Source organism: Moschus berezovskii, chromosome 20 (assembly GCF_049115385.1).
Source record: "Moschus berezovskii isolate FMDL1 chromosome 20, NW_MosBer_1.0, whole genome shotgun sequence".
Taxonomy (NCBI): domain Eukaryota; kingdom Metazoa; phylum Chordata; class Mammalia; order Artiodactyla; family Moschidae; genus Moschus; species Moschus berezovskii.
This window is the reverse complement of record NC_142479.1, coordinates 13,731,903-13,803,991: the sequence shown is the minus strand read 5'-3', so window position 1 is coordinate 13,803,991 and position 72,089 is coordinate 13,731,903.

Sequence of the window (72,089 nt, the reverse complement as noted above, 5' to 3'; positions counted from 1 at the left end):
TTGCACTCATCTCACACGCTAGTAAAGTCATGCTCAAAATTCTCCAAGCCAGGTTTCAACAATATGTGAACCGTGAACTCCCAGATGTTCAAGCAGGTTTTAGAAAAGGCAGAGGCACCAGAGATCAAATTGCCAACATCCGCTGGATCATGGAGAAAGCAAGAGAGTTTCAGAAAAACATCTATTTCTGCTTCATTGACTATGCCAAAACCTTTGACTGTGTGGATCACAATAAACTGTGGAAAATTCTGAAAGAGATGGGAATACCAGACCACCTGACCTGCCTCTTGAGAAACCTGTATGCAGGTCAGGAAGCAACAGTCAGAACTGGACATGGAACAGCCGACTGGTTCCAAATAGGAAAAGGAGTGCATCAAGGCTGTATATTGTCACCTTGCTTATTTAACTTATATCAGAGTACATTATTAGGAACGCTGGGCTGGAAGAAGCACAAGCTGGAATCAAGATTGCTGGGAGAAATATCAATAATCTCAGATATGCAGATGACACTACCCTTATGGCAGATAGTGAAGAGGAACTCAAAGGCCTCTTGATGAAAGTGAAAGAGGAGAGTGAAAAGTTTGGCTTGAAGCTCAGTATTCAGAAAACAAAGATCATGGCATCTGGTCCCATCACTTCATTGGGAAATAGATGGGGAGACAGTGGAAACTGTGTCCGACTTTATTTTTCTGAGCTCCAAAATCAGTGCAGATGCTGATTGCAGCCATGAAATTAAAAGACGCTTACTCCTTGGAAGGAAAGTTATGACCAACCCAGATAATATATTAAAAATCAGAGACATTACTTTGCCACTAAATGTCCGTCTAGTCAAGGCTATGGTTTTTCCCATGGTCATGTATGGATGTGAGATTTTGCCTGTGAAGAAAGCTGATCGCCGAAGAATTGATGCTTTTGAACTGTGGTGCTGGAGAAGACTCTTGAGAGTCCCTTGGACGGCAAGGAGATCCAACCAGTCCATTCTAAAGGAGATCAATCCTTGGTGTTCATTGGAAGGACTGATGCTAAAGCTGAAACTGCAATACTTTGGCCACCTCATGCGACGAGTTGACTCACAGGAAAAGACTCTGATGCTGGGAAAGGGTGGGGGCGGGAGGAGAAGGGGACGACGGAGAATGAGATGGCTGGATGGCATCACCGACTCTGTGGACATGAGTTTGAGTGTACTCCGGGAGTTGGTGATGGACAGGGAGGCCTGGCGTGCTGTGATTCATGGGGTCGTGGAGAGTCGGACATGACTGAGTGACTGAACTGAACTGAACTGAGTGGCTTAAACAATAGAAATTTATTTTCTTATAGTTTTGAAGTCTGAACATCCAAGATCAAATTGTCATCACATTTGGTATCTTCTGATGCTTCTCTTCTGGCAAATGGCCTCCTTCTCACTGTGTTACCAGAGAGCAGATTTTTGTCCCATTACAGAAAGAATTCAGAGACAAAACATGGTGGGGTAAGGGGAGGTACTTAATCACCTATAGTACTCTCTCAAAAGGAGAGTAGGAAGACTCAGGTTAACAGTTGTCCTGAGTTTCTTTGGCAAATTATCTATACCAGTCATGAAAATGAATGGGCGGGATATTCATTTAGAAGGGAGGGGTTTGGGGTTATATTCCATGATTTTCATTCCATGTCTCCCTCCACAAGGGGCGGAGGGATTTTTGCCCTTGTTTAATCTTGATCAACTGGGTAATAGTATGAGTGCATGATGGGGGCTTCTTACCTGCAAGGCTAATTTTACTCTAATGAAGGAATAATTAGCAAAAGGTTACATTCGGATGTCCAAGATTCCCACCTTTCCCACCTTTTTTTGCCTGTTTCCAGGATGCTTGTCATCACAAAATATGTGGTTCCCTGTCAGTCTGGAGTTTCTTGCTTTTCTTTGCCCAAGGATCCCCTTGTACACAAGATGTATAGTTTTCTGCCATTGCGCCAGGCCCTCCTTTCTTTGTTCATATCTAGCTATCTGGCTGCTCTAACATTTGTGTCCTCACATGGGATATTTTTCTGTGTGCCCCTTTTATTTCTCTTTGTATCCAAATTTCCTCTTCTGAAAGGATATCATTCAGATTGCCTTAGTGATGACTCTAGGGGCTTCATTTTAATAGCTCTATCTCCAAATACAGTCACATTATAAAATATCGGCATTTAGAGCTTGGATGTATGGATTTTGAGGAGAGACAGAATTCAGTTCATGACACTTGTAAAAATGAGAAAAGTAATGCACTCTCTCTCATAGAGAGAAATAAATGAATTGACATGTATAATGGCTTAAAGCATTGTTAAACAATAAGTATTTAATATATACTACCCATTATTGTTATGGCATTTCACTTTGGACAAGTAAACTAATCTTTATCAGTTCAGTTCAGTCGCTCAGTCGTGTCTGACTCTCCGCGACCCCGTGAATCACAGCATGCCAGGCCTCCCTGTCCATCACCAACTCCCAGAGTTCACTCAAACTCATGTCCACAGAGTCGGTGATGCCATCCAGCCACCTCATCCTCGGTCGTCCCCTTCTCCTCCCGCCCCCAACCTTTCCCAGCATCAGAGTCTTTTCCAGTGAGTCAACTCGTCGCCTGAGGTGGCCAAAGTATTGCAGTTTCAGCTTTAGCATCAGTCCTTCCAATGAACACCCAGGACTGATCTCCTCTAGAATGGACTGGTTGGATCTCCTTGTGGTACAAGGGACTCTCAAGAGTCTTCTCCAACACCACAGTTCAAAAGCATCAATCTTTATAAGCCTCATTAAAATAGAGATTAATAATAGTACCTTATAGAGTGTTTGTAAGGACTAAAGATCATGCATGTAAAATTCTTAGCTAAGTGCCTGGCTTATCTTCAGCTCTGAATAAAGGTTAATAGCTATTAGTATTATTGTTATTGCTATTGCTGCTATGTGTATCAAATATCTGTACTTGTTATTTCATATTATTTATGACAATTATTTTTTTGGATATGTATTATTCCATATATTTAGTATATGAGGAAACTGAGCTTCAAAACACAATGAATTTATCCAAGTTTGCATAGCCCATAGATGGCAAAATCAGGATTTAACCGTGCCTGACTAAAATCTAGGAAAGCCCTAGTAGTAAAGAATCAGTCTGCCAATGCAAGAGATATGGATATGGATCCCTGGGTTGGGAAGATTCCCTGGAATAGGAAATGGCAACCTGCTCCAGTATCCTTCCTTAGAAAATTCCATGGAAAGAGTAGCCTAGCAGGGTACCGTCCACGGCGTCGCAAAGAATCAGATGTGTCTGAGCACTCATGCACCATTAAAATCCAGCAGTTTTTATATCTACAAACGAGTTTTTGTTTACTAAATAAATGAATAGAAAAAATATGCATACCACTATCTCAGAAAATCAGATTAAATTGAACTCCTGGTACTTCTTTTTCCTAAATATGACTACCTGGTCATGTCCAGGTGAATATTTTTTGTGTATCTTCATTGTCACCCTCTCTATTTGCCTTTTCTAACTTTTATCGATAATTATCTTAGAACTTCACGATTATCTCTCTAATTCTCCTGGTAAACTGTAAGTTCCTGAAAGGGAGGGGCTATTACAATTCATTTTTCCAGAAAGCAGTGAACAAATGTTTGTTTAGTTAATGAATGAATGAACTACAAATAAGACCAAAACTATGCATTAAGTCCTCTTGATTATTCTTTTGAGTTGAGTCTGTTTAATCATTGAAGATTACTAAAGATCATTAAATAAAAATAATCATTAAAGATGGCTCATTAAAGATTACAGAGCATTCCAATCCTTGCTCAATATTTCTAATTATCTTAACTTAAGCTATGATTAAGTTAGAGTGTTGATATAAGACAAGGAAGGAATTCAGGATAGTTTTGCCACATTCAATAATTCTTCAACAAGGGACCTGCCCAAAGTACTGCACCACTGATATATTGTGCTTTTTATAGATCTATTTTAGCTTATGATCCAAGACACTTTGCCAGAAACTAGAATCTCATAATAGGTTTGACTTGCTTTCTCCTCTGAGTGTACTTTACAAAAGTCACTAGGAAGCAGAGTGTATTTTCAGGTATTCTAAGAAAAACAATATTAACCATGAGTTTTCAACTTAAAATGATTTGTTCCCATAGGAATCAGTAAAATGCATATTTGAAATTTTAATTAAGAGGTCTGTTCTTATTGATGGAAAAGAAAATGACAGCCCACTCCAGTATTCTTGCCTGGGAAATCCCATGGACAGAGGAGCCTGGTGGACTATGATCCATAGTGTTGCAAAAGATTCGGACAAAACTGAGAAACTAAACAACAAAATTTCTTATTGATGGAGCTTCCAATGGGAAGTATGGTGATTGGAAAGTTAACCTTAGTAAATTTGTTCTATGTAAATATATAATTTTAATGACTTTGGGGTAACAAAACAGGGTAAGGCAGAGATTTGGTGTCTGAAATACTGAAAAATCTGTAGCATTTTGATCAGGCTCAGCATCTGTGTGCCAGCTGCTTTGTAAGTAATGAGTGAGTTGGTGTAAATATATTGAAGAATGACATAGGAAGAACGATGGCTTTGGTGAGCTTGAATCAGTCATACAAATAACAGATTCTGGACTACAGAGATATAGAAGATAAATTTATCCTTGTGGTGATTTCAATAGGAACATCTCTTTAAGAAGATTTAAAGACATTGCTTAGAGGACGTTGTTAACTCAAAACCCTCAACTTTTCACATATTCAGGACTGAGTTATTATTGCAGCTGTTTCTCTATATAATGGCTGCTGCTGCTGTTTAATCACTAAGTTGTGCCTGACTCTAACCAACCCCATAGACTGCAGCCTGTCAGGCTCCTATGTCCATAGGATTTCCCAGGCAAGAATACGGGAGTGGGTGGCCATTTCCTTCTCCAAGAGATCTTCCTGACCCAGGGATCAAAACTGAGTCTCCTGCATTGGCAGATGGATTCCTTACCACTGACCCACCAGGGAAGCTCTATCTAATGGGTTATGTCCCAATTCCCTAAATAGCAAAAATAAATTATCATTGCAAAACATTTCCAAAACCAAGGGTGCTAACAGTTTCCTATGGAGTTTTAGAAGAACACTTTCTTCCTTGATTAATAACAGAATGAAGACAGAGCAACATTTTTAAAATTTATTTATTCATTTTAATTGGAGGATAATTACAATATTGTGATGGTTTTTGCCATACTTCAACATGAAACAGCCATAGATACACATATGCCCCCTCCATCCTGAAGCCCCCTCCCAACTCCCTCCCCTCCCTATCCCTCTAGCTTGTCCAAGAGTACTAGTTTTGGGTGCCCTGCTTCATTCATAGAACTTGCAGGGGTCATCTATTTTACAATGGTAATGTACATGTTTCAATGTTATTTTCTTAAATAATCCCGCTCTTGACTTCTCCCATTTAGTCCAAAAATTTGTTCTTTATGTCTGTGTCTCCTTTGTTGCCCTGCATGTAGAGTCATCAGAACTGTCTTTCTAAATTCCACATATTTGTGTTAATATACAGTATCCTGTCATAGAAGTGTCAATGAAAGCTTGATGTCTATAGCAAATACCTGGGCATCTTGCTAAATTGTAGATTGTGAGTCGTTTAGCATTGATCTGGTCCCTGAGATTCTGCATTGATAATAAGCTCTCAGATAATGCCAGTGAAGCTGATGGTGTCTGCTAAGTCACTTCAGTCATGTCCAACTCTTTGCAAATCTTTCGACCGTAGCCTGCTAGACTCCTCTATCCAAGGGTTTGTCCAGGCATGAATACTGGAATGGGTTTCCATGCCCTCCTCCAGAAGATCTTCCCAACCTGTGGATCAAACCTGTGTCTCCTGCAGCTCCTGCACTGCAGGTGGATTCTTTACCAGTGAGCCCCTTGGGGACCCCTACCAATGATTCCAAGTGATCACAAAATTATATTGATTTTGAATACGGTAGATCAAGATTATTTCAAACATTTTCCTATACTTCATTGCTATAAAGAAGTTGCAAAAGTTCTTAAACCAAGCCAACTCATATGGCACCCGTCTTTTTTTTTTTTTTTAAAGCTTCTGAAATTTTCTTGAGAATACTTTTTTCCCACTCTTGAGCCACCTGATTTTTGGTCCTTATGATCTGGTTTAACTTACCTTGTATTGACTCATAGGCTTCAAAGGCTGCAAGTCGTACTCATCTTGTGTCTTTATTCTTTTTTTATGAGTCATACTCCTGAGACTTCATATCAATACCTAGTTTACCTGTCCACTAATCTCTAATCACTGCTATCACTTTTTTTTATAGAGGAACACACTCAGGAACTCATTTCTTTATTTTTCTTGTTTGTAGAAAGGGTCTATTGCCCAGTTTCTTAGGGACAAACAAATTAATTAATTACAATAATAACAACAACAAAAACCCAGTTGTGTCAAAAAGTTCCAAACACCTTATATGAAACTAATGAACAATATGGGAAGCTGCCATAAGCAGGTTTAGAGTGGAAATTGGTTGTTATGCTTTAATATCAAGTATATTGTAAAGGAAAGATGAATAATATCTGTAATATATCTTTCTATTGGACAATAAGCAAGTTGGAAGAAGAAACACTATAATCTTTGACAAAATCGAAAGAGTTGACTAAATGGCAACCCATTCCAGTGTTCTTGCCTGAAGAATCCCAAGGACGGGGGAGCCTGGTGGGCTTCCGTCAATGGGGTCCCACAGAGTCGGACACGACTGAAGCGACTTAGCAGCAGCAGCAGCAGCTGCAAAGAGTTTGACAGAAAATGAAGGTGGTCAGTATGATTTTTCTTTCGAGAGACTGAAAAAGAAATAACTGTAACAAAGGCTTGAGTTTTAACTCAATGTTCTCATCTATAAAAGGAGGGATGTAAATCTGCATAAGTGCTATGTAATCCTTATGTAGTCTAAGTAAGATAATAGTCGTTGTTGCTGTTCAGTCACCCAGTTTGAAGGCATAAATTCTTTATTGCTCTGCCTTCTTTATGGCCCAATGCTCAGAACAATTTATCACCACTGGGAAGACCATTTGTTGTAGCTCAATCATGTACAACTCTTTGCGACCCCATGGACTGCAGCACACCAGAATTTCCTGTCCTTCACCATCTCCTGGAGTTTGCTTAAACTCATGTCCATTGAGTCATCAATGCCATTGAACCATCTCATCATCTGTCATCCTCTTCTCCCGCCTTCAATCTTTTCCAGCATCAGAGTTTTTTCTAATGAGTCAGCTCTTCATATCAGGTAGACAAAGTACTGGAGAATCAGCTTCAGCATCAGTGCTTCCTATGAAGGCCAGAGCCTTGACTATATGGATCTTTGTCAGCAAAGTGATGACTCTGGTTTTCACCACACTGTCTAGGTTTGTCACAGATTTCCTTCTGAGAAACAATTGTCAGATTTCATGGCAGATGTCACCATCCACAGTGAATTTAGTGCCCAAGAAGAAGAAATCTGTCATTGATTTCACCTTTTCCCCTTCTATTTGCCATGAAGTAATGGGGCCAGATGCCACAATCTTAGTGGTTTGTTTCTTGGTTTTTAGTATTTAGTTTTAAGCTGGCTTTTTAACTGTCTTGCTTCACTTTCAAGACGTCCTTTAGTTTCTCTTCATTTTCTGCCATTAGAGTGGTATCATCTGCATATCTGAGGTTTTTGATGCTTCTCTTGCCTATCTTGATTTTATTTTATTTTTTATTTTTTCACTAGCCTGGCATTTCTTATGATGTGCTTAGATTAGATTAAATAAGCAGGGTGACAGCAGGGAGCCCCATTGTACTCCTTTCAGTTCAGTTCAGTTCAGTCACTCAGTCGTGTCCGACTCTCCACGACCCCATGAATCACAGCATGCCAGGCCTCCCTGTCCATTATCAACTCCCGGAGTTCACTCAAACTCATGTCCACAGAGTTGGTGATGCCATCCAGCCATCTCATTCTCGGTCGTCCCCTTCTCCTCCCGCCCCCAACCTTTCCCAGCATCAGAGTCTTTTCCAGTGAGTCAACTCGTTGCATGAGGTGGCCAAAGTATTGCAGTTTCAGCTTTAGCATCAGTCCTTCCAATGAACACCCAGGATCGATCTCCCTTAAAATGGACTGGTTGGATCTCCTTGCAGTATAAGGGACTCTCAAGAGTCTTCTCCAGCACCACAGTTCAAAAGCATCAATTCTTCGGCGATCAGCTTTCTTCACAGTCCAACTCTCACATCCATTATCCATCCCAAATGAATCAATTGTTCCATGCAGGAATCTAACTGTTGCTTCTTAACCAGCATACAGGTTTCTCAGGAAACAGGTAAGATGGCCTACAATTCCCAACACTTCAAGAGGTTTTCACAGTCTGTTATAACCCAAGCACTTAAAGGCTTTAGTGTAGATGATGAAACCACATAGATGCTCTTTTTCTGGAATTCCCTTGCTTTCTCTATGATCCAGCAAATGTTGGCAATTCAATCTCTGGTTCCACTGTCTTTTCTAAACCTAGGTTAGACATCAAGAAGTTCTTGGTTCGTGTAATGATGAAGCCTAGCATGCAAGTTTTTAAGCATGATCTTACAAGCATGGGAAATAAGTACACTTATCTGATGGTTTGAACATTCTTTAGCATGTCCCTTCTTGGGAAGCGGGATGAGGGTTGACCTTTTCCACATCTGTGACCACTGCTGGGCCTTCCAGATTTGCTGACATCTTCAATGGAACACTTTAATAGCATCATCTTTTAGTTTTGAGTAGTTCTCCTGAAATTCCTTTCATCCACTAGCTTTATTGACAGCAGTACTTCTGCTGTTACTATAACTATTACAGTACTTTAAAATTTTAAAGCACTATGCACATGCCAGCAATCTTTATTATATCTATTATATATATCCATTTATATTCATTATATATATCATAATATTATAATATAATTATATAGTATAATATTTAATTATTATGAATAATATATGCATTATATAATATATAAATAATATTAATATATTGATATGATATAAATATATTATATATAATATATACCATTATAATATATTGCATAATGTATTATATATTATGTTATATATATATTTATATATATAACATAAAATACTCTCTATATACTAATAATATATTAATATATTTTATGTAATATATATAACATGGAAAGAAAGAGAAGTTGCTCAGTTGTGTCCAACTCTTTGTGAACCCCATGGACTGCAGTCTACCAGGCTCCTCAGTCCATGGAAATTTTCCATGGACTTTCCAAGCAAGAGTACTAGAGTGGTTGCCATTTCCTCCTCCAGGGCATCTTCCCCACCCAGGGGTCCAACCTGGGTCTCACACATTGCAGGCAGATTCTTTATAGTCTGAGCCACCAGAGAAGCCCACAGTATATAATATAATATATATTATATAATGTATATCTAACTATATCTAATTATAGCTATATAATTTTATATATTTATATAATTATATATTATATAAAATATGTAATAAATAATGTACATTATACATAATTATAAATATATATAGTTATATATGTTATATTATAGATATAATTTAAATAATGTAAATGCATATTACATAATTTATATAGTAATATGCATATATAATTTTAATATATAAATAATATTATTTTTAAATTTCTTTATATATTTATATATTATAATTATATATGCCTATTACTATATAAACTATGTAATATGCATTTATATATAAGGCAATGGCAACTCACTCCAGTACTCTTGCCTGGAAACTCCCATGGATGGAGAAGTCTGGTAGGCTGCAGTCCGTGGGGTTACAAAGAGTCAGACACGACTGAGTGACTTCACTTTCACTTTTCATTTTCATGCATTGGAGAAGGAAATGGCAACCCACTCTAGCATTCTTGCCTGGAGAATCCCAAGGATGGAGGAGCCTGGTAGGCTGCCATCTACAGGGTCGCACAGAGTCAGACATGACTGAAGCCATGCAGCAGCAGCAGCATATACCTAATATATATTATAATAATTATACTATACTATTTATAATTATATTATATTATTATATTGAATATATATTACATTTTTTGATATAATTATATATTACAATATATTATATACATATATAAATAATATAATATAAACATTTTTAAATATATATTATAATTATATATTGTAATAGAATATATTAATATAGTATGTATAATACATTATATATAATATAAAATATAAGCATATATCATATAATTTATATAAGAAGATATATATTGTATTATATGTTATATAATTTTTTATAATATATATAATTATATATTGTTATTAAATGTATATTTATTATATACTATAATATATGAATATAATGTAATATATTCTGTATCAATATAATTAATATAATGACAATATTTTCATTACACTATACTATAATATAATATATAATATATATTATCATATATATCATATATTCTATACTATAATATATTTTTATAATTATATATAATATAATTATATATATAATATAATACATTAATATATTTAATATTACATTAATATTATACAGTGTGATTTATATAATATTATAATACACTATAATTATATCCATTATATGTATTCTTTTGTCTTTATTATATCCATTATACATATTAATTCACTAACTCTATTACTAATGTTTCTCAACAGATGAAGGGCTGGAGATGAAAAATAGCAACATTGTTTTAGAAGTTCAGGGACAATCTCCCTTGTCTCTCCAAATCCCTTATTCAATGTTTGGCATTTGAAATTAAGTGATCAGAAATTATTTTTTATTTTATCTTTTCTCTTTGAAAGTTTCTTTTGCTTAAAGAAAAGTATCACGTTAAGATTATGAGTAGTCCAATTGTATTTCCTGTTCTCCTAAATAATGTCACTCTATGCCCCTTGTCATAGTATTCTCTTTGGTTAATGACCTCCATTTAATCTCAAAGAATGCCTCATTTACATGATGGATAGTAAGCCTAATTATTAGATATATTTACAGTTTAGTGTGGGAGGATTAGTTCTATCTTTTGTTTGAGTACGCAATTTCTGAATGGAGAGGTAAAAGCAGGGAAGGAGAGGATACCTTGATAGTTCTTACATGATGGGGTGGAATATGTGAGGTTTGTATAATCTGAAAAAGGTGAAGGGAATAGAGGAATAATGAATGGAAAGCTATTTTAGCAAAAGAAGTCTTGGTCAGTGAATACCAAGGTGGGCTTCCTCAATTATTGGTTAAGAGAACACTGTGTCATTAACTTTCTAGGGCAGAAGGTGGCTATTTACTTGAGATTGGTGAGGAGGGGTATTTATTTAGAAGGGTTGGAAAATCAATATGTCTCTGAGACTTGCTATCAGTTACTTAAACACGAAGATAATTACATCATTAATCTGCTTCTGCAATTTGGAGAAGAAACTAAACATAGAATAATTGACTTTAATGGAAAATAAAGTCAAAAGGATATGGCATTTACTCTTTCAGTGAATAGAACTGTAGAGTGAAAAAAAAAAAGCCCATTTTAACCAAAGGAGATGTAGTGAAATACTACACATACTATAATATACACATACCTACTTCTTTGTTTGTTTGTTTAGTTTAGGGAACAGCAAGGAAGGAGAAATAAGAGTCCACAGGCCATACAACTGTTTCTTTGAAGATGCTTCAGATCTTGTAGGAACAGAAGGCAGAAAAAATGTCAGAATCACTAATCTTTTACTTTAATAGCCAGGACAGGAGAAACTGAAAATCAGTTTTGTTGATATTAGCTTCTGGTATCAGATTTTCTGTTGAAACTTGACAGTCTGCCGAGTTTGTATTTTGATGGACTCTGGAATATGTTACAAGAATTTATCAACACTTTCTTCCCTCTGAGGGTGCTTTTTCTTACATTTTCAATTTAATGTTGACTGTTGAACTATTCTATTTTATAAAAGGACTGACAGTTTTAAAATTAGAATGAGATAATTCATGAAAGCCAGTCTCTGGTGATCATCTGGTTTAGAATTCAAAAGCATGGTAAAATTGTAAATCAGGCTATCTATGCTTATCTCAACAGTAAGTTTCTTTACCCAAATATGTTACTGGTTCCTTAAGCTCAAGTTCTAACTGAGACACTAGGCGTGTGATAAGGTCCTTCCAGAAAGTTATGACTCTTGAAGTTTGAGTTAGCAAAGGGTCATTCTTTTAAGGAGAGACTATCCATAAAACAATAGATTTTCCTTAGGAGAAGCATATATTTTTCCTTCCCTAGAAATGTGCTAACTGTTTCTTGAAAACTTGTCTAGGAGAGACAGATGAGTATATATATATGTATATATATGTGTATATATGTATATATATATATATATATTCACTTGATGTTTTTGAATAGAATGAATTTTTTAAAGGAAATTTCTATATTTGAAATAGCTTTAATTTATAGGAGAGTTGTGAAGAATAATATATTAGTTACCATCATCTAGCTTCCTCTAATTTTATATCGTACAAAATCATGGTATATTTATTGAAACTAAGAATTCTTAATGCTGGTATAATATTAATAGCCACCTCATGCAAAGAGTTGACTCACTGGAAAAGACTCTGATGCTAGGAGGGATTGGGGGTGGGAGGAGATGGGGACAACAGAGAATGAGTTGGCTGGATGGCATCACCAACTCTATGGACATGAGTTTGAGTGAACTCCGGGAGTTGGTGATGGACAGGGAAGCCTGGCGTGGTGTGATTCATGGGGTCGCAAAGAGTCGGACACTGAACTGAACTGAAACATAATTACTTTATTTGGATATTATCATTTTTGTTATTTTTATTTTTTGCTTATGCTCTTTTCCTCTTTAGGATATGATTAGGATATATTCTATGTTGTGGTCACTGCCATGCATGCTGAAGCTGTGGGACATAACTGAACTGATAAAAATCTCTTTAAAAGAAAGACTAGGCAAATTTGACTTATTTTGACCCAATCTGCAGCTAACAAGTATCTGAATCACATAGAGGTAGGGAAAACTACATTGGTGGTTCCCTGTGACTGTTGGGGAACAATAGCTCTAGATTGTCATTACATTTTAGAGTAAATTATAAAGAAATAAAAAGCATTTTCCTTATTTTACAGAAACTTGTAGGCAAGATGAAGAACTAAGTGCCACATCGCAGGTAGCAGGAAAGTGCACAAAAAGCACATTTTATGGGCAGTAAAAACGTTAGAAAGTGAAGAGGAACTAAAAAGCCTCTTGATGAAAGTGAAAAAGGAGAGTGAAAAGGTTGGTTTGAAGCTCAACATTCAGAAAACAAAGATCATGGCATCTGGTCCCATCACTTCATGGGAAATAGATGGAAAAACAGTGGAAACAGTGTCAGACTTTATTTTGGGGGGCTCCAAAATCACTGCAGATGCTGATTGCAGCCATGAAATGAAAAGACGCTTACTCCTTGGAAGGAAAGTTATGACAAACCTTGATAATATATTAAAAAGCAGAGACATTACTTTGCCAACAATGGTCCGTCTAGTCAAGGCTATGGTTTTTCCAGTGGTCATGTATGGATGTGAGAGTTGGACTGTGAAGAAAGCTGATCGCCGAAGAATTGATGCTTTTGAACTGTGGTGCTGGAGAAGACTCTTGAGAGTCCCTTGTACTGCAAGGAGATCCAACCAGTCCATTCTAAGGGAGATCGATCCTGGGTGTTCATTGGAAGGACTGATGCTAAAGCTGAAACTGCAATACTTTGGCCACCTCATGCGACAAGTTCACTCATTGGAAAAGATTGATGCTGGGGGCGGGAGGAGAAGGGGACGACCGAGAATGAGATGGCTGGATGGCATCACCAACTCTGTCGACATGAGTTTGAGTGAACTCTGGGAGTTGGTGATGGACAGGGAGGCCTGGCATGCTGTGATTCATGGGGTCGTGGAGAGTCGGACACGACTGAGCGACTGAACTGAACTGAACTGAAAAACGTTAGAAGAACACAGTGGGTTCAGAGCAATGAGAGAATGTCTGCTGGTTTGGAGACATGATGGAATCTAAAGCAGGTAAGAATGAAGGGGAATAAACCTAAATGGTTCATTACTTGGGAAACTAAGGAATGAAAGAGAAGAGGCCAATTGCTTGCAAGATAGAACTTGCAAACCCTTCATAGTAACCTTTTGAAACCTTCTGGGAAGAAACAGGCAGTTGCTGAATTTCTTCATTATTAAGTAGAGGCAGAGAGTCTAACCAAAATCATTTAGAATATATATAGCATTGTGTACTTATTAAAAATCAAGTTTATCTCTTTGTCACACTTCAAATATTTTTTCAATAGAAAATATCAGCCTTCAAACTGGGTATGTGCTCATAGACTCAAGGAAGTTCATATTTTCCCTTGTAGTAAGCATGTTTGTTGAAGGAGTTCTAAAGCTCAAAAGTAGGTGGAAGTCTATTAGGAGGAAAATGGAAAATAATTTAATTAGGGACACATTTAGATGGATTTACCTTTCTTTCAATGAGTCCAGCTGCTCTCCAAATTTCAGAGTAATAGTATAACATGTCCTTTCTAGCGGCTTTGGATCTTCATGAAAGATATTGGAATAATGACTCCATTTATCCAATCCAAGAAGAATAGAAAGGTTCTGTATGCCACATAATGTATATAATACACACACACACACACACACACACACACACACACACATAAATCACATTAAAAAGTTGCATATTTTGATTTGTTCACCTAGAAATAAAGAGGAATTTTTTTTTTTTTTTTGGTCATCCATGCTTATAAATTCTATGCTCATTACTGCTCATGGGGCTTCCCAAGTGTCACTAATGGTAAAGAACTCACCTGTCAATGCAGGAAATGTAAGAGACATGGGTTCGATCTCCGGGTTGGAAAGATTCCCTGGAGAAGAACATGGCAGTAATTCTTCCCTGGGGAACCCAATGGACAGAGGAGCCTGGCAGGCTACTAGTCCATGGAATTGCAAAGAGTTGGACACGACTGAAGCAACTGAGCATGTGTGCATAATCATAACCAAATCATTTCTTCTCTAAAACTAATGATTTGATTCTAACAACATGACAGACTGTGCTCAGATGGTTCATCCTATCAACTATACACATGCACGCAAACATTGATTGATGAAATATTTACAATGCACATCCAGGTCAGACCAAAGGAAGACAGTTCACCCAGATCCTTGAAATAAAGAATTTACATAAAAATGGTAGGTAAGGCTGAAAACATAAGGATCCATAAAGTGTTTAAACCATTAAGAGATTCTCAGCATCCAATTATGAATAAAAGTTGCAGAAGAAACTAGAAACTATTCTGGTATTTAAGCTGAGCCAAAAAATACTACCTGTGTTCATGATCTAAACAATCGTTTTTTTTTTCCCCATTATCCAGTAGTTCTGAGTGTTTTTCTTGTTTCTGAGCTTTGAGGTGAAGAAATAAATATTAAAACCACAGGCATAGATGTATGTAAGTAGGGAATCCAAAGTTATAATACCTAAAAAAAAAAAGAAATCTGGTAAGTCAATTAAAATTCCTTAGTTACCTCTCAGAAGCTAAAGAGAAACTATTTTATTTAAATATTTTAACAATTCAAAATATACAGAATAAAAGACTCAAGCTAAGCAGAACATGGATACAAAATAATTGCAGACCATATGAGAAAACACACTATTATAAGAAAGAGTTCACACGTAAAATAGATCAGGAATTGATAATATTTGAATAATCTGAAAGGGATTGTAACATAAATATGCTTAAAATGCTAAAAGAATAATATTTGATAAAATAAGTGTAGGCAGACTTTTAAGTAGAAACACACTGAAATTTTAGATGTAAAATATAATCAATGAAATTTTTAAAAAAATCACAAGTAGATTAAATAACAAATTAAAAGTTTCAAATGAGATAATTAGAACATAGCACATAGATATGAAAATATGAGATAGAGGTGAATAAAAGTTGGAAGATAGTAGATAGTGCAAAGTAATTAGCCTCTTTATTCATTCATCTGTTGATGAACATCTATCTTGCTTCCATGTCCTGGCTGTTTTATTTTTGTGACTTTCTTTTATTTATTTACTTTTGAATTAGAAAATAAGTAAATTAAAATATTGTGATTCTTTTTGCTATACATCAACATGAGTCAGCCATAGATATGCATGTGTCCCCTCCCTCTTGATGCCCAGCCCCACCTGCCACTGCACCCCATCCTTCTAGGTTGTCACAGAGCACCAGGTTTAGGTTTGCTGTGCTGAATATCAAACTCCTTCTGGCCATCTATTTCACTTATGGTAATGTATATGTTTCAATGCTATTTTCTCAAACCATCTCACCCTCTCCATCACCCATTGTGCCCAAAAGTCTGTTCTTTATGTCTATGTCTCCTTTCCTGACTTGCATGTAGGATCATTAGGACTATCTTTCCAGATTCCATGTAAATGTGTTAATATATAATATATGTATTTCTCTTTTTGGCTTGCTTCACTCTGTATAATAGGCCATAGGTTCATCCACCTCATTGGAACTGGCTCAAATGTACTCCTTCTTATAGCTTAGCGATATTCCACTGCTTCCATGTACCACGCGTCCTTAACCATTCATCTGTCCATGGACATCTAGGCTGCTTACATGTTGCCCACTTCTACTGTCATTAGTCTTTCCCAGCATCAGAGTCTTTTTCAATGAGTCATCTCTTTGCATCAGGTAGACAAATTACTGGAGCTTCAGCTTCAGCATCAGTTCTTCCCATGAATACTCAGGATTGACTTCCATTAGAGTTGACTGGTTTGTTCTCCTTGCTGTCCAAGGGACTCAAGAGTCTTCTCCAGTACCACAGTTTGAAAGCATCAGTTCTTCTATGCTCAGCCTTCTTTATGATGAAACACTCATATCCATACATGACTCTCTATGCTGCTGCGTCACTTCAGTCGTGTCTAACTCTGTGTGACCCATAGACAGAAGCCCACCAGTCTCCCCCGTCCCTGGGATTCTCCAGGCAAGAACACTGGAGTGGGTTGCCATTTCCTTCTCCAATGTGTGAAAGTGAAAAGTGAAAGTGAAGTCACTCAGTCGTATCTGACCCTTAGCGACCCCACTGACTGCAGCCTATGGGCTCCTCCATCCATGGGATTTTCTAGGCAAGAGTACTGGAGTGGCTTGCCATTGCCTTCTCCGATAATTCTGTATACCAGATAATATTTGCCGATTTAATGATGATGGAGTTGTTATCTGTCATTTCTGTTCTCAGACCATTAATGCATAAATTAAAATGAAAACCCCTGAATGCATTCATTCACAATTTCTCTTTTTTTAAATCTTCCAAATGAACTCAATTGATATAATGTAAATCATTGAAGGCTTTAGTGAGATTAGAACTATTACTTAGAGGTGATTGTACCATCTGTTGAACATTTTATTGCATTTTATGTAACCAGGAAATTAGCTTCAGCTGGATTTAGACACTATGATTTGAGGATTTATTTGCTAAGCAGCTAGTGTTACATGCCCTAAATAACACAGTTAACATAACAAGGATGAATGAGTGGATCTCTCAGGGGTGTATATATTTATGTATTATTTATATATATTAATACACATTTTATATTGATACATAGTTTCATATATATATATACATAGTTTGTTAATATATAGGGGCTTCCCTGATGGCTCAGACAGTAAAGAATCTGTCTACAATGCAGGAGACCTGGGTTCAATCCCTGGGTTGGGAAAATCTTCTGGAGAAGGGAATGGCAATACACTCCGGTATTCTTGCCTGGAGAATCCCATGGACAGAGTAGCCTGGAAGACTACGGTCCACGGGCTTGCAGAGTCAGACATGACTGAGCGACTAATAGAGATGTATAACAAACTCAGCAAGATTGATGTATAAGTTGAATGTCAATGAATAATTTATTGTGAAAACCCACTATAAATTATTCATTGATGTGAAGACATGAATGTCTTTCTATGATTACTGTATTTACTCCCTCAAAATAGACATATATGGGAAGATACATTATATTTGGACATTTTTTGGAGAGTATGGCATGAGAGACAATGAAAAACACTGAAGTTAGGGAGCAAGAAGATAGATGCCAGTGATTTTATGCTTTTAGAAAGGCATAATTACTGAGAGTCTGCCACAAAGATGCAAGGAAAAAGAATTTTGTTTTGAAATAAATTATAATTAATCACACATTTCCAGGTCTAGTAAATAAATAAAAATGGTCAGAATATTGAACTACCAAAGGAGAGTAGGGAACACACAAATTTAATTTTGCAACACTGTGTAAGTTTTACAGTGCAAACAAAATAGAGCAAAACGACATCAAATGAGCTGGATATAGATGTTACAACTAACATACCATCATTGGGTGTATTGCACAAAGTAATACGTCACCGTTTATTTCAAAGTTGTTGTCCTTTTGAATCCATTGTGAATTTTTTGTCATAAAATTATTAAAGCTAAATTTTATTTACATAGCTAATTTTCTGTAATTTACTCCAGCTCTTTCATGTTTATAACAGTTTTTTTTTTTTTTCCCCACTAGGAGGTAAAGTAGGGCACACCCTCCACTATATTGTCCCCTTGCATCATTCCTTATTATGACTATCTGATGTCTGGTGTTATTTATGTCTGGAAATACACAATTTTTAACAGGAACATAAAGAAGTAAATGGATTAGAGAAATCAGTTACAGAGAAAACAAACAGACTTGGAGATTGAGGGTATGTAGTTGATCAACGAGAGAAGAAATTCAGGATCATGCCCATATTTTTTTACTTATGTGACTTGGTGTTGGTGGCACAGTTTATTGAGGTAAGGATCATTGGAACAATTCTAGTAAGCAAGATGACAGCTTTTGGGCAAAATGAATTTTTATTTATTGTGGTATATTTAAGAAGAAGTGTCAAAAAATAAATGAATATAAAACTTAAAGCAGCGAAATCTGTGATGAAATATGCATTTTAAACCACAAAATATAAGTGGCAAATGAGAGAAGATTTTATCAATTCTGAATGAAGTGAGAGTTATTTTTAAAGGTAACTATTAAAAAATACTTACATTTAAGACATAAGAAGAGCAGCCATGGATTGACAGAGATCAAAATGTCAGATCATACCAAGTATTGGTAAGAATGTAGAACAATGGAACAACAATAATTTTTACACATGAGAATTTCTACAAGTAATTTAAACATTAAATTTAGAATTATTTTATAAAGTTTAAATTATTTATGCCATACAATTTCCCGATAGCAGTTCTGAGTATTTATTGTTGTGATTTAGCCACTAAGTTATGTTCAAATTTTTTTTTGACCGCATGGACTGTAACACATCAGATTCCTCTGTCCATGGGATTTCACTTACAAGAATACTGGAGTGCATTGCTATTTCCTACTCCAGGGGATCTTCCCAACTTAAAGTTCAAAGCCATGTCTCCTGCACTGGCAAATGGATTCTTTACCTCTGAGCCACCAGGGAAGCCCAAGTCTAAGTATCCATTCCGTTCCCTTCCATTCAGTCGCACAGTCGTGTCCTACTCTTTGCGACCCCATGGACTGTAGCCTACCAGGCTTCTCCGTCCATGGGATTCTCCAGGCAAGAATACTGGAGTGGGTTACCATTTCCTTCTCCAAGGGATCTTCCCGACCCAGGGATGGAACCCGAGTCTCCCGCATTGGAGGCAGGTGCTTTAACCTCTGAGCCACCTCAAGTGTGCATGAATGTGTACCAAAAGACATATATAAGAACATTCAATCATCATTGCTTGTTCAGTTCAGTTCAGTTCAGTCGCTCAGTCGTGTCCGACTCTTTGCGACCCCATGAATCACAGCACGCCAGGCCTCATTGTTTGTAAAAGGGAAAAAAAAAATCAAGACTTTATCTACAAGAAAATTAATAATGTGTGAAATTTCAGTAACAAAAAAGTGAAAGACAGTATAATTGAGGGAAAATGATAAGAATAGATACTGCCATCAATATAAAACTGAAAGTATTCAAAACGTTCTCTTTTTAAAAAATTTATTTATTTTACTTCGAGGCTAATTACTTTACAATATTGTATTGGCTTTGCCATATATTGACGTGAATCTGCCCCGGGTGTACATATGTTCCCCTTCTTGATACCCCCTCCCACCTCCTTCCCCCTCCCATCCCTCTGGGTCATCCCAGTGCACCAGCCCCGAGCATCCTGTATCATGCATTGAACCTGGACTGGAGATTCCTTTCACATATGATAATATACAGTTTTAATGTCATTCTCCCAAATCATCCCACCCTCGCCCTCTCCCACAGAGTCCAAAAGGCTGTTCTATACATCTGTGTCTCTTTTGCTGTCTCACATACAGGGTTATCGTTATCATCTTGTTAAATTCCATATATATGCGTTAGTACACTGAGAGTTGAACTGTGAAGAAAGCTGATCACCAAAGAATTGATGCTTTTGAAATGTGGTGCTGGAGAAGATTCTTGAGAGTCCCTTGGACTGCAAGGAGATCCAACCATTCCATTCTAAAGGAGATGAATCCTGGGTGTTCATTGGAAGGACTGATGCTAAAACTGAAACTCCAATACTTTGGCCACCTCATGCAATGAGTTGACTCACAGGAAAAGAGACTGATGCTGGGAGGGATTGGGGGTGGGAGGAGACGGGGACGACAGAGAATGAGATGGCTAGATGGCATCACCGACTCGATGGGCATGAGTTTGAGTGAACTCTGGGAGTTGGTGATGGACAGGGAGGCCTGGTTTGCTGTGATTCATGGGGTCGCAAAGAGTTGGACACGACTGAGCGACTGAACTGAACTGAGCTGATACTGTATTGGTGTTTTTCTGTCTTCACTCTGTATAATAGGTTCCAGTTTCATCCACCTCATTAGAAAAGATTCAAATGTATTCTTTAAAATTGCTGAGTAGTACTCCATTGTGTAAATGTACCACAGCTTTCTTATTCATTCATCTGCAGACAGACATCTATGTTGCTTCCATGTCCTGGCTATTATAAACAGTGCTGCAATGAACATTGGAGAACATGTGTCTCTTTCAATTCTGGTTTCCTCTGTGTGTATACCCAGGAATGGGATTGCTATGTTGTATGGCAGTTCTATTTCCAGTTTTTTTTTTTAAGGAATCTCCACACTGTTCTCCATAGTGGTTGTACTACTTTGCATTCACACCAACAATGGAAGAGGGTTCCATTTTCTCCACATCCTCTCCAACATTTATTGCTTGTAGACTTTTGGATAGCAGCCATTCTGGCTGGTGTGAAATGGTACCTCATTGTGGTTTTGATTTGCATTTCTCTGATTATGAGTGATGTTGAGCATCTTTTCATGTGTTTCTTAACAATCTGTATGTCTTCTTTGGAGAAAGGTCTGTTTAGTTCTTTGGCCCATTTTTTGATTGGGTCGTTTATTTTTCTGGAATTGAGCTGCAGGAGTTGTTGTATATTTTTGAGATTAATCCTTTATCAGTTGCTTCATTTCCTATTATTTTCTCCCATTCTGAAGGCAATCTTTTCACCTTGCTTATAGTTTCCTTTGCTGTGCAGAAGCTTTTAATTTTAATTAGGTCCCATTTGTTTATTTTTGCTTTTATTTCCAATATTCTGGGAGGTGGGTAATGGAGGATCCTGCTGTGATTTATGTCCGAGAGTGTTTTGCCTATAATCTCCTCAAGGAGATTTATAGTTAATCATCTTACATTTAGATCTTAAATCCATTTTGAGTTTATTTTTGTGTACGGTGTTAGGGAGTGTTCTAGTTTCATTCTTTTACAAGTGGTTGACCAGTTTTCACAGCACCACTTTTTAAAGAGATTGTCTCTTCTCCATTGAATATCCTTGCCTCCCTTGTCAAAGATAAGGTGTCCATCAGTTCAGTTCAGTTCAGTCGCTGAGTCATGACCAACTCTTTGCGACCCCATGAATCACAGCACGCCAGGCCTCCCTGTCCATCACCAACTCCTGGAGTTCACTCAAACTCATGTCCATCGAATCGGTGATGCCATCCAGCCATCTCATTCTCTGTCGTCCCCTTCTCCTCCCACCCCCAATCCTTCCCATCTTCTTGTCTTTCCCATTCTGTTTTTTTCCTCTATTTCTTTGCACTGATCGTTGAGGAAGGTTTTCTTATCTCTCCTTGTTTTGTTTGGAACTCTGCATTGAGATGCTTATATCTTTCCTTTCCTCCTTTGCTTTTCACTTCTCTTCTTTACACAGCTATTTGTAAGGCCTCCTCAGACAGCCATTTTACTTTTTTGCATTTCTTTTCCATGGGGATGGTCTTGATCCCTGTCTCCCTACAAGGTGTCCATAGGTGCATGGATTTATCTCTGGGTTAACTCTTTTGTTCCATTGATATATATTTCTGTCTTTATGCCAATACCATACTGTCGTGATGACTGTGGCTTTGTAGTAGAGCCTGAAGTTTGGAAGGTTGATTCCCCCAGTTCCATTCTTCTTCTTCAAGATTGCTTTGGCTATGCGAGGTTTTTTGTATTTCTGTACAAATTGTGAAACTATTTTTTCTAGCTCTGTGAGAAACACCGTTGGTAGCTTGATAGGGATTGCATTGAACTTATAAATTACTTCGGGTAATATATGCATTTTCACAATGTTTATTCTTCAAATCCATGAACACAATATATTTCTCCATCTATTAGTGTCCTGTCTGATTTCTTTCACCAGTGTTTTATAGTTTTCTATATATAGGTCTTTTGTTTCTTTAGGTAGATATATTCCTAAGTATTTTATTATTTTCCTTGCAAGGGTGAATGAAATTGTTTCCTGAATTTCTCTATTTTCTCATTATTAGTGTATAGGAATGCAAGGGATTTCTGTGTGTTGATTTTATATCCTGCACCTTTATTATATTCATTGATTAGCTCTAGTAATTTTCTGGTAGAGTCTTCAGGGCTTTCTGTGTAGAGGATCATGTCATCTGCAAACAGTGAGAGTTTTACTTCTTCTTTTCCAATTTGGGTTCCTTTTATGTCTTTTTCTGTTCTGATTGCTGTGGCCAAAACTTCCAGAACTATGCTGAATAGTAATGGAGAGAGTGGGCACCCTTGTTTTGTTCCTGACTCTAGGGGAAACGCTTTCAATTTTTCACCATTGAGGATAATGTTTGCTGGGGGTTTGTCATATATAGCTTGCATTATGTTGAGCATACTGTTCAGATCATAGCATCTGGTCCCATCACTTCATGGGAAATAGATGCTGAAACAGTGGAAACAGTGTCAGACTTTATTTTGGGGGGCTCCAAATTCACTGCAGATGCTGATTGCAGCCACGAAATTAAAAGATGCTTACTCCTTGGAAGGAAAATTATGACCAGCCTAGATAGCATATTAAACAGCAGAGACATTACTTTGCCAACCACGGTCTATTTAGGCAAGGCTATGGTTTTTCCTGTGGTCATGAATGGATGTGAGAGTTGGACTGTGAAGAGAGCTGATCGCCAAAGAATTGATGCTTTTTAACTGTGGTGCTGGAGAAGACTCTTGAGAGTCCCTTATACTGCAAGGAGATCCAACCAGTCCATTCTAGAGGAGATGAATCCTGGGTGTTCATTGAAAGGACTGATGCTAAAGCTGAAACTCCAATACTTTGGCCACCTCATGGGACGAGTTGACTCACTGGAAAAGACTCTGATGCTGGGAAAGGTTAGGGGCGGGATGAGAAGGGGACGACCGAGAATGAGATGGCTGGATGGCATCACCGACTCGACGGACATGAGTTTGAGTGAACGCCGGGAGTTGGTGATGGACAGGGAGGCCTGGCGTGCTGTGATTCATGGGGTTGCAAAGAGTCATACACGACTAAGCGACTGAACTGAACTATGTTGAGGAATGTTCCTTCTATTACCGCTTTCTGGAGGGTTTTGATCATAAATGAATGTTAAAATTTTCAAAGGCTTTCTCTGCATATATTGAGATAATTATATGGTTTTTATTTTTCATTTTGTTAATGTGGTGTATTACATTGACTGATTTGCGGATATTGAAGAATCCTTGCATCCCTGGGATAAAGCCCACTTGGTCATGATGTATGATCTTTTTAATGAGCTGTTGGATTCTGATTGCTAGAATTTTAAGGATTTTTGCATCTATGTTCATCAGTGATATTGGCATGTAGTTCTCTTTTTTGTGGCATCTTTGTCAGGTTTTGGTATTAGGGTGATGGTGGCCTCAAAAAATGAGTTTGGAAGTTTACCTTTCTCTGCAATTTTCTGAAAGGGTTTGAGTAGGATAGGTGTTAGCTCTTCTCTAAATTTTCGGTATAATTCAGCTGTGAAGCCATCTGGACCTGGGCTTTTGTTTACTGGAAGATTTCTGATTAGAGTTTAAATTTCCATGCTTGTGATGGGTCTGTTAATATTTTCTATTTCTTCCTGGTTCAGTTTTGGAAAGTTGTACTTTTCTAAGAAATTGTCCATTTCTTCCAAGTTGTCCATTTTATTGGCATATAATTGCCGATAGTAGTCTCTTATCATCCTTTTATTTCTGTGTTGTCTGTTATGATTTCTCCCTTTTCATTTCTAATTTTATTGATTTGGTTTTTCTCCCTTTGTTTCTTGATGAGTCTGGCTAGTGGTTTGTCAGTCTTATTTACTGTCTCAAAGAACCAACTTTTGGCTTTGTTGATTTTTGCTGTGGTCTCTTTTGTTTCTTTTGCATTTATTTCTGCCCTAATTTTTAAGATTTCTTTCCTTTTACTAAACCTGTGGTTCTTCATTTCTTCCTTTTCTTGTTGTTTTAGGTGTAGAGTTAGGTTATTTAGTTGGCTTTTTTCTTGTTTCTTGAGGTATGCCTGTATTGCTATGAACGTTCCCCTTAGCACTGCTTTTACAGTGTCCTACAGGTTTTTGGTTATTGTGTTTTCATTTTCATTCATTTCTATGCATATTTTCATTTCTTTTTTTATTTCTTCAATGATTTGTTCATTATTCAGCAAAGTGCTGTTCAGCCTCCACATGTTGGAATTTTTCAGTTTTTCTCCTGTAATTGAGATCCAGTCTTACTGTACTGTGGTCAGAAAAGATGCTTGGAATGATTTCAATTTTTTTGAGTTTACCAAGGCTAGATTTATGGCCCAGGATGTGATCTATCCTGGAGAAGGTTCCGTGTGTGCTTGAGAAGGTGAAATTCATTGTTTTGTGGTGAAATGTCCTATAGATATCTATTAGGTCTAACTGGTCTATTGTATCATTTAACGTTTGTGTTTCCTTGTTAATTTTCTGTTTAGTTGATCTATCTATAGGTGTGAGTGGGGTATTAAAGTCTCCCACTATTATTATGTTATTGTTGATTTCCCCTTTCATACTTGTTAGCATTTGTCTTACATATTGTGGTACTCCTATGTTGGGTGCATATATATTCATAATTGTTATATCTTCTTCTTGGATTGAGCCTTTGATCACTATGTAGTGTCCTTCGCTGTCTCTTTTCACAGCCTTTGTCTTGATGTCTACTTTATCTGATATGAATATTGCTACTCCTGATTTCTTTTGGTCTCTATTTGCATGGAATATCTTTTTCCAGCCCTTCACTTTCAATCTGTATGTTTCCCTCGTTTTGAGGTGGGTCTCTTGTAGACAACATATATAGGGGTCTTGTTTTTGTATCCATTCAGCCAGCCTTTGTCTTTTGGTTGGGGTGTTCAACCCATTTACATTTAATGTAATTATTGATAAGTATGATCTGGTTGCCATTTACTTTATTGTTTTGGGTTCGAGTTTATACACTCATTCTGTGTTTCCTGTCTACAGAAGGTCCTTTAGCATTTGTTGGAGAGCTGGTTTGGTGATGCTGAATTCTCTCAGCTATTGCTTGTCTGTAAAGCTTTTGATTTCACCTTCATATTTGAATGAGATCCTTCCTGGGTACTGTATCTGGGCTGCACGTTATTTTCTTTCATCACCTTAATTATGCCCTGCCATTCCCTCCTGGCCTGAAGAGTTTCTATTGAAAGATCAGCTGTTATACTTATGGGAATCCCCTTGTGTGTTATTTGTTGCTTTTCCCTTGCTGCTTTTAATATTTGTTCTTTGTGTTTGATCTTTGTTAATTTGATTAATATGTGTCTTGGGGTATTTCCCCTTGGGTTTATCCTGTTTGGGACTCTATGGGATTCTTGGACTTGGGTGATTATTTCCTTCCCCATTTTAGGGAAATTTTCAACTATTATCTCCTCAAGTATTTTCTCATGGTCTTTCTTCTTGTCTTCTTCTTCTGGGACTCCTATGAGTCTCATGTTTGGGTATTTAAAATTGTCCCAGAGGTCTCTGAAATTGTCCTTTTTTAAAAATTTGTTTTTTTATTTTTTCCTCTCTGCTTCATTTATTTCTACCATTCTATCATCTAACTCACTTATTCTATCTTCTGCCTCCGTTATTCTACCGTTGGTTCCCTCCAGTGTTTCTGATCTCATCTATTGCATTATTCATTGTATGTTGACTCTTTTTTATTTCTTCTAGATCCTTGTTAAACCTTTCTTGCATCTTCTCAATCCTCGTCTCCAGGTTATTTATCTGTAGCTCCAATTTGTTTTCAAGATTTGGATCAATTTCACTATCATTATTTGGAATTCTTTATCAGGTAGATTCCCTTTCTCTTCCTCTCTTGTTTGGGTTGGTAGGCATTTATCCTGTTCCTTTATTTGCTGGGTATTTCTCTGTCTCTTCATCTTGTTTATATTTCTGTGTTTGGGTTGGCCTTTCCATCTTCTGGCAGTTTGTGGAGTTCTTTTTATTGTGGAATTTCCTCACTATCGGTGAAGTTGGATGGGTGGCTTGTCAAGGCTCCCTGGTTAGGGAAGCTTGTGTCGGTGTTCTGGTGGGTGGAGCTGGATTTCTTCTCTCTGGAGTGCAATGAAGTGTCCAGTATTGAGTTATGAAATGTCATTGGGTTTGGAGTGACTTTGGGCACCCTGTATATTGAAGCTCAGGGCTATGTTCCTGTGTTGCTGGCGAATTTGCATGATATGTCTTGCTCTGGAACTTGTTGACCCTTGGAAGGTGCTTGGTTTCAGTGTGGGTATAGAGGCGTTTGATGAGCTCCTATCGTTTAGTGTTCACTGGAGTCAGGAGTTCTCTGGTGTTCTCACGATTCATACTTAATTCTCCTGCCTCTGGTTTTCAGTCTTAAACTTGCAGTAGCCTCTAGACTTCTCTTTCTGTCACTTCCAAGGTGGTTCCCTCTGTTTTAGCTTCTGTTTGCTGGTCTCTTTGGTGTCTAATTTCCGCCCTGAGAGTAGGGGGCGGTGGTGGACACTTTTTAAGGCTCACTTGTTCAGTCCTGGGGAAAGTGAGGAACGCTGCAAACAAATATCTCAGGCATCTGTGGGACTTGCTCGCAGTGTCCCGGTCACACTGGGTTTGCCCTCACTCACGGTGTGCATGCTGTCCCATTCTACACTGCACAGGATCTAGGTTTCTCTGCTGTTAACTGTCTGAGGCCAGCGCTGGGTTCCATGCACATGTCCCATCTAAGCCGCTCAGGTTCATTTACTTGGGTACTCCACAAAGGCACAAACTTGGTTGGGCCTGCATTTTGTGCCCTTCCATGGACCAAGCAGCTCAGGTGACCAGGTGTTTGGCGAGCGTGGTCACTGTGACTTATCACCTCCCCAGTCCCTCCCACTCAGTTTTCTGGGTGTACAACCGGTACACCTTCTCAGGTAGATGTTGACTGGCCAGAAACACAAAAAATCTTGGTTAGCAAAGAAGCCTGCCTGCAGTTTGGTATCGGATGCCTCTCTGGGGCCTCAATTGCCGCCATCCAGCTCTGGCTGCCCTCCCCTGCCTGTCTTGTTGGGGGATGGGTCATCCGCAGCCAGCTAGCTTTTCTCAGTCCTTTGTTCCGTGAGCAGGGCTGGTGGAATCTTAGGTTAGAGCTTTTCGCCTTTTTGCGGGGTAGTTATCCCACAGTCTGCTTTGCTATCTCCAGTTAGCTGTCTCAGATTGCTCTCACAGCATTCAGGCCCAGTCCTTTCTCTAAGCAGTTCAGCCGGCTCCTCCCTGCCCAGCCCCCGCTTGCTAATGGCAGATGCGGGTGTCTGCTCTGCTTCTCTGCTGGGAGTTACCTTTGGGCGCGTAAGCTGTGAGTTTTAATTATTTATTTGTTTTTCTCCCAGTTATGTTGCCCTCTGAGGTTCCAAGGCTCGCCACAGACTCACCTGTGAGAGTGTTTTCTGGTGTTCGGAAACTTCTCTCTTTTTTATGCTTCCCTTCCCGGGATGGAGCTCCATCCCTACTTCTTTTGACTCTCTTTTTATCTCTTATGTTTCTTCCTACCTCCTTTCGAAGACAATGCGCTGCTTTTCTGGGTGCCTGGTGTTCTCTGCCGGCATTCAGAAGTTGTTTTGCAGAATTTACTCAGCATTCAAATGTTCTTTTGATGAATTTGTGGGGGAGAAAGTGGTCTGGCGGTCCTATTCCTCCACCATCTTGTTCCCTCCTCCTCAAAACTTTCAATATGTTGGTAGCAATACATGTATATACAGAAAAATTGACGGGGCAATAATTGCATATATCAGAATGTCAACTAACACTGCTACAAATAAGAGAGACAAAGATAACAAGTGAAAAACTTATTTTCTTATGGATAGAATATTTAATAATAAAAGCAAATTTTAAACATGGGATTAGAAGACTAGATTAGAGTTTGCTAAAGAAATTGAAAAAAAAAAATCCAACACAGAAGTAAGACAAAGAGTTGAAAATAGTACTAGGAGAAGCAATGTCCAAAGAATAGCAATATGTTGAGATGAAGTAGCTGACTGCCAAAGCTGGCTAGTAGTCAAAAAGAAACAAGAGTAAAAAAAAAAAAAAAATCCTACTGATTTAACAACAAAGAGGTAATTGGCAATATTAGGCACAGTATATTCAATAGAATGAAGGTATTTGAAAACAAAATGAACTTCTCTGAGGAATGAATGGGAGGTGAGGAAGTAAGAAAATGGAAGTCAAATTATTGTGGCTGATCTTGGATGGTTAAAGGAAGGACTTATGTTTACATTTGGTGGGATTTAGATCCACCTCTATACTTATGGGATGGAGCATACCAAATAGGAAGGAGTCAAAAGAATTAGAAAATGAAAGAATTAATTTCAAGGCTACTAAATTTCTTGAAATAAGAGTGATGATATGGTCTAGAGTTTAGATGAGAAGACTCAGCTTTTGGTCTTAACAGAATAGTCATACTGACTCTTCAACTAAAAGCAGGTTTGAAAACTGAAAACAACAAACAAAAAAATTAAAGATTTAAAAGGGAAACCAAAAGATCAAAGATCTGAGAGGGCCAAGATGGGCATTTGCTGGTTCACAGAACAAAAAATAGAGCACAAGCAAAACTGATGAGTGTAGAACTTGCTACAGGGGCACTGGTTTGAGGATACAGAAGTTAAGAGTTCAGAGCTTCTGAACCAAGATCGTGGAGAGACGAATAATGTCCGTTTGAGATATTTAATCAAGCATAGCTGTGCAAATTTGGGACAAATCAAGAAGACAGAAATAGCTGGAAGCTAACAAGATGATTAGAAAATTTAGGAGTCTTGGGAGATAAAACTGGAGATCCTGAGAAAACAAGATGGAGCAATCTTACTAACAGCTCAGGCTTTCACTGAAAATTCAGGAGTCAAACACTAGGAACAAGGTTTATTTTAGGACTAAGAGAAAGCCATTTGTCACAGTCTAATTTCCACAATATTTGTTTTCCAGATTTTTTTAATCAAAATTGCCGGGAGAAATATCAGTAACCTCAGGTATTCAGATGACACTACCCTTATGGCAGAAAGTGAAGAGGAACGCAAAAGCCTCTTGATGAAAGTGAAAGAGCAAAGTGAAAAGGTTGGCTTGAAGCTCAACATTCAGAAAACAAAGATCATGGCATCTGATCCCATCACTTCATGGGAAAAAGATGGGGAAACAGTGGAAACAGTGTCAGACTTTATTTTTTGGGGCTCCAAAATCACTGCGGATGCTGATTGCAGCCATGAAATTAAAAGACGCTTACTCCTTGGAAGGAAGGTTATGACCAACCTGGATAGTGTATTAAAAAGCAGAGACATTACTTTGCCACCAAATGTCCGTCTAGTCAAGGCTATGGTTTATCCAGTGGTTATTTATGGATGTGAGAGTTGGACTGTGAAGAAAGCAGGTTGCCAAAAAATTGATGCTTTTGAACTGTGGTGCTGGAGAAGACTCTTGAGAGTCCCTTGGACTGCAAGGAGATCCAACCAGTCCATTCTAAAGGAGATCAGTCCTGGGTGTTTATTGGAAGGACTGATGTTGAAGCTGAAACTCCAATAATTTGGCCACCTCATCAGACGAGTTGACTCACTGGAAAAGACTCTGATGCTTGGAGGGATTAGGGGCGGGAGGAGAAGGGGACGACAGAGAATGAGATGGCTGGATGGCATCACCGACTCAATGGACATGAGTTTGACTGAATTCCGGGAGTTGGTGATGGACAGGGAGGGCTGGCGTGCTGTGATTCATGGGGTCGCAAAGAGTCGGACACGACTGAGCGACTGAACTGAACTGAAAAAAAATATAACCGCCTAACCTTCAACAATAGTCCATACTCAATAGTTACCAAATCGCTAGGCATATCAAGAAAGAATAAGAATGAAATAAAATATTAGTAAAAAAACCAAAAAGTGATAGAGAGAACAAACAAGTGATCTAGATTCTGATGTTATCAGGTAGAAATGTATTTGTTTAACTATAAACTATTTAAGAAAATAGATAATATGTGAATGATTTTATTTGAGGAAAAACAGTCAAATTTGAAAAACTTAAATTCATACAGTAAGTTATTTTTTAAAACGAGTCTAGGCATATCAGAAAAGTGAATTATTGAACTAAGGAAAGGTTAATAAATAAAATACAGATTGAGACACATAGAAGAAAATAGAGAAGAGACATAAAGAATTATATATATATATATATATATATATATATATAGCTGGAACCTCATGGAGAAAAAAATGGAAGAGCTTTTAAAAGCTCAGTAAACACTGACTAAACAGTGACAGTCTAAATGCAAACAAAACACATGGGACTGATGGAGGGGGAGGAGGCTCAAAAGGGAGGTGATATATATATATATATATATATATATATATATATATATATATATAATTATTGTGATGTGTGTTGTACAGCAGAAACCAACATGCCCTTGTAAAGCAATTTCCCCCTTGTAAAAATAAATAATAATAATACCTTAAAACAAGCAAGACCAAAACCAAAACCTAGGCACGTCAGATAGTTCCTCTCAAGAAAATAGAAAGTCCAACCACAGAAGAAATTTATAGGGCATAAGAGGAGCTTCTGGTATATAGGTAATTGTCTATTTTTGAATCTAGTTAATTGTTAATATATTAAAAGATAAAACTGAATTTTATTGAACAGTTTGTTCATATTTCTACATATGTCATACTTAAATAGAAAGTTTACTAAAAATTAAAGCAAAAATTTAACTTTTTGCTTTGACAATTGACAAAGTGATTTGCAAATTTATAGAAACACAATGGTTTAGGGGTGGCCAAAATATATTTGGGAAAAAAAAGAAGGACAAGACAGGAATATTTGCTCTAACAGATATCAAAGGTTTTTTATTTGTTTTGTTTTTTTTTTTTTTCAATTGAAGGAACCAAAATAATGAGGAATTGTTCAGGAATAGAAAATCCAATCAAAACAATAGACTAAAGAACCAGGAATAAATACCTCGGCACATATGTCTACCTGGTACATGATTAGAATGTCATGCCAAAAACAAAACAGTTGGGAAGGTCCATCTTACTGAAGAAATTGTTCTGGACAATACTAAATCCACATGGAAAAAAAAAATGACCCCTGTTTCACACAGTATGCAAAATTTAATTTTGGATTGCATGCTAAGTCACTTCAGTCATGCTGAAAAATTTATGACCTGGATTGTAGCCTTCCAGGTTCCTCTGTCTCTGGGAATCTCCAGGAAAGTATACTGGATTGGGTAGCCATACTCTCCTCCAGGGGATCTTTCTGATCCAGAGATGGAACCCACATCTCTTAAGTCTCCTAAATTTGCAGGTGGATTCTTTACCACTAGTGCCCTCTAGGGTTATAGTAAATAAAATCATGAAAGAGGAAAAATTAAGTACTTAGGAATTAATACAGAATAATATTTTAATACTTTGGAGAAGGGAAAGAACCTATTAAACAATTTTTAAAAAGCACAATAAAAATATTTGGACCATATTAAAATTTTTCTTTTAATTTTGTAAAGAAAGTGAAAGTCACTCAGTCATGTCCAACTCTTTTCTAGGCCAGAATAGTGGGTAGCTGTTCTTTCCCCAGGGGATCTTCCCAACCCAGGAATTGAACCGGGGTCTCCTGCATTGCAGGTGGATTTTTTAACAGCTGAGCTACCTGTTCAGTTTAGTACAGTTCAGTCACTCAGTCGTGTTCGACTCTTTGTGACCCCATGAAACGCAGCACACCAGGCCTTCCTGTCCGTCACCAACTCCTGGAGTCCACCCAAACCCATGTCCATCGAGTCGATGATGCCATCCAATCATCTGATCCTCTGCCGTCCCCTTCTCCTTCTGCCCTCAATCTTTCCCATCACCAGGGTCTTAGCCAATAAATATGTGTTTAATCTCCCCAGAAAAGCAGGAACTGGGAATTAAAAGCACATTGAGATACCACTGCTCAGTTATCAGAATGTCTAAAAATAAGAATATAATACACATATTTGTCAGGCTGTAACAAAATGACAACTCTTAAAATTCTAGGAGCAGTATAAATTCATACAATTTCTTTGGCAAAACATTTTGTTTTATTTAACCATGTTGAATAAACTCATATCCACAGACCCAATAGATCTGTTACTCAGTATTTTTCAATGTAAAAGCATACATATGTGCACCAAAAAAAAAAAAAAAAATGAACAAAATATTCGTTGATGCATTATTCATAAAATCCCCAAACTGGAAATATCTTGCATATCTTTTCATACTAGAATGTATATAAATTGTGTTATATTCATATAGCAATTCTATGTAGCAATGCAAATGGGCAAAATGAATGAATTTCACAAATATAAAGGAAGGAAGCCAGACAGAAAAGACTGTTGTATAATTTTCTTTATATGAAATTTAGGAAACAGGCAAAACTATAGCACTTAGAGCTTCAGACTTTTGTAGTAAAATCAAACCAGGCAAGAAAATCATCACTGTGTACGTCAGGCCTGGATCTCTCTTTGGAGGAAAGGAAGGATTTAGTCACAGGAAATGTTATAAGAAAGGCTCCTGGGTCAAAGAAGCTTTCTATTTTGACCCATATGATGGTAGCGTTCATGTGTGCGTAGTTGCTTTAGTCATTTCTGACTCTTTGTGACCCTTTGGACTGTAGTCTGCCAGGTTACACTGTCCATTGGATTTTTCAGGCAAGAATATTGATGTGGGTTGCCATTACCTACTCCAGGGGATCTTCTTGACCCATGGATTGAACTCACATCTCCTGTGTCTCCTGGATTTCAGGCAGATTCTCTACCCACTGAGTCATTGGGGAACTCCATATGATGGTTCAGTTCAGTTCAATTCAGTTGCTCAATTATGTCCGATTCTTTGAGATCCCATGAATCGCAGCATGCCAGGCCTCCCTGTCCAATACCAAATCCTGGAGTTCACCCAAACTCATATGCATCGAGTCGGTGATGCCATCCAGCAATCTCAACCTCTGTTGACCCCTCCTCCTACTGCCCCCAATCCCTCCCAGCATCAGAGTCTTTTCCAATGAGTCAACACTTTCCATGAGGTGGCCAAAGTATTGGGGTTTCAGCTTCAACATCAGTCCTTCCAATGAACACTCAGGACTGATCTCCTTTAGGATTGATTGGTTGGATCTCCTTGCAGTCCAAGAGACTCTCAAGGGTCTTCTCCAACACCACAGTTCAAAACCATCAGTTCGTCAGCACTCAACTTTCTTTATAGTACAACTTTCACATTCATACATGACTACTGGGGAAAAAAAAAGTTTGACTAGATTGACTTTTGTCAATAAACAGTGTCTCTGTTTTTTAATATCCTGTCTAGGTTGGTCACAGCTTTTCTTCCAAGGAGTAAATGCCTTTTAATTTCATGGCTGCAGTCACCATCTGCAGTGATTTTGGAGTCCCCCAAAATAAAGTCAGCCACTGTTTCCAGTTTCTCCATATATTTGCCATGAAGTGATGTGACCAGATGCAGTAACCTTAGTGCTTTTTGTAAATTTATTTTAATTGGAGACTAATTATTTTACATTTTTATATTGGTTTTGTCAAACATTGACGTGAATCTGCCACGGGTGTACATGTGTTCTCCATCTTGAACCCACCTCCAACCTCCCTCTCCATACCATCCCTCTGGTTCATCCCAGTACATCAGCCCCGAGCATCCTGTATAGTGCATCGAAACTGGACTGGCGATTTGTTTCACATATGATAATATACATATTTCAATGCCATTCTCCCAAATCATCCCCCCCTCGCCCTCTCCCACAGAGTCCAAAAGACTGTTCTATACATTTGTGTCTCTTTTGCTGTCTCACATAAAGGGTTATTGTTACCATATTTCTAAATTCCATACATATATGTTAGTATACTGTATTGGAGCAATGAAATCAAAAGACGCTTACTCCTTGGAAGGAAAGTTATGACCAACCTAGATAGCATATTAAAAACCAGAGACATTACTTTGCCAACCTAGGTCCATCTAGTCAAGGCTATGATTTTTCCCATGGTCATGTATGGATGTGAGAGTTGGACTGTGAAGAAAGCTGATCGCTGAAGAATTGATGCTTTTGAACTGTGGTGCTGGAGAAGATTCTTGAGAGTCCCTTGGACTGCAAGGAGATCCAACCAGTCCATTCTAGAGGAGATCAATCCTGGGTGTTCATTGGAAGGACTGATGCTAAAACTGAAACTCCAATACTCTGGCCACCTCATGCTACAAGTTGACTCACTGGAAAAGACTCTGATGCTGGGAGGGACTGGGGGCTGGAGGAGACGGGGACGACAGAGAATGAGATGGATGGATGGCATCACCAACTCGATGAACATGAGTTTGAGTGAACTACGGGAGTTGGTGGTGGACAGGGAGGCCTGGCGTGCTGTTATTCATGGGGTCGGGAAGAGTCGGAAACTACTGAGTGACTGAACTGAACTGAACTGAACTGAACTGATCCTGTATTGGTGTTTTTATTTCTGGCTTACTTCACTCTGTATAATAGGCTCCAGTTTCATCCACCTCATTAGAACTGATTCAAATATATTATTTTTAATTGCTGAGTAATGCTCCATTGAGTATATGTTCCACAGTTTTCTTATCCATTCATCTCCTGATGGACATCTAGGTTGCTTCCATGTCCTGGTTATTATGAACAGTGCTGCAATGAACACTGGAGAACATGTGACTCTTTCAATTCGGGTTTCCTCGGTGTGTATGCTCAGGAGTCTGATTGCTGGGTCATATGGCAGTTCTATTTCCAGTTTATTAAGGAATCGCCACCCTGTTCTTGATAGTGGTTGTACTAGTTTGCATTCCCACGAAAAGTGTTTGAGGGTTGCTTTTCTCCACACCATTTCCAGCATTTATTACTTGTAGACTCTTGCTTCTGACTGGCATGAAGTGGTACCCCATTGGTGTTTTGATTTGAATTTCTCTGATTATGAGTGATCTTTTCATGTGTTTGTTAACCATCTGTATCTCTTCTTTGGAGAAATGTCTGTTTAGTTCTTTGGCCCATTTTTTTTGGGGGGGTCATTTATTTTTCTGGAATTGAGCAGCAGGAGTTGCCTGTATATTTTTGAGATTAATCCTTGATCAGTTGCTTCATTTGCTATTATTTTCTCCCATTCTGAAGGCTATATTTTCACCTTGCTTATAGTTTCCTTTGCTGTGCAGAAGCTTTTAATTTTAATTAGGTCCCATTTGTTTATTTTTGCTTTTATTTCCAATATACTGGGAGGTGGGTCATGGAAGATCCTGCTGTGATTTATGTCGGAGAGTGTCTTGTCTATGTTCTCCTCTAGGAGTTTTAAATTTTCTGGTCTTACATTTAGATTTTTAATCCATTTTGAGTTTATTTTTGTGTATGATGTTGATGCAGAGAAAGTCTTTGACAAAATTCAACATCCATTTATGATAAAATCCCTCCAGAAGGAGGGAATAGAAGGACCATTCCTCAACATATTAAAAGCTATATATGACAAACCCACAGCAAACATTATCGTCAATGGTGAAAAATTGAAAGTGTTTCCTCTAAAGTCAGGAACAAGACAAGTGTGCCCACTCTCACCACTGCTATTCAATACAGTTCTGGAAGTTTTGTCCACAGCAATCAGAGCAGAAAAAGACATAAAGTGAATCCAAATTGGAAAAGAAGAAGTAAAACTCTCACTGTTTTCAGATGACATGATCCTCTACACAGAAAACCTTAAAGACTCTACCAGAAAATTACTATAGCTAATCAATGAATATAGTAAAGTTGCAGGATATAAAATCAGCACACAGAAATCTCTTGCATTCCTATACACTAATAATGCAAAAATAGAAAGAGAAGTTAAGGAAACAATTCCATTCATCGTTGCAACGAAAAGAATAAAATACTCAGGATTATACCTTAAAGGTTGGCTTGAAGCTCAACATTCAGAAAACAAAGATCATGGTATCTGGTCCCAACACTTCATGGGAAATACATGGAAAAACAGTGGAAACAGTGTCAGACTTTATTTTTTGGGGCTCCAAAATCACTGCGGCTGCTAATTGCAGCCATGAAATTAAAAGACGCTTACTCCTTGGAAGGAAAGTTATGACCAACTTTGATAGTATATTAAAAAGCAGAGACATTACTTTGCCAACAAAGGTCCATCTAGTCAAGGCTATGTTTTTTCCTGTGGTCATGTATGGATGTGAGAGTTGGACTGTGAAGAAGGCTGATCGCCAAAGAATTGATGCTTTTGAACTGTGGTGTTGGAGAAGACTCTTGAGAGTCTCTTGTACTGCAAGGAGATCCAACCAGTCCATTCTAAGGGAGATCAATCCTGGGTGTTCATTGGAAGAACTGATGCTAAAGTTGAAACTCCAATACTTTGGCCACCTCATGCGATGAGTTGACTCACTGGAAAAGACTCTGATGCTGGGAAAGCTTGGGGGCGGGATGAAAAGGGGAAGACAGAGAATGAGATGGCTGGATGGCATCGCTGACTCTGTGGACATGAGTTTGAGTGAACTCCGGGAGTTGGTGATGGACAGGGAGGCCTGGCGTGCTGTGATTCATGGGGTCGTGGAGAGTCGGACATGACTGAGAGACTGAACTGAACTGATACCTATGTAAAGAAGCTGTCTTGATGACTGTGGCTTTGTAGTAGAGCCTGAAGTCAAGCAGGTTGATTCTCCCAGTTCCATTCTTTTTGCTCAAGATTGCTTTGGCTATTCGAAGATTTTTGTAGAGGAGAGTGAAAAGTTTGGCTTGAAGCTCAACATTCAGAAAACGAAGATCATGGCATCTGGTCCCGTCACTTCACGTGAAATAGAAGGGGAAACAGTGGAAACAGTGTCAGACTTTATTTTTTGGACTCCAAAATCACTGCAGATGCTGATTGCAGCCAGGAAATTAAAAGACACTTACTCCTTGGAAGGAAAGTTATGACCAACCTACATAGCATATTAAAAAGTAGAGATATTACTTTGCCCACCATGGTCCATCTAGTCAAGGCTATGGGTTTTCCCGTGGTCATGTATGGATGTGAGAGTTGGACTGTGAAAAAGCTGTTTGCCGAAGAATTGATGCTTTTGAATTGTGGTGCTGGAAAAGACTCTTGAGAGTCACTTGGACTGCAAGGAGATCCAACCAGTCCATTCTAAAGGAGATCAGTCCTGGGTGTTTATTGGAAGGACTGATGCTGAAGCTGAAACTCCAATAATTTGGCCACCTCATGCGACGAGTTGACTCACTGGAAAAGAGTCTGATGCTTGGAGCGACTGGGGGCTGGAGGAGACAGGGACGGCAGAGAATGAGATGGATGGATGGCATCACCAACTCGATGGACTTGAGTTTGAGTGAACTCCGGGAGTTGGTGGTGGATAAGGAGGCCTGGTGTGCTGTGCTTCATGGGGTTGCAAAGAGTCAGACACGACTGAGCGACTGAACTCAACTGAACTGAACTGATGGACACCTTATATTTGACAAAGGAAGCAAGAATATTCAATGGAGAAGAGACAATCTCTTTAACAAGTGGTGCTGGGGAAACTGGTCAACCACTTGTGAAAGAATGAAACTAGAACATAATCTTAGTTTTTAGAATGTGGAATTTAAACCCAACTTTTTCACTTTCCTCTTTCACTTTCATCAAGAGGCTCTTCAGTTAGTTCTTCTTCACTCTCTGCCATAAGGGTGGAATCATCTGCATATCTGAGGTTATTGATATTTCTCCTGGCAATTTTGATTCCATGTTTTGCTTCCTCCAGCCTGGAATTTTGCACAATCACTTGTTAGGTAAGATGTACTCTGGATATAAGCTAAATAAGCAGGTGACAATATGCAACCTTGATGTAGTCTTTTCCCATTTTGGAACCAGTCTGTTGTTCCACGTCCAGTTCTAACTACTGCTTCTTGACCTGCATACAGATTTCTCAGAGGCAGGTAAGGTAGTCTGGTATCCCCATCTCTTTAAGAACTTTCCATGATATGTTGTGATCCACACAATGTATTTAGCATAGTCAATGAAGGAGAAATATATATATATTGAGATGGCTGGATGGCATCACCGCCTCTGTGGACATGAGTTTGAGTGAACTCCGGGAGTTGGTGATGGACAAGGAGGCCTGGCGTGCTGTGATTCATGGGGTCACAAAGAGTTGGACACAACTGAGCGACTGAACTGAATTGAACTGAAGTTTCAGATACTGTATAATATTTTCTAAATAGCATAATATAAGAAATTAACTGTCCTTTCCAAAACTTCTAAAAGACTTCCTTTGTTTACTTAAGCTTTTGCTTAAACTTTTTCTGAGATGAAGTTTTGCTTACCATAATCATAATTTATTTGCTTGGAAGGGAAGGAAAAGAACGATAAGAAAGAGTAGATTTAAAACAACATAAGGAGAAATTTTCTACAATTCTTCCATTAAAGTATGTAAATATATATGTATGTTTATATCCCATATATATATTTGTTTGTGTGTTTGTATAGTTATACACACATGTATACAGAAATAATTTACTGTATATAGATAAAATGTATATATAGTATGCAAAGTACAGAAAAACTTTACTAATTTAAATATTTAGTTTATACATATGTCATAAATACATTTATTTTAAATATTTATCTTAATAGTTTTGTCTATATTTTTCATCAGCCAGTCAGGATGGAACCTGCTTACAAATAAATAAAGATGTCATTAAGAATAGCTTTTGTGATCTAAGGTGCAGTTACTGTTACTGTGGAATTCCCTCCAACTTCCCATGATCCCTCTGATCTGAAACACATCTGTTAGATTAAGATCTGGTATACAAACTACAACACTGTTAGGATTTTGCAAAATTTTTAAGATTAAAATCAACATGGTATTGCAAAGAGTCGGACATGACTGAGCGACTGAACTGAACTGAACCAAAAAATAAAATTGATTATATCCTTGAAATGGTAATGTAAGTTGAATTTATTAAGTATGGTCAAAGAAAATATTTAAGAATGTCTTATCTTTTCCATCCCTATCCCTATGAATTCTGAAATCTTGAGTGTCAGAATAAACATTTCACCTAAAAATATTAATTTGTAGACTTTATCATTCTAATTTAACAGATGGGAAAATTGAAGAATATAGTGTGGTTAGGGGTCAAGTCCAGGATGGTTTATTTACTGATATACCAAGCTGGGACTTACAATAGTTACTTTTTGTTGAGAATTGCTATTTCCATGCACTATGGTAAGTATTTTATGTGCATTATCATGTTTAATGTTCACATAAATTCTATGGTGTCATTCTAAATACTTCTCATTATTTTAGCGATGATAAGCCTGAAGCTTCAGTTCAGCTCAGTTCAGTTCAGTCGCTCAGTCGTGTTCAGCTCTTTGCGATCCCATGAATCACAGCACGCCACGACTCCCTGTCCATCACCAACACCTGGAGTTCACTCAAACTCATGTCCATTGAGTCGGTGATGCATTCCAGACATCTCATCCTCAGTCGTCCCCTTCTCCTCCTGACCCCAATCCCTCCTAGCATCACAGTCTTTTCCAATGAGTCAACTCTTCACATGAGGTGGCCAAAGTATTGGAGTTTCAGCTTCAGCATCAGTCCTTCCAATGAATACCCAGGACTGATCTCCTTTAGAATGGGCTGATTGGATCTCCTTGTAGTCCATGGGAGTCTCAAGAGTCTTCTCCAACAGCACAGTAGAGAAGTAAATTAATATCTTCAGTGTCACATAGCTAATGAAGGCTAGAGTAGGATCTTAGTTATCCTTTGACTCTGTATACTTCATTCTCTTCTACTAGGCTTTGCCATTGTCACTAGTTTTGTTGTTGTTCAGTCACTAATTTGTGTCCAACTCTCTGTGGCCCCATGGAAAATAGTCTACCACGTTCTTTTGTCCTCTACTTTCTCCTGAAGTTTGCTCAAAATTACGTTCATTGAGGCAGTGATTTTTATCTAACTATATCATCCTCTCTTTCCCCATCTATTTATATTATTAGTAACAGAATGGATATTTGGAAACTGAGAAGCAATAAGAGAAGTAAAATGAAAATAGTGTATAAGTACTGCAATTTACTGTTGGAAAGCACATAGGAAAGTGAATCAAATTCCCTAGAGTTCTGCCCCCCTGCCCACTTGTTAGGATAGAGGGACATGTGGTTGAAGGGGTGAGCCAAAGTCTTAAACTTTCCAGCGAGTTCTATTCTGCTTCTTTTTGTGTATTTCACTTCAATTCAGTCCCTCAGGTATGTCTGACTCTTTGCAAACCCGTGGACCACAGAACACAGGCTTCCCTGTCCATCATCAACTCCTAGAGCCTACTCAAATTTATGTCCATTGAGTCAGTGATGCCATCCAGCCATCTCATCCTCTGTCATACAATTCTCCTCCCACCTTCAATCCTTCCCAGCATTAGGGTCTTTTCCAATGAGTCATTCACATCAAGTGGCCAAAATATTAGAGTTTCAGCTTCATCATAAGTCTTTTCAATGAACACCCAGGATTGATTTCCTTTAGGACTGAATTGTTAGATCTTCTTGCAGTCCAAGGGACTCTCAAGAGTTTTCTCTAACACCAGAATTCAAAAGCATCAATTATTTTCACTCAGGTTTCTTTACAGTCCAGCTCTCACATCCAAACATTACCACTGGAAAAACGATAGCCTTGACTAGATGGACTTTTGCTGGTAAAGTCAAGTCTCTGCTTTATAATATGCTGTCTATGTTTGTCATAGATGTTCTTGCAAGAAACAAGCGTCTTTTCGTTTTATGGCTACAGTCACCATCTGAAGTGATTTTGGAGCCCCCAAAATTAAGTTCTTCACTGTTTCCTTTGTTTTTGCATGTATTTTCCATGAAGAGATGGGTGCAGAGCCAGACATCCTGGAATGTGAAGTCAAGTGGGCTTTAGAAAGCATCACTACGAACTAAGCTAGTGGAGGTGATGGAATCCAGTTGAACTACTTCAAATCCTGAAGGATGATGCTGTGAAAGAGCTGCACTCAACATGCCAGCAAATTTGGAAAACTCAGCAGTGGCCACAAGACTGGAAAAGGTCAGTTTTCAATCCAATCCCAAAGAAAGGCAATGCCAAAGAATTCTCAGACTACTGCACAGTTTCACTCATCTCACACACAAGCAAAGTAATGCTCAAAATTCTCCAAGCCAGGCTTCAGTAATACATGAACCGTGAACTTTCAGACGTTCAACCTGGTTTTAGAAAAGGCAGAGGAACCAGAGTTCAAATTGTCAGCATCTGCTGGTTCATCGAAAAAGCAAGAGAATTCCAGAAAAACATGTATTTCTGCTTCATTGACTAAGCCAAAGCCTTTGACTGCGTGGATCACAAGAGCAGTGGGAAATTCTGAAAGACATGGGAATACCAGACCACCTGACCTGCCTCTTGAGAAACCTGTATGCAGGTCAGGAAGCAACAGTTAGAACTGGACATGGAACAACAGATTGGTTCCAAATAGGAAAAGGAGTTCATCAAGGCTGTATATTGTCACCCTGTTTATTTAACTTATATGCAGAGTACATCATGAGAAACGCTGGACTGGAAGAACACAAGCTGGAATCAAGATTGCTGGGAGAAATATCAATAACCTCAGATATGCAGGTGACACCACCCTTATGGCAGAAAGTGAAGAAGAACTAAAAACCCTCTTGATGAAAGTGAAAGAAGAGAGTGAAAAAAAAAATGGTTTAAAGTTTAACATTCAGGAATCTAAGATCATGGCATCTGGTCCCATCACTTCATGGGAAATAGATGGGGAAACAGTGTCAGATTTTAAAATTTTGCGCTCCAAAATCACTGCAGATGCTGATTGTAGCCGTGAATTTAAAAGACCCTTACTCTTTGGAAGGAAAGTTATGACCAAACTAGATAGCATATTAAAAAGCAGAGACATTACTTTACCAACCAAGGTACGTCTAGTCAAGGCTATGGTTTTTCCAGTGGTCATGTATGGATGTGAGAGTTGGCCTGTGAAGAAAGTAAGTGCCAAAGAATTGATGCTTTTGAACTGTGGTGTTGGAGAAGACTCTTGAGAGTGCCTTGGACTGCAAGGAGATCCAACCAGTCCATCCTAAAGAGATCAGTACTGGGTTTTCATTGGAAGGACTGATTTTGAAGCTGAAACTCCAATATTTTGGCCACCTCATGCGAAGGGTTAACTCATTGGAAAAGACCCTGATGCTGGGAGGGATTAGGGCAGGAAGAGAAGGGGTCGACAGAGGATGAGATGGCTGGATGCCATCACCGACTTGATGGACATGAGTTTGGGTAAACTCCGAGAGTTGGTCATGCACAGGGAGTCCTGGCATGCTGCGATTCATGGGGCGGCAAAGAGTCGGACACGACTGAGCAACTGAACTGAACTGAACTGAACTATGTGTGGACAAAAGGCTGTGAAAAAAACATCAAGTTGTCTCATTTGCAAAAGTACATGCTCTGGAGGCTGTGAGAAGACTTTGTCCTGTCTATTAGGTTTGATAGCTGTGGTCTTGGAGAAACTTTCAAAATGTTTTCAGTGATATGAAATGTTATACAAAATTAAGAAACTGTGTGTTAGTGAAAAGGAGCACAGAATCCCTCAAAAGTTAAGATGAAATACTTTGTCACTTAATAGCTGAAGGACTGGAATAAAAGTGCCCAATATATTTAATTTCACAGGCATTGTTTCCTTTTCCATAAAATAAGGTTCTTCATGTTATCTGAAGGAATTCCTTGGAGTTTTAAATATTGTAAACTCTGGCTCAGTACTCTATCCATACATGTTTTACATATGTTATATATGGAACATAAAGAGAATTAATTTTTGCATTAATTTCTACAGAAAATGTTGGGGAAGTTAGAATGTTTTGTTAGAATTTATATCTTATTTAAATTATTTTTTGTTACTATTTTGCATAGAGACTGTAAGGGAGAGAATATCAAAGAAAGGAGGGAAGTGTAAAGGGAAGAAGTAGGGAAGAGGATGAGCAAGAGAAGAATGATTTCTGGCTAGCCAGGTGACACATAGCTGCCTAGCCTTTAGGTACAGCATGAAAACTTCTGCAGCTCTGGGCATTTGAACACTTTCAAATGATTACTTTGCATTTAACAAATGCAAAGATGACTCTTAATGATGCTTAAGTGTTTTGTGTAGTTGAACCATGTGATTTATATGTTCGATACTTTTCCCGTTCTTTCTCCCTCCCCCAATTCCAGTCCTTTTCAGATGTTCCTTATCTTGGAAAATGGTAGTCACAATACAAACAAACAAAAAATAGTCTGGTAAGCTCTAATCCTTAAATTATAAATGTTAAAACATTTAGAGATAGTAGACTAAACAAATACTTGGAAAGAACAAAAGGAAGAAAAATAGGCCTTTACAGAAACTTTTAGTAAATATCTCCCACTGCTGTTCATATTAAAATATGATTTCTTCAGTATTGGAAAAAGGACAAAGAATGCAGAAGATGTAATGAAAGTTTCATGGGCTTAAGAGAGCAGGTGCCTAGAGAGGTTTGCTGCTGCTGCTGCTGCTGCTAAGTCACTTCAGTCGTGTTTGACTCTGTGAGACCACATAGATGGCAGCCCACCAGGCTCCCACGTCCCTGGGATTGTCCAGGTAAGAATACTGGAGTGGGTTGCCATTTCCTTCTCCAATGCATGAGAGTGAAAAGTGAAAGTGAAGTGGCTTAGTCGTGTCTGACTCTTAGCGACCCCATGGACTGCAGCCTCCCTGGCTCCTCCTTTTGAAACAGTCCATGTTCCATGTCTGATTCTAACTGTTGGTTTTTGTCCTACATGCAGGTTTCTCAGGAAGAAATTTCCACAGTCTCTTATGATTTAGAGTCAAAGGCTTCAGTGTAGTCAATGAAGAAGAAATATATATATATATATATATATATATTTTTTTTTTTTTTTACGGAATTCTCTTGCTTTCTCTATAACCCAGCGAATTTTGACAATTTGATTTTTGGTTCCTATGCCTTTTCAAAATCCAGCCTATACATCTGCAACTTCTTGCTTCACATACTGTTGAAGCCTAGCTTGGAAGATTTTTAGCATTACCTTGCTAGCATTTGAACAGAGAACAGTTGTCGTTTGACCATTCATTGATATTGCTTTCTTTGGAACTTGAATGAAAACTGAAATTTCCAGTCCTGTTGCCACTACTGAGGTTTCTGAATTTTCTGGCATATTGAGTGCACTCCAGGAACATTATTATTTAAGATTTTAAAAATCTCAGTTGGAATTCCACCACCTCCATTAGCTCTCTTTGTAGTAATGTTTCATAAGGGCCGCTTGACTTCACATTTTAGGATGTCTGGCTTTACATTATTGTAGTTTTCTGGGTCATTTAGACTTTTCGTTTTTTTTTTGTATAGTTCTGGATATTCTTGCCACCTCTTCTTAATCTCTTCTGCTTCTTTTAGGTCTTTGCCATTTCTGTCCTTTATTATGCTTATTCTTTCATGAAATGTTCCCTTGGATTCTCCAATTTACTTAAAGACATCTCTAGTCTTTCCCATTCTATTGTTTTCCTCTATTCATTGCATTTTTCAGTTAACAAGCCTTTTTTCTCTCTTCTTGAAATTCTGTAGAACTCTGCATTTAGTGAGTATATCGCTCCCTTTCTCCTTTGCTTTTTGTTTCTCTTCTCAGCTATTTGTAAGGCCTCCTTAGACACCCACTTTGCCTTCTTGTGGATGGTTTTGATCACCACCTTCTGTACAATGATATGAGCCTCAGTCCATGATTTTTCTGGCACTCTCTCTACCAGACCTAATCTCTTAATTCTATTTGTCATCTTCATTGTAGAATTATAAGGAATTTTAATTAAACTTTATCTGAATGGTCTAGTGGTTTTCATTGCTTTCTTTAATTTGACCCTGAATTTGACAATAAGGATATGATGATTTGAGCCACAGTCAGATCCAGGTCTTTTTTTTTTTTTTTTTTTTTTGCTGCCTGTATAAAGATTCTCCATCTTCAGCTGCAAAGAATATAAGCAATCAGATTTCGATGCTGAGCATATGGTAATGTCCATGTGTAGAGACATCTCTTATGTTGTTAGAAGAGAGTGTTTGCTATGACCAATGTGTTCTGTTGGCAAAACTCTGTTAACCTTTGCCTTGCTTCATTTTGTTCTCCAAGGCCAAACTTGCCTGTTACTCCAGGTATCTCTGGACTTCCTACTTTCACATTCCAATCCCCTGTGATGAAAGAACATATTTCTCTTTGCATTAGTTCTAGAAGGTCTTGAATATCTTCATAGAATCATTCAACTTCATCTTCTTTGGCATTAATGCTTGGGGCATAGATTTCGTACTGTAATGTTGAATGGATTGCCTTGGAAACAAGCCAAGATCATTTTGTCATTTTTGAGACCACACCCACATACGGCATTTCAGACTCTTTTATTGACTACTAGAGCTGTTCCATTGTTTCTAAGGGATTCTTGCCCACAGTAGAAGATATAATGGTCATATGAATTAATTTTGCCTTTCCTCATTCATTTCAGTTTACTAATTCCTAAAATGTCTGTACTCACTCTTGCCATATCTGCTTGACGTTGTCCAATTTACCTCAATTCATGCACCTGAATGATCACATGGATCCAGCATTATCTAACTCAAAAAAATTATAAGCTATGCAGTGCAGGGCCACCAAAGATAGACGGCTCGTGTTGGAGGGTTCTGACAAAACGTGGTGCACTTGAGGAAGGAATGGAAAATGACTTCAGCATTAGTGTCTCGAGAACCCATGAACAATATGAAAATACAAAAACACCCCCCAGGTCATTAGATGTCCAATATGCTACTGGAGAAGATTGGAGAAATAGATACAAATAGATACAGAAGGAATGAAGAGGTTGAATCAATGTGAAAACAATGCCCAGTTGTGGATATGTCTGGTTGTGAAAGTAAAGTCCAATGCTGTAAAGAACAATACTGTACAGGAACGTGAAATGTTAGATCCATGAATCAAGGTAAATTGAAAGTGGTCAAACAATAGATGGCATAAGTGAACATAGACATTTTAGGAATCAGTGAACTAAAATGGACCGGAAGGGGTGAATTTAATTCCAATGAATGTTATATCCACTACTGTGGGCAAGAATGTTTAGAAGAAATTAATGGAGCACTCCTTACAGTAGAAAACAAAAAAGTCTGAATGGCAGTGCTTGGGTGCAATCTCAAAAACAAATTGATCAGAATGATCAATCAATGATTGACAGACAATCTCTCTTCGTTTCCAAGGCAAATCATTCAATATGACAGTAATACAAGTCTATGACCCAACCACAATACCAGAGAAGCTGAAGTTGAACAGTTCTGTGAAGACCTACAAGACCTTCTAGAACCAACACACATGCACACAAAAATGGTGACCTATTCATCATAGGGGAGAAAGTCACTCAGTCGTGTATGACTCTTTGCGACCCCATGGACTATATGGAGTCCATGGAATTCTCCAGGCCACAATACCGGAGTGGATAGTCATTTCCTTCTCCAGGGGATCTTTCCAACCCAGGGATCGAACCCAGGTCTCCCACATTGCAGGCGGATTCTTTACCAGCTGAGCCACAAGGGAAGCTTGTGGGACTGGAATGCAAAAGTAAGGTCAGGAGATACCTGGAGTAACAGGAAAGTTTGGCCTTGGAGTAAAAAATGGAGCAGGAGAAAGGCTAAGGAGAAAAGAAAAGATATACCCACCTGAAGGCAGAATTCCAAAGAACAGAAGGAGAGATAATAAGCCTTCCTCAGTGAACAATGAAAAGCAAATAGAGGAATACAATAGAATGGGAAAGACTAGATTTATTTTCAAGAAAATTAGAGATACTGGGGGAACAGTTCAGGAAATGATATGCACAATAAAGGGGGAAAAAAACTGCTATGGACCTAAAAGAAGTAGAAGATAATAAGACAAGGTGACAAGAATACACATAGGGACTATATAAAAATGATATTAATGACCCAGAACACCACGGTGGTGTGATCATTCACCTAGAGCCAGACATCCTGGAGTGCAAAGTCAGGCGGGCTACAAGAACAATCACTACAAACAAGGCTAGTGGAGGTGATGGAATTCCAGTTGAGCTATTTCAAATTCTAAAAGATGATGCTGTTAAAGTGCTGCACTCAATATGCCAGTAAATTTGGAAAACTCAGCAGTGGCCACAGGACTAGAAAAGATGTTTTCATTCCAATCCCAAATAAGGGCAATGCCAAAGAATGTTCAAACTGTCACACACTTACACACTCATTTCACATGCTTACAAATTTATGCTCAAAATTCTCCAAGCCAAGCTTCAACAGTACATGAATTAAGAATTTTCAGATGTTCAAACTGAATTTAGAAAAGGCAGAGGAACCAAAGATCAAATTGCCAACATCCATTGAATCATAGAAAAAGCAAGAGAGTTCAAGAAAAATGCATCTACTTCTGCCGTATTGACTATTCCAAAGCGTGGATCAGAACAAACTGGAAAATTCTTCAAGAGTTGAGAATACCAGACCATCTTGCCCACCTTCTGTTATACCTGTACGCAGGTCAAGAAGCAAAACCTAGATCTGGACATAGAACAGCAGACTGGTTCCAAATCAGAAATGGAATGAGTCAAGGCTGTATATTGTCACCCTGCTTATTTAACTTATATGCAGAGTACATCATGTGAAATGCAGGGCTGGATGATACACAATCTGTAATCAAGATCGCCAGGGAAAAAATATCAATTATGTTAGATAGGCAGATGATACTACCCTTATGACAGAAAGTGGAGAGAAACTAAAGAGCCTCTTGATGAAGGTGAAAGAGGAGATTGAGAAATCTGGCTTAAAACTCAACTTTCAAAAAACGAAGATCATGGCATCTGGTTCCATCACTTCATGGCAAATAGATGGGGAAACAAAGGAAAAGATGACAGAGTATTTTCTTGGGCTCCAAAATCACTGCACTTGGTGATAGCAGTTACAAAATTAAAAGATGCTTGTTCCTTGGAAGAAAAACTATGACAAATCTAGGCAGCATATTAAAAAGCAGAGACATTTCTTTTCCAAAAAAGTCTGTATGTTCAACACTGTGGTTTTTCAAGGATTCATGTATGGATGTGAGAGTTGGACCATAAAGAAGGCTGAATGCCAAAGAATTGATGCTTTTCAACTGTGGTGTTGGAGAAGACTCTTGAGAGTTCCTTGGACAACAAGGAGATCAAAATAGTCAATCTTAAAGGAAATCAATCCTGAATATTTATTAGAATATTAAATTCTATGCTGAAATACTAAATATTAAATATTAATTAGATGCTGAAGCTGAGGCTCCAATACTTTGGCCACCTGATTGAAGAACAGGCTCCTTAGAAAAGACCATGATACTGGGGAAGATTTAAGGCAGGAAGAGAAGGGGCCAACAGAGAATGAGAATGTTTGGATGGCATCACAAACTCAATGGACATGAGTTTGAGCAAGCTCCGAAAAATGGCCAAAGACAGGGAAGACTGACCTGCTGAAGTCCATGGAGTTTGCAAAGGGTAAGACATGACTGAGAAACTTGACAACAAAATCATGGACCTAACATTCCAGAGTCCTATACAATATTGTTCTTTATAGCATTAGGCTTTATTTTCAACACCAGACACATCATTCTTACTGGGGCTATTTCTCTGTTATTTTTCAGGAGCAAATTGGACATCTACTGAGCTGTCTGAGGAGGCCTTTTCACATAGCTTTGAAAAGAAGGGAAGCAAAAAGCAAAGGAGTAAAGGAAAGATATACCCATTTCAATGCAGAGTTCCAAAAAACAGAAAGGAGAGATAAGAAAGCCTTTCTCAACAATCAAAGCAAAGAAATAGAGGAAAACTATTGGCTTAAAGTAGTTGGCTTAAAGCTCAACATTCAGAAAACTGAGATCATGGCATCTAGTCACATCACTTCATGGCAAATAGATGGGGAAACGGTGGAAACAGTAGCTGACTTCATTTTTCTGGGCTCCCAAATCACTGCAGATGGTGATTGCAGCCATGAAATTAAAAGACGCTTACTCCTTGGAAGGAAAGTTATGACCAACCTAGACAGCATATTGAAAAGTAGAGACATTATCAACAAAGATCCGTCTAGTCAAGGCTATGGTTTTTTCCAGTGGTCATGTATGGATGTGAGAGTTGGACTTAAAGAAAACTGAGCACCGAATAATTAATGCTATTGAACTGTGGTGTTGGAGAAGACTCTTGAGAGTCCCTTGGGCTGCAAACAGATACAACCAGTCCATTCTAAAGGAGATCAATCCTGGGTGTTCACTAGTAGGACTGATGTTGAAGCTGAAACTCCAGTATTTTGGCCACCTGATGAGAAGAACTGAGTCATTGGTAAAGACCCTGATTCTGGGAAAGATTGAGGGTGGGAGGAGAAGGGGACAACAGAGGATGAGATGGTTGGATGTCATCACCAACTCAGTGGCCATGGGTTTGGGTGAACTCTGGGAGTTCGTGATGGACATAGAGGCTTGGCATGCTGTGGTTCATGGGACCACGGAGAGTTGGAAATGACTGAGCAATTGAACTGAACTGAACTGAATTGAGGGGCTCATTTTCTGGTCTTGGATTAATAGATATCTCAGTATCACTGTTCTAGCAGATCTTTTGATGACCAGGTAGGTAGTCACATCCTGAGGAACTTGATTTTTCATGAGCTTCTTTTAGTGGTACATTTGCACACCTGGAGGGAAAAAGATATATGATTATGTAATTGAAGCATGTTTTACACTTTACTTCATTAGGTCTTGAAATAGAAATAAAGGCAAATTTTTCCAACTTCATGAGATTCATACCTGCTGATTTTTTATTGTGATTTTATATATATATATATATATATATAGAGAGAGAGAGAGAGAGAGAGAGAACATAAAACTATTTAAACCATCTTAAGTACATTCACATTGTTGTGCAACCATCACTGTCATCCATCTTCAGAGCTTTTTCAACTTCTCCAACTAAAATTTTTTGTTCATTGAGCACAAAATTCCATTTCCACCTCCTTTTAGTCCTTAGCAACCCTCCTCATTCTATTTTCTATGAGTGTGAGTACTCTAGGTACTTCATATGAGTTAAATCATATAATATTTGTTCTTTTGTGACTGGTTCATCTCACTTAGCAAAATATTGTCAAGATTATGTCATGTCTTAGGATGAGTCAGAACTTCTATTTTTTTTTTTTTTATTTCAGTCTGAATAATATTCTATTGTGTTCTATTCTGTTGTAATAATTTTATATATACACGCCGAAGAATTGATGCTTTTGAACCTTGGTGCTGGAGAAGACTCTTGAGAGTCCCTTGGACTGTAAGGAGATCCAACCAGTCCATTCTAGAGGAGATCAATCCTGGGTGTTCATTGGAAGGACTGATGCTAAAGCTGAAACTCCAATACTTTGGCCAACTCATGTGACGAGTTGACTCACTAGAAAAGAGTCTGATGCTGGGAGGGATTGAGGGTGGGAGGAGACGTGGACGACGGAGAATGAGATGGCTGGATGGCATCACCGACTCGATGGACATGAGTTTGAGTGAACTCCGGGAGTTGGTGATGGACAGGGAGGCCTGGCCTGCTGTGATTCATGGGGTCGCAAAGAGTCGGACACGACTGAGCGACTGAACTGAACATGTGTATACATATCGTATTTTTATCCATTGACATGTTGGTATCTCTCTTAGTTGATTCAATCAATGGCAAAATACAACATGATATGCCAAAATTTATGGCTTAAGACAAATGTGTAAAACACCCCTAAAACAGCACTGTCAAACAGCACAGTCCTAGAGCCTGTTTTATTCTGTCAAGACTTTCCAAGAGTTCATATCCATTGAATTCAGAGTTTTCATAATGAGGTTCTGTGAGTTATAAATATGATTTACCAGTGCTGGGCCCTCTTCCAGGGAGTCAGACATACTTCTTGACATCCCTGGGACCACTCTTCCCTTTTATTGTGTACTCAAAATTCTTATTTAACCCACTAGTAACACAAAATTGTAATTATATTTCTGCTGTGGCCAAATATTTGGGTCTCTTAAAAATTATATGTTGAAATTCTAACTCTTAAGGTGATAGTATTGATAGAGTAACAGGCAGGAAGGCTGGGAGCCCCTAAACGGGGGAAATAGGCTGCAAGTGTCCTTACCCTTTCCTTACCTTGTCCTGGAGCATCCCAGACAAGCCCCCAAAATGAAAGGTTGTTGCTGAGCCGTGAAAGACGCCAGGATTCTTGGCCTCCAGAGGAGGGGAATTCAATCCGGGGCCAGTAACGAGGCTTGATCGCTTGGAACTTTTGTGTAATAAAGTTTTATTAAAGTATAAAAGAGAGAAAGCTTCTGACATAGACATAAGAAGGGGGCAGAAAGAGTGTCCTCTTGCTATTTTTTAGCAAGAAGTTATGTACCTATTAGTGGACTGTTAAAAGGAAATGTCTCAAAACTCAGAGAGTGACACCATGCCCCTCACCCACAACATGCATTTTGAGATAACACTGGCACAATGTGAGTCATCCCAGGCCATTAATCAGTTGACACGATTCTTGAAGAAAGGTAGGTTTCCAAGCAAATACATAGTCTCATTAACATTGCTTAAGAGAACATTTGGTTTGTTGAGCCATTGTCACTTCTGAGTCTTATGCTGAACGGACTTGAAGAAAGACAGAATCTAAGGTAAATACATAGATCATTAAGAAAAATATTTCCATAAGAACAACATGTTGGTTACCTCAAAGTTTGAATAAAGTTATGTTCATTTGGAACCAGGTGTCATCATGGCAACACAGAATTTTAAAAGAAATCTCCTTTCGATTTTATATAGGGAAAGGAAAAAAAAAAATCTAACACTTGGAGTTTCTTTCCTCCTGCTGCTTAAGAGAGAGATTAAAAAAATGTCTGATACTTGCAGCCTATTTTTTCCATTTTGGGACTCCTACCCTTCCTGCCCATTACCCTCTTAGTATTAGGAGGTGGGACTTTTAGGGAGTTGATTTGCCCATGAGGACGAGTCTGCATGAATGAACTTCACTTCAGTTCAGTCGCTCAGTTGTGTCTGACTCTTTGCGACCCCACAAACTGCATCACGCAGGCCTCCCTTTCCATCACTAACTCCTGGAGTTCACCCAAAATAATGTCCATTGAATTAGTGATGCCATCCAACCATCTCAATACAGTTAGTGTTTTTATAAAAGAGTCCCCAGATGCTCCCTTGATGCTTCCATCATCTGAGGATACTGAAAAGACAAAATTACCTAGACATGTTATATTGGAGAGGGAAAACTTTACCCCTTTACCCCCCTTGAGTTCTTGTGGCTAGGCTAACAAGAAAATTGATTCAAGACATTAACAAAAGAAAAAAAAAACACAAATTTTAATTCGTGCCCACCAAGGTCTCCTGGAAATAGGACCTAAGAAGTAGAAAGGGTAATTTTTATACTTTTCAGACAAAATGATAATAATAAATAAATGTGTGGGGAATTGACAAGACAAAAAGCCTTGGGATTTGATTGCTCAGTTAGCACTCTTATGATTACACGTAGAATTTACTCTCAACAGCTTTCATATATAACATACAGATGTGTTGATTTTATTTATCATTCATCATATGTGTATATTACATCCATAGTACTTATAGCTGGAAGTTTGTACCTCCCAACTCTATTAACCATAAATATCATCTTTCTCTTTTTTTTTTTTTTTTTAATGAGGAGCCTGGTGGGCTGCAGTCCATGGGATCACAAAGAGTCAGACATAATTGAAGGACTAACACTTTCACATTTCCTTCTACCTCCAGATGCAGAGACTTCAACTGTCATGAGAAAGATTTATTTCCTACTTTTAAGGAGACAAAAAAGAGAATCAAAGTATCCCTCTTGCATTGGGCAATTTCTAAATAACTTTACTTCGAAGTATTCAATATGCCATTTTGGTATAGCTTGGTCTGGCCTGCCCTGATCCCTAACAGTTATGTAAGTGGATTTTCTTATGTGAATCTCTTGGCTTTTCTGGATGTACGATGATATTATCTGAAAATAATAATGAATTTGTCTAGTGTTTCTAACTTATTTATTTCTACTTTATTGAAACATAATTTACATACATTTAAGATGTAAGTTTAAGGTATACAAAATAATGATTTGAATACATACATTACAAAGTAATTATCACAATACTTATAGTGAAGATCCATCACCTTAAACAGATAAAAATTAAAGAAATATATTTTTCTTATTATTACTCTTGGGATTTACTCTCAACAGCTTTCATATATAATATACAGATGTATTCATTATATTTATCATTTATCATATAAGTACATTACATCCCTGTACTTATAACTGGAACTTTGTACCTTTGACTACCTTTATCTAATTCCACCTCCCTTCACCTCCCAAACTCTGTTAACCACAAATCTGATCCCTTTTCCTATGAGTCTGTTTTTAAAGCATAATTGACCTAAACACAAGATAGTAATATGATATTGATATAAATTTCAGATTAATCACCATAAGACTCATTACCATATTAAAACATACAAAGATATTATGTAGTTATTAACTATATTCCCCAAACTATATATCATATTTCATACCCATAAGTCATTTGTTTTGCACCTGGAAGTTTGTTTCTTTTAATCTCCTTCATCTATTTCTTTCTTTGCTCAATTCCCACCCATCTGTCAACCTTAAGATTTCACATATGATTGCAAGAATATCATACTGTATTTGCCTTTGATTTATTTCACTTAGAATAATACACTCTAGATTCATTCATGTTGTTTCAAGTATAAGATGTCATCCCTTATTGGCTTTGGAATTTCTTTTTAAAGTGTCTGATTCTGTGCAGCTCCATGGACTACAGTCCATGAGGCTCCACTGTGCATGGGAATTTTCCAGGCAAGAATACTGGAGTAGGTTGCCATGCCTTCCTCCAGGGAATCTCCCTAACCCAGGGATCAAACCGAGGTCTCCTGAAATGCAGGTGGATTCTTTACCAGCTGAGATGCCAGGAGGGAAACCCCAAATGCGTACATAAATATATATGGATATGTATACACAAACATCCATATACATACATATGTCACACCTTCTTTAATAATTCTTCTGTCAATGAACATTTAGATATCTTCAGTTTCTTGGCTATTGTAAACAGTGTGGTAGGAAAGAACACTGGGGGTACTTGTATATGTTTAAATTATGGTTTTGTATGTATATTTTCAAATTTGAGTTTTGTATGTTTAATTATTGTGAATGCATATTTTCAAATTGTGTTTGGATATATGCTCAGGAGTGGGATTACAGGATCATATGGAAATTCTATTTTTAGATTGTTATGGAAGCTCCACACTTTTCTCCAAAGTGGCTGTACTAATTTACATTCCCAACAACAGTATTAGATGGTTCCTTTTCTCTACAGTCTCCCCATTATTATTTATACACTATTGGATGATGGCCATGATGGCAAGCATAAGGCAATACCTCATTGTATTTTTGTTTTGAAGTTCTCTAATAATTAGCAATATTGAGCTCTTACATGAGCCTGTTGGCCATCTATATGTCTTCACTGTAGAAATATCTATTTAGGTCTTCTGACAATTTTTTTACTGGAGTGTTTGATTTGATGTTTGTATATTTTGGAGGTTAATTCCTGTTGGCTGAATTGTATGCAAATATTTTATTCTATTCTATAAGTTTTATTTTGGTTTTGCATATGTTTTCCTTTGTTATACAAAAGATATTTAAGATTAATTAGATCCCCTTGCTTATTTTATTTTTATTTCCATTACTCTAGGAAAAAAATCCAAAAACGTATTGCTACAATTAATGTCAGTGAATGTTCAGCCTATGTTTTTCTCTAGGAGTTTTATGGTGTGGTCACGGAACTAGAGGCAGACTTCCTGGAGTGTGAAGTCAAGTGGGCCTTAGGAAACATGACTACACACAGCTAGTGGAGGTGATGGAATTCCAGCTGAGATACTCAAAATCCTAAAAGATGATGCTGTTAAGGTTCTGTACTCAATATGCAGCACATTTAGAAAACGCACAGTGGCCTCAATACTAGAAAAGGTCAGTTTTCTTTCCAATTTCAAAGAAAGGCAAGCCCAAAGAATGTTCATACTACCATATAATTGTGCTTATTTAACATGCTAGCAGGGTAATGTTCAATATCCTTTAAACTAAGCTTCAACAGTATGAACTGAGAACTTCCAGATGTATAACCTGTGTTTAGAAAAGACAGAAGAACCAGAGATCAAATTGCCAACATCCATTTGGTCAAAGAAAAAGTAAAGGAATTCTAGGAAATCATCTATTCTCTTTCATAGACTAAGTGAACACCTTTGACTGTGCGGTTCAAAACAAACCATGGAAAACTCTTAAATAGATGGGAATAATATCAGGCCACCTTACTTACAGGCCACTCTTGACAAAACTGTATACAGATCAAGAAACAACCGTTAAAATCAGACATGGAACAATAGGCTGGTTCAAAATTGGGAAAGGAGTACATTGAAGCTGTACATATCATCATCTTGTTTATTTAGCTTATATACAGAGTACATCATGCAAAATTCCAGACTGGCTGAATCAAATCTGGAATCAATATTGCCAGGAGAAAAATAAAAAGTCTCATATATACAACTGATACCACTCTAATGGCAGAAAATGAAGAAAAACTAAAGAGCCTCTTGATAAGGGTGAAATCAACTTTCAAAAAACTAAATCGTGACATCTGGTTGCTTCACTTCATGCCAAATAGATGGGGGAAAAGTGGACAAGTCTTATTTTTTTCAGATCCAAAAATCACTGCAGATGGTGACTGTAGCCATGGAATTAAGACATTTTTTCCTTAGAAGAAATGCTTCAGTCATGTCCGACTCTATGTGACCCTATGAACTGTAGCCCACCAGGTTCCTCTGTCCAGTGGGATTCTCCAGGCAAGAATAGTGGAGTGAATTGCCATTCCCTTCTCCAGGGGATCTTCTGGACCAAGAAATTGAACCTGTGTCTCTTACGTCTCCTGCACTGGCATGCAGGTTCTTTTTGGCTAGCGCCACCTGGGAAATATGACAAATGTAGGCAGTGTTTTAATATGCAGAGGCATCTCTTTGCTGACAAAGGTCCGTAGAGTCAAAGCTATGGTTTTTCCAGTAGTCATGTACAGATGTGATAGTTGGACAATAAAGGAGATTGAGCATTGAGGAATTGTTGCTTTTGAATTGTAGTGCTGGAGAAGTCTCTTGAGAGTCCGTTGGACAGCAAGGAGATCAAACCAGTCAATCCTAAAAGAAATCAACCCTGAATATACTTTGGAAGGATTGATGCTGAAGCTGAAGGTCCAGTACTTTAACAACCTGTAACAAAGACCTAACTCATTGGAAAAGACCCTGATGCTGGGAAAGATTGAGTGCAAGTAGAGAAGGGGACAACAGAGGATGAGATAGTTGGATGGCATCACTGAATCAATGGACATGAATTTGATGGTGGCTTCACAGAATGAATTTGGTAGTGGTACTTCCTCTACAGTTTAAGAAAGGTAGGTGTTAATTCTTTTCTAAATGTTTGATAGATTTTTTCTGTGAAGCCATCTGGTTCTGGACATTTGTTGTTTGAATGCTTTTTAATCACAGTTTCAATTTCATTACTTATAACAGATTTGTTCATGTTTTCTCTTTCTTCCTAATTCAGTCTTGGAAGATGGTACTTCTCTAAGAATTTGTTTACTTCTAGATTGTCCATTTATTGACATATATTTACTTGCATCAGTCTGTTATGATCTTTTGAATTTCTATGCTGTCAGCTGCAACTTCTCATTTCTACTTTTATTCATTTGGGCCCTCTCTTTTTCTTGGTGATTCTGACTGAAGGTTTATTAGATTTGATATCTTTTCACAAAAACATCTTTTATTTTCATTCTTTTATACTGTTTTCTTGTCTCTATTTCATTTATTTCTCTTGTGATCCTTTTTATTTATTCCACTAAATTTGGATTTTGTTTGTTCTGTTATTTTTAGTTATTACAGGTGTAAAGATTAGGTTGTTTATTTTAGAGTATTATTTTTTGCTAAAGTAAGATTGTATTGTTATAAATTTCCATCTTAGAACTGGTTTTGCTATCTCATAAATTTTGATTTTTTTTTTTTTTGTTTTCCTTTTCATTTGTCTCTAGATAATTTTTTAAATTTCCTCTTTGATTTCTTTAATGATCCATTGGTTGTTTGGCAGCGTATTGTTTAGACTCCATGTTTGTATTATTTGAAAAATATTTTCTTATATTTAATTTCTAATCTCCTATGTATGTGGTCAGAAAAACAATGCCTGATTTGATTTCCATTTTCTTAAATAGATCAAGGCTCGTTTTGTGGCCCAGCATGTGGTCTCTCCTGGATATTATTCCATGTGCACTTGATAGATTCTCTATTCTGCTGCTTTCAAATGGAATGCTCTATGATTGAGGTTTAGTTGCTAAGCCATGTCTTACTCTTGTGATTCCCATGGACTCTAACCCACCATGCTTCTATGACCACGGGATTTCCCAGGCAGGAATACTGGATTGGGTTGCCATTTCCTTCCCCATGGGGTCCTTCCATCCCAGGGGTTGAATTCAGGTCACATGCATTACAGGTGGATTCTTTACTGACTGAGCTAACTTGGAAGCCCAATAAATATCAATTAAGTCTATCTGGTGTAATGTAACACGTAGGACTTTTGATTCATACTTGATTTTTTATTTTTTCTGGTTAATCTGTCCACTGATGTAAAATGTGGTGTTAAAATTCCACTATTATTTCACTTCTGTCAATTTCTCTTTTTAGGGTTGTTAACATCTGCCTTATATAGAAGAAGTGCTCCTATGTTGGATGCATATCTATTTACAATTGCTATATCGTCTTCTTCAGTTGATCCTTTCATCATTGTATGTTGTCCTTCTTTGACTCTTGTAAGTCTTTGTCTTTAAGTCTCTTTGATTCTTGCAAATATTTATTCTGAAGTCTCTTTTGTCTGGTACTAGTATGGCTACTTCAGCTTTCTTTCGATTTCAATTTGCATGAAATATCTTTTTCCATCTCCTCACTTTCAGTCTGTATGTGTCCCTAGATCTGAAGTGGGTCTCTTGTAAACAGTACATATATACCTTGTTTTATATCCATTCAATCGGTTTATGTGGATTGGTTGCAACCCACTTACATTTAAGGTATTTACTGATTAGTTTTTATTACAATATTGTTGGTCTTCCCTTGTGGCTCAGCTGGTAAAGAATCCACCTCCAATGAGGGAGACTGGGTTCAATCCCGGGGTTGGGAAGATCCCATAGAGAAGGGAAAGGCTACACACTCCAGTATTCTGGCCTGGAAAATTCCATGGACTCTATAGTGCATGGGTTCACGAAGAGTCGGACACAACTGAGTGACTTTCACACTCACACTCCCAATATTATTACTTGTTTTGGATTTTTTTCCCTTCCTTTTCTCTTTTGCTTTCCGTTCTTGTGATTCAATGACAATATTTAGTGTTGTGTTCGGATTACTTTTTCTTTTTATATGTATACCTATTGGGCAATTTTGCTGTACAGTTTCATGAGATTTTGATAAAGCAGTTTATAAGTATACATGATTGCTTTAAGTTGCTGATCTGTTCATTTCAAATTAATTTCATTGTAAATTCTCATGATTACTTTTTTTTTTAATCATATTTCTGTGTGGCTACTTTCCTACTTTTGCTGCTGGTTTTCCTTTACTGGTGAAGTTGCTCATTCCATAATTTTCTTGTTTCTGCTTGTGTCCTTTTCTATTCAGCCTAGAGAAGTCCTTTTAGCATTTGTTGAAAGGTAGTTTGGTGTTACTGAATTATTTTAATTGTGTTTGTTCATAAGGTTTTTTTATCTCTCTGTCAAATATGAAGAACATGCTGGGAAGAGTATTCTTGCTTATAGGTTCTTCCCTTTCACCACATCAAACATATCATGACACTCCCTTCTGTACTTGAGTTTCTGTTGAAAAATCAGCTGATAACTTTATGAGGATTCCTTTGTAATTTAGTTGCTGCTTTCCCCTGATGCTTTTTCTTTTCTTTATTCTGTTCTGCAAGGGTGACCTCTACCCTATTTCAGCTCACTTATCCATTCTTCTGCCTCCTTTATCTTGTTATTGTTTCCTTCCAGTGTATTTTTTGTTTCAATATTGTATTCTTCAACTCTGGTTGTAATTTATATTTTTTAACTCTTTGGTAAAAAACTTCTTGTATCTTTTCTCTTTGTGCATCCATTTATTTCCTGAAACCTTGAATCATAAGTATAATCAGTACTCTGAACTTTTCTCAGGTAGATTGCTTCCCTCCATTTCACATAGCTGTTCTTCTGAGGTTTTTAGCTTGTTCTTTTGTCTGTAACATATTCCTCCAGAGTCTAATTTTGTCTAAATATGTATTATTATGTATGTGGAAAGTTAGTTATGTTTCTCAACTTTGGAGAAGTGGCCCTCTGGATGATATATCCAAGCAGCACACTCTCTCCTTGTTACACAAGCACCAGGGGTCAGTGGTCCCATGGTAAATTATTTTCTGTGTTTACTGACTCAGTTCCTTAGGCTGTGGGATGCTAATTTTTATGCTTCTGGAGTCTGTCCACTGGTGGGTGAAACTGGGTCTGGGCCTTTGGTGGCCAGGGCCATTTCAAGTGGTGTGTCTAGAGGCAGCTCTGGGCTCAGGAAGTCTTTTCAACAGTCTCTCTGCTGTTGGGTGGGGCTATGCTATCACTTTATTTGTTGTTTGGTCTGAGGCATCCCAGCACTGGAGCCTACAAGCTGTTGACTGGTGCCAGTGTTTGGTGCCAAACATCAGCCTCCAGCAGAGAATACTCCAAACTACCTCTGCCACAAGTGTCCTAGTCCCCAGAGCGAGTCACTGTTGCCCCTATTTCCAGAGAACACCCTCCAAAAACCACATGTAGGTCTGGTCCAGGCTCCTATGAAATCAGTTGTTTTTCCTGGGTCCCAATGCACATGAGATTTTATGTGCACCTTCCAAAAGTATACTCTTTGTTCCCCAAGTCCTATGGACCTCATGTAATGAAGCCCTGTTGGTCTTAAAAGTCATATGCTCTGGTGGCTTCCTCTCATGATCCTAGGGTTCCAGTGGGGGAGAGTGATATGGGGCTCAGATATCTCCCTCCTGTGGGAAAACTTAGTGATTAATTATTCTCCAGTTTATGAATTGCCCACCTGAGGTGTTTTCAGTTTTGATTATACAGTGATTGTGGTCCTCCTTCAACCCACTCCAGTACTCTTGCCTGGAAAATCCCATGGACAGAGGAGTCTGGTGGGCTTCAGTCTATGGGGTCACTAAGAGTCGGACATGACTGAGAGACTTCACTTTCACTTTTCACTTTCATGCATTGGAGAAGGAAATGGCAACCCACTCCAGTGTTCTTGCCTGGAGAATCCCAGGGACGGGGGAGCCTGGTGGGCTGCCGTCTATGGGGTCTCACAGAGTCGGACACGACTGAAGCGACTTAGCAGCAGGAGCAGCATCTCCTTCTTCATCCTCATTGTGGTTTCTTTTAAAAGTTGTTAAATATAGAATATCCTTGTTGGTATGTTCCAATCTTTTTCTATTGATGGTTCTTTTTTAATTTATTGTTCATCAGTTAGTTGTAGTTTTGTTGTGCTTGTGAGAGAAGGTGAGCTCAAGTGAAGGAGGGTATAGCAACCCACTCTAATATTCTTGCCTGGAGAATCCCCATGGACAGAGGGGACTGGTGGGCTACAGTCCATATGGTCACAGAGTCAGACATGACTGAAATGACTTAACACATATGCATATAAATAAGTTCACATATATATCCATTCATCTATTGATGTGCATCTCATTTCCATATCTCAGTCATTGTAAATAATGCTGCAATGAATATCAGTTCAATCGTTCACTCGTGTCCGACCCTTTGGGACCCCATGCACTGCAGCACACCAGGCTTCCCTGTCCATTACCAACTCCCAGAGCTTGCTCAAACTCATGTCCATCGAGTTGGTGATGCCATCCAATCATCTTATCCTATGTTGTCCCCTTCTCCTCTTGCCTTCAATCTTTCCCAGCATCAGGGTCTTTTCCAAGGAGTAAGTTTTTGCATCAGGTGGCTAAAGTATTGGAGTTTCAGCTTCAGCATCAGTCCGTCCAATAAATACTCAGAACTGATTTATTTATTTCAACAATGAACATATGTGTGCATATACTTTTTCTAATTAGTGTTTTGGTTTTATTCAGGTAAATATTAGGAACAGAATTGCCAGATTACATAGTTCTCTCATTGTGGTTTTCATTTGCATTTTCTTCATCTTTGATGAAGTTGCAGACTGTATATGGCACATCTTTTCATATGCCTTTTGTCCATCTGTACATCTTTCTTGAAAAAAAAAATGTCTATTCAGATTCTCTGTGCATTTTATTTTTCTCAGAATAAAGGTAATTCCTTTTAATTGTATATTTCACTTATTGAAAAGATGATCACATTTACCTTGATTTAACAATTTTGTTACAAAGGGATGAAAAATTTATCATCATTTGGCACTGATCTAAGGCTTGGAGTTTGAGAACTCCTGGTATAAAACACTATGTGCAATTATTTTAAATTATTTGTAAGTATCTGGGGCCTCTCAAATATTTCAACATAGGGACTTGAAGTTAAACTACCATATTCAAAATTATCTTTAGTGACTATTTTTGGCTAGGTTTTTTTTTTTTAAACAGTATTAGTATGTTTCTATTAATAGGAGATGACAGTTCATTCAGTCTTTTAAAGTTGTTCCCTAATATCCCGTCTCTGTTCCTAGACTCCATGTAGGATCCCACATTACACATAGGCATGCTATTTCCTTAGGTTCCTCTTGTCTATGATAGTCTCTTAGATGCTCTTTCTCTCCCTTTTTAAAATTTTTAAATTAATTTAAAACATTAATTGGAGGATAACTGCTCTACAATGTGGTGTTGGTTCTGCCATACAACAATGTAAATCAGCAGTGATTATATAAACACCTCTTGCTTTGTTAGCCGCCCTCCCCTTGCCCATCCCACCCCTCTAGGTAATAAAAGAACACCAGGCTCAGCTACTTATATTTATAGCAGCTTATCACTAGCTATGTATTTCACACATTCCCGGGTAACTCAGCTGGTAAAGAAGCCACCTGCAATGCAAGAGACCCTGGTTTGGTTTCTGGGTCAGGCAGTTCCCCTGGAGAAAGGATGAGCTATCCACTCCTGTGTTCTTGGGCTTACCTGGTGGCTCAGATGGTAAAGAAACCTCCTGCAATGCAGAAGACCTGGGTTGAAAAGATCCCTTGGAGGAAGGCATGGCAGTCCACTCCAGTATTCTTGCATGGAGAATCCCCATGGATAGACGAGCCTGGTGAGCTACTACAGCCCATGGGGTTACAAAGAGTAGGACACCACTGAGTGACTAAGCACAGCACAGTGTATATATATCAATGCTATTTTCTCAATTTGTTTCACCCTCTCCATCCCCTGCTGCATCCACAAATTCATTCTCTACACCAACATCTCTATTCCGTCCCTGAAAATAAGTTTATCAGTTCTATTTTTCTAGGTTCTATATATATATCCATTACATATGTCATTTTTTTTCGTTCTGACTTTTACTTCACTTTTTGTAACAGAATCTAGATTCATCTATCTAACTACAACTGAATCAGATTTGTTCTTTTTTATGCCTGAGTGGTATTCTGTTCTATATGTGTACTACATTTTCTTATCCCTTCGTTTATCAATGGACAGCTCAGTTGCTTCCATATCCTGGTTATTGTAAATAATGCTGCAATGAACAATGATCACTGGGGTGCATGTATCTTCTTGAATTCTGATTTTATCAAGATATACACACAGTAGTGAGATTACTGGGTAATATAATAAATTTATTCCCAGTCTTTTAAGAAATATCCATACTGTTCTCCATAGTCTTTGCATCAATTTACATTCCCACGAACAGTACAGCAGGGTTCCCTTTTCATCACATCCTATCCGAAATTTATTGCTTGTAGATTTTTAAATAATGGCCATGCTGATTGACATGAGGTGATACCTCAGTGTAAATTTGATTTGCATTACTCTAATAATGAGTGATGTTGAGCATTTTTTTCTTGTGTTTATTGATCATTTGTAGGTCTTCTTTGGAGAAAAGTCTGTTTACGTATTATGCCCAATTTTTTATTGGATTTTTTTTCCTAGTATTTTGCATGAGCTGCTTGTATATTTTGGAAATTAATCCTTTGTTGTTTGGTTGTAAATATTTTCATCAATTCTGGGGGTTGCTATTCATGTTGTTTATTGCTGCATTTACTGTGCAAAAGCTTTTAAATTTAACTAGTTTCCATTTCTTTATTTTATTTTCATTACTCTAGGAGGTGGGTCAAAGAGGATCTTGCTATGATTTATGTCAAAGAGTGTACTGCCAATGTTTCTTCTATGAGCTTTGTAGTTTCTGGCCTTATATTTAAGTTTTTAATCCATTTTATTTTTGAATATGTTGTTAGTAATTGTTCTAATTTCATTACTTTACACATAGTTGTCCCATTTTCCCACAACCATTAATTGAAGAGGTTGTCTTTTCTCCACTGTATATTTTTGCATTCTTTTTCAAAGATAAAGTGCCCATAAGATGTGTGGGTTTTTGTTTGGGCTTTCTATATTGCTCCATTAGTCTATATTACTATAATCTTGTAGGATAGTCTGAAGTCAGGAAGCTTAATTCCTCTAGCTCCATTTTTCTTTGTCAAGATTACTTTGGCTATTTAGGGTCTTTTCTGTTTCCATACAAATTATGAAATATTTTATTATAGTTCTGTGAAAACTACAATTTGCAATTTGATAGAGATTTCATTGAATCCATAGATTGCTTTTGGTATTGTTAGTTTCACAATATTGATTCTTGCAATCCTAGAGCATGTTATATCTTTCCATCTTTGTTGCATCTTTGATTTCTTTCAGCAGTGTCATACTTTTCTGTAGAAAACTATGCTTTCTCTTTAGGTAGGCTAATTCCTAGGTATTTTTTCCCCCTTATTGTTGCAATGGTTAAAGTGATTGTTTCCTTAATTTTTATTTCTGAGTTTTCATTCTTAGTTTATAGGAATACAAGGAATGTTTGTGTATTCATTTCATATCTTGGTAATTTCCTAAATTCATTGATTCATTATTGTAATTTTCTGGTAGCATATTTTGGGTTTTCTATGTATAGTATCATGTTGTCTGCAAAGAGTGAGCGTTTTACTTCTTTTCCAAACTAGATTCATTTTATTTTTTCTTCTATGATTTCTGTGTATAGAATTTCCAGAACTGTTCTGAATAATAATGGTGAGAGTGGGCACCCTTACCTTCTTGCTGATGTTAGAAGAAATACTTTCAATTTTTCATCATTGAGAATAATGTTTGCTGTGGTTTTGTCATATATGGCATTTGCTATGGTAAGGTAAGTTTTTCCCATGTTGATTTTATGGAGAGTTTTTAGCGTAAATGGGTGTTGAATTCTGTTGAAATATTTCTCTACATGTATTGAGATGATTATACGATTTTTATCTTTCAGTTTATTAATATGGTGTATCACATTGATTGACTTGTGCATATTGAAGAGTCTTTGCATCACTGGGGCAAACCCCACTTGATCATTGTGTGTGACACTTTTAATATGTTTTTGGATTCTGTTTGTTAGCATCTTGTTGAGGATTTTTGCATCTATGATCATCAGTGTTATTGCCCTGCAATTTTATTTTTTGATGTGTTATCTTCTTTTCGTTTGGGTGTCAGGGTGATGTGAGTGTTGTAGAATGAGTTTGGGGGTTTTCTTCTGCAGTTTTTTGGAAGAATTTGAGCAAGATAAAGGTTGCTGCTGCTGCTGCTAAGTCGCTTCAGTCGTGTCCAACTCTGTGAGACCCCATAGACGGCAGCTGACCAGGCTCTGCCATCCCTGGGATTCTCCAGGCAAGAACACTGGAGTGGGTTGCCATTTCCTTCTCCAGTGTGTGAAAGTGAAAAGTGAAAGTGAAGTCGCTCAGTCGTGTCCGACTAGTAGCAACCCCTGGACTGCAGCCCACCAGGCTCCTATGTCCATGCGATTTTCTAGGCAAGAGTACTGGAGTGGCATGCCATTGCCTTCTCCAAAGATAAATGTTAGTTTTTCTCTAAATGCTTGATAGAATTCACCTGTGAAGTCATCTGGCCATGGACTTTTCTGTTGTTGTTGAAATATTTTTAATAAAGTTTCAATTTCTGTGCTTGTGGTTAGTCTATTCACATTTTCTATTTCTTCCTGGTTCAGTCTTGAAAAGTTATAGTTTTCTAAAACGTAGTCCATTTCTCCTAGGATGTCTTTTTTATTGGCATATAGTTGCTCATGGTGTCTTTTATGATCCTTTATAATGCTGCATTGTCATTTGTAATGTCTCTTTTCGATTTCTAATTTCATTGATTTGAGACTTACCTCTTTTTTCTTGGTGAGTCTGGCCAGTGGTTTGTTGATTTTGTTTATCTTCTCAAAGAACCAGCTTTTAATCTTGCTTACCTTTGTTACTGTTTTCTTCATTTTTTCCCACTTATTTTGCTCTGATCTTTATGATTTCTTTCCTTCCACTAACTTTGGGGTTTTGTTGTTCTTCTTCTTTTCTTGATTTCTTTAGGTTAAGCTGTTCATGTAATGTTTTTCTGATTTTTTTAGGTAGGCTTATTTTACTATAAATTTGCCTCTTTGTACTTCTTTTACTGTATCCCTGAGGTTTAGAGCTGTTATGTTTTCATTTACAGTTTTTCTGGCTGTTTTACATCCTCTTTGATTTCTTCAGTGCCCTCTTGGCTATTTAGAACCGTATTGTTTAGCCTCTCTGTGTTTGTGCTTTTAATATGTTTTTCCTGTAATTGACATCTAATCTTATAGCTTTTGCTCTGAAAAAATGCTTGATAAAATTTAAATTTTATTGATTTTACCAAGATATAATTTACCCTGTAGAATGGTCCATGTGCAGTTGAGGAAAAATAATTCTACTGCTTTAAATATAATGTCCTGTAGACATGGATTATATACATCTAGTCCAGTGTGTGTCATTTCAGGTTTGTGTTTCCTGTGATCTTCTGTCTGGATGATCTGTCCATTGGTGTGATTCGAGTGCTAAAGTCTCCAACTATTATTGTGTTATTGTTGATTTCTCTTTTCATATTGTTTAGCATTTGCCTTATGTATTGTGGTGTTCCTATGTTGAATGCATGTATATTTATAACTGCTATATGTTCTTCTTGGGTTGATCATTATATAGTGTTCTTTCTTGTTGTTTGCAATGGTTTTTATTTTAAATTCTATTATATCTTATGTGAATATTGCTACTCCTGTTTTCTTTTTATTTCCATTTGCATGGAATATTTTTTTGCAAGCTTTTCACTTTCAGCCTGTATGTTTCCCTAGCCCTGAAGTGGGTCTCTTGTAGACAGGGGTCATGTTTAGGGGTCTTGTTTTTGTATCCATTAAGCCAATCTGTGTCTTTAGGTTGGAACATTTAATCCATTTACATTTAGGTAATTATTGATGTATATGATCATATTACTATTTACTTTATTGCTTCAGGTTCTTTTTTGGAGGCCTTTCTCACTTGTGTTTCCTATCTTGAAAGTTCCTTTAATGTTCTTTTGTAAACTTGGTTTAGTGGTACTGAATCTTCTTTAATGTTTATCTGGAAAGCTTTTGTTTTCTCTGTCCATTCAGGTGTTCCATGTTTCCACAAAAAATTTAAAATTATTTATTCTAGTTTGTGAAAAATGGCATTGATATTTTAATTGGGATTGCACTGAATCTGTAGATTGTTTTGGGGTAGTATGGACACTATGACAATACTGTGTGTTCTAATTCATGAGCATGTTATTTCTCCCCATCTGCTTATGTCATCTATAATTTCTTTCATCAGTGTCTTATAGTTTTCTGATTATATGTCTTACCTCCTTAGTTAGATTTACCCCTAGGTATTTCATTCTTTTAAAGAGATCATAAAGGAAATTGTTTCCTTAATTTTTTCCCAGAAATTTTGTTGTCAGTATTTAGAAATGCAACAGATTCTCTGTGTTAATTTTGTATCCTCTAACATTTCCAAATTCATTATGAATTAAAGTGTTTTTTTTTTTTTTCCCCTTCCTGGTGGTATCTATAGAATTTTCTATGTATCAGTTCAGTTCAGTCACTCAGTCGTGTCCGACTCTTTGTGACCCCATGAACCACAGCACTCCAGGCCCCCCTGTCCATCAACAACTCCCGGTGTTTACCCAAACTCATGTCCATTGAGTTGGTGATGCCATCTAACCATCTCATCCCCTGTCGTCCCCTTCTCCTCCTGCCTTCAATCTTTCCCAACATCAGGGTCTTTTCAAATGAGTCAGCTGTTCACATCAGGTGGCCAACAATTGGAGTTTCCGCTTCAACATCAGTCCTTCCAATGAACACCCAGGACTGATTTCCTTTAGGATGGGCTGGTTGGATGTCCTTGCAGTCCAAGGGAATATCAAGAGTCTTCTCTAACACCTCAGTTCCAATACATCAATTCTTCTATGCTCAGGACCAGTTTGATTCTTCCTTTCCAATTTGGATTATTTTTATTATTATTTTTTTGTCTGAGTGTTGTGACTATGACTTCTAATACTACATTAAATAAAAGTGACAAGAGTGGGTATAATTGTCTTTTTACTTTTCTTAGAGGAAATATATTCAAGGTTTTCACTGTTGAGTATTATGTTCGCTGTGGGCTTACCATAATGATCTTTATTATGGTGAGATATGTTCCCTCTTATACTCACTGTATTTAGAGTTCTTAAAGTCAATTAGCATTGAGTTTTGTCAAAAACTTTTTCGGCATCTATTGAAATTATCATTTGATTTTTATACTTAAATTTGTTAATAGATGATCAAGTTGATTGATTGTTTATATCCTTGAGCTAAATCTCACTTGGTCATTCTTGGCATATGATCATTTTAATGTATTATCAAATTCAGTTTACTAATATTTTGTAGGGAATGTTTGCATCTATGTTCATCAGTCTTATTTGTTGCTTCTTTTTAGTCTCTCAGCTGTGTCTGACTGCAACCCCATGGACTGCAGTATGCCAGGCTTCCCTGTCCATCATCTCCTGGAGCTTGCTCAAACTCATGTCCATTGAGTCAGTGATGACATCGAATCATCTCATACTCTGCCATTACCTTCTCCTCCTGCCTTCTATCTTCCACAGCATTAGGGTCTTTTCCAATGAGTTGGCTCTTTGCATTATCTTGCTAAAGTAATGGACCTTCAGCTTCAGATTCAGTCCTTCCCATGGATATTCAGGGCTGATTTCCCCTAGGATTGACTGCTTTGATCCCCTTGCTGTCAAGTGATTCTCAAGAGTCTTCTCCAACACCACAGATTGAAAGCATCAGTTCTTCAGTGCTCAGCCCTCTCTATGGTTCAACACTAACATCCATACATGACTGCTGGCAAAACCATAGCTTTGACTAACAGACATTTGTTAGCAAAACAATATCTCTGCTTTTTAATATGCTGTCTAGGTTTGTCATAAAGTTTCTTCCAAGGAGCAAGCGTCTCTTAATTTCAAGGCTGCAGTCACTGTCTGCAGTGATTTTGTAGCTCAATAAATAGTACTTCAGTGTTGCCATTGTTTCCACATCTAATTGCATTTTTTAATACATATATAAAAAATACATAAGTTTATATATTCTGTATTTCTGCTTTGTGTTTAGATTCACTTATTTCTGCTCTGATCTTTATGATTCATTTCCTTCTACTAATTTTGAATTTTGTTTGTTCTTCTTTTCCTTGTTTCTTTAGGTGTAGTATTAAATTGCTTATTTGAGATTTTCTTTTTTTACCTTAAGTCGGCTTTTAGTGTTGTAAACTTATCTCTTAGAACTCTTTTGTTGCAAGAAAAAATAAATTAAATCATTGTGTTTTATTTTTCACTTGTCTCCAAGTATTTCACTACTTTGATTCTTTATTTCACTTCTTTGATTCTTTAATGATCAATTAATCATTTAGTAGCATATTGTTTAGTCTCCACATGTCTGTAGGTTTTGCATATATAAGTGGACTTTTACTTCTATCTGACTTGATTTACTTGGCTTACTTAAACCATCCAACGCTATACTAATTTTAGATTGTAACTTCTAGCTGTTTAAAGAAGTTTATAATAAACAAAAAATCAGATTAATAAACTCATGTACAGCTGTATGTGTTTATTTTCTAACGAGTTATTCTGAAGTTCCAATTGATTTTTTTTTTTTTTTTAATAGAATCTGGTTGTGGTTAGGTGTTAGTTGACATTTTCACTACATGCAGAGACTAGTCACACTCACAAAATAAGGTAAAATGTAAAAAAAATAAAAAATGTCTTGTCCTTAACAACAAGATTAAGTTACAACTTTGTAGTCTATTAAATTCTTCTCAAGAATAAGGGTAGAAAAAAAGAAAACAACAATTATACCATGGGGAATTAATTATTATAAATATCACCTTATGGAGTCCAAACCCTTTCACAGTGCATCATCTCCTCATTTGCTTCTTTGTGTGCAATAGAGACATTTTTATTGTGATTTTGATACCCCCACTGCTCTGAATTTGACATGTCTGACACATTTCTTTGTCTGGCATGTGACTCTTAATCAGAAGGTTCATTAATTGATAATTAACTCGATAAATGTTGATTCATCTTCTGTCACTTTATTAAATTCACCTGCCAGTCTTGAGATTTATTTTCTACCATTTTGACATTAACCTGCAACTTTACTGTTCTCTAGATTCCAGAAATGTTTTCTAAAACTTCTATGCATTTCACTGTCCTGGTTGTTCTCTTACGCAGTTAAAAAGCCTGATAATTTGTCTTTCTTTCTTTCTTCTTCTGGTAGCAAATCAACGTTGCAAACTAGGATCTTTTATTTTTAATTTGTAGTAGTTCTACAAAATTCAGTTCACTCCAGTCATTCAGTCTTGTCCGACTCTGCAACACCATGGACTGCAGCACCCCAGGCCTCCCTGCCCATCACCAACTCCCAGAGAATATGCAAATTCATGTCAATTGAGTCAGTGATGCCATCCAACCATCTCATCCTCTGTTTTCCCCTTTTGCTTCCAAGTTCAATCTTTCCCAGCATCCGGGTCTATTCAAATGAGTCAGTTCTTTGTATCAGGTGTCCAAAGTATTGGAGATTCAGCTTCAGAATCAGTACTTCCAATGAACATTCAGGACTGATTTCCTTTAGGATGGACTGGTTAGATCTCCTTGCAGTCCAAAGTACTCTCAAGAGTCTTCTCCAACCCAACAGTTCAAAAGCCTCAATTCTTTAGTGCTCAGCTTTCTTTATAGTCCAACTCTCACATCCATACATGACTACTGGCAAAAACATAGCTTTGACTAGATGGACCTTTGTTGATAAAGTAATGTCTCTGCTTTTTAATATTCTGTCTAGGTTGGTCATAGCTTTTCTTCCAAGGAGCAAGGGACTTTTAATTTCATGGCTTCAGCAACCATCTGCAGTGATTTTGGAGCCCAAAAATATAAACTCTGTCTGTCACTAGGTCCACAAAAGGAGAGGTATTGTTTCCCAAATCATTTATTTTCCAGAAGAGAACATATTTTGTTTTGCTTCACTGAAATCTTTTGATATAAAAATCCTCATTGGTGCTGTCTTGAAGAAGAAGCATAATTCAGAGTATATATTATCTCTAAATTGCACCTCAGTTTGGGGCTCAAAGCAAGATCTTTTATTGGAAAAAAAAATCATCCCTCCAACCAAACTATTCCAGATACATCTCTGATTAAAAAAGAAAATGTGCCAGCAAATAAGAATTTAAGAAAACTGCTACCTACTTTTCTATCTATGCAATAAGAAATATCAATAACCTCAGATATGCTGATAACACCACCCTCATGGCAGAAAGCGAAGAAGAACTAAAGAGTCTCTTAATGAAAGTGAAAGTGGAAGTGAAAAATTTGGCTTAAAGATCAACATTCAGAAAACAAAGATCATGGCATCTGGCCCCATCACTTTATGGCAAAGAGGTGGAAAAACAGTGGAAACAGTGACAGACTTTATTTTTGGGGTCTCGAAAATCACTGTAGATGGAGACTGAAGCCATGAAATTAAAAGACCCTTGTTCCTTGGAAGAAAAGCTATGACAAACCTAGACAGCATATTAAAAAGCAGAGACATTACTTTGCCAACAAAGTTCCATCTTGTCAAAGTGATGTGTTTTCCAGTATTCATGTATGGATGTGAGAGTTGGACTATAAAGTAAGCTGAGCACAGAAGAATTGATGATTTTGAACTGTTTGGTTGGAGACGACTGTTGAGAGCACCTTGGAC